The sequence below is a fragment of the Synchytrium microbalum genome (assembly GCF_006535985.1).
Source record: "Synchytrium microbalum strain JEL517 chromosome Unknown SmJEL517_scf0075, whole genome shotgun sequence".
Lineage (NCBI taxonomy): Eukaryota > Fungi > Chytridiomycota > Chytridiomycetes > Synchytriales > Synchytriaceae > Synchytrium > Synchytrium microbalum.
In genome coordinates, this window is record NW_022158424.1 from 1 (window position 1) to 58504 (window position 58504).

The window sequence follows — 58504 nt, forward strand, 5'->3', positions numbered from 1 at the left end:
CTGTCTGAGCGAGAAGATGATGGTATAGAGATGAGTTCTGTGTTGAAGGAGGTAATGGAGTGCTTTTGGTCTTGTCAAAACGTGGCCTGGGACTGTCACTTGATTGTTACTAATGTTATTTGCCTGTATTTTGTACTAGGTATCTGATCAACATGGCAAGATGACCAAAGCCATCGGACAGACTCTCCCTGTAAATATCACTCCAACAACGACACTGCCAACACCTCCAATGACAAGCAAACCTATACAAAAACCACCTATACAAAAACCACCTGTATCAAAACCACCTGTATCAAAACCACCTGTACCAAAATCACCTAGACAAAAACCACCTATATCGAAACGAGCTCAGCCAACACGACGAAAATCAACAAACAAACGAGGTGTGGATACTGATGATGATAGTGATGATGGTGATTTCCAATCGCCGCCAAAGAAGCTTCCTAAAAGAGCACCATCACGTAAAGCAGCGAAGAAGAGACAATTACCAAGTAGTGATGACGACGACAAATCAGTCAAAGAAAAGAAAGGCAGCAAGAAGCGTCGAATAGATGATGATTATAAAGACGACTTTGACGTACTCATGGTTGCTGCTCCCGTCAATGGTGGTTTGAGTGACGATGATGGATTTGACATGATGGAAGATGAAGAACCTGCTGGATCAGGAAGTGAAGAAGAATATATGCCCGTTGCTGCTGTTACTACTAGATCAGCTGCTGATGGGAAGGGACGTACTAGATGGATGATTTGTCGAATCTGGAGTGTGATTCTTGCAAGAGGTCATTCGAAGCTGGATTCTTGGCTGATGTGGTGGTGAATGAGCGGAATGGAGAATGTCTCAAGTTGTGTGGAGAGTGTGTTGAGCGATTTGGTCGGGTGCTATGCCACTGTAAAGCTTGTCTTTGTGAGTATTTGTTTTTTTTTGTGAGGTGGAAGGCTTATCGCTAATTATTTTCATACGACACGTAGATATTCCTACACCAAAGGAGAAGAAATCAAAACGATGTGCTAGGCCAAGTTGTGGTGGTCCTGAATATTTTCAACAATTTTTTTTGGCTCATGCATTCTATTGGGATTATAGTCCCGCAAATTTACGATTATATTTGCACGTTTGGATATTTCCTTGTCACTCCATCTGGGTGAGCTCAGTAATATTTGATAATCCTCAACATTTTTCTGCACTACAACAATTGTGATGATAGCGCGACATGCTCCAACTGCTTATACGGTCGGTTAAGTGGTGATGTGAGTCTACGATTCAATTCCGTAGGGCGTTAACGGTATGCGAGGGAAGTACTGCTTACCCTTGGCCAAACGTTAATTAATAAGGGCACCTACTCCTCTCACATGACGTGATGTGGTTGCTAAGCGTTTACGTCCGGTCCGGAGTCGAACTCCTCAAAACCGGGGCAGGTTTCGACCTAAGCAGTGGCAGTGTAATTTTTAAAAAAAAACAGTTCGACAGTTCTGCTATGCAGAAAAGTTAATATGCTTGCTGTACTTGTTCATCACTATATTTCAGCTAAACAACTACTGCTACCATACAAAACATACTTATTAGAGACGAGGCTGCTCCTTCCTGATCTTCATCATAGTTGGCTGAACGAGCTTTGCCACGAATTCAGGATAGTTCTTATACTTTAGAACACCCTCGGCGCGTTCTGCGTGGGATACAAACGGAGGTACACCTTCTGAATGGAAGGCTGCTACGTTACGTTCATGCCACCTTAAAGCTGACTTCCTAACCGAGCTAGTATACTCTTCAAAAGCAGCTTCTCGGCTCTCCTTACTGCCTATCAGAGTCTTTAGTGCATTACAATCCATAGTCAGCAGCAGATTAAAGCCAGATCCAGATTGAAACGTCTGAAAAAACCTCGTGAGTGTCTCATAATAAAGTGCCAATGACATTCCAACTTACGCCAGTCCTAAAACAATCACCAAACATGACCATGTTTTTCCCAGCTGTGGCCGTAGATAGCAATGTATCTCGAACATGTATCGGCGTAGTGATTTCTCCAAGTCGCACTGTTTCAGCAACACCATCTCCAAACATTGTCCTCAGAAAACTCTTGACTTCTTGAGCGGCGTATTGTTCAATCACTTTACTACGTGATCCGGACTTCCACGATAAGGTGACATCTGCGGGTGCGCCGTCCCATACAGGTGTATCGATTAGCATTTCAGGTCGCAGTTTTACCCAGATGGCTTGATCTGGTTCGGTGTTGCGCGAAGGAGCTCCTGCAACTGTTTACAGCGTAAGAGATGAGTTGAGAAAGTGGTTGTGTGCTCCGTAAAACAATAGACAAGCAGTTCCTACCGGGTGCAAACGAAAAGTCTGCTTGGCCGTATGTCTTCATATAGATGCCCGACGGCATTATCCTTAAACGTTCTTCGGGGCTCGGGAAATACACGTTGACACATACAAAGTATCTAGAAAATTCAAAGAATCGATCACAAATGAGTTCTGCACAGGGGTCAATTACCATGCATGCTGCAACGCATCGTAATACTGCTTCACACTTACACAGCTCGTGGCGCCTTTGGCAAGATCTCAACACCATGACGCGGTCCTAACACCTGCTTGACAAACTTTCGATTTGCACCTTCACAGTTTATAACCAGGTCTGGAATGCCAAGCGATACTCGTTCGCCCATAGCAGCAGTATAACAGACCTCATACTTCTCAACGTCTCGATGCCAAACGAGATCGATAATGACTCCTCGCATGACGTTCACACCTCGTTCAGTAGCAGCATCCAACATGGCGCGTTCCGTGTCTCCTATCGTCGTAGTATTTACGTTTCGCGCATGTGTTCCGTCATCGAGTACTTGATCAGTCTGAGCAAAGGATTGAAGGGAATGAGTATGCTGTTGTGCAGTAGATAACCTCTCCCGTACCGTAACATTAGCCAAATCACCAGGATATTCACCAGGCTGCTCTCCATAAGCAATCGACAAGTTCTTGCCCGTCTTCCAATCGTCCCAATGCATCATGATGTGCCCATGTCGTGGCGATATCTGGTTTCTAGCCTCCATTTTTTGTATGACACCCCACTTGCGTAGACGTGCACTTGAGCATGCCATCAATGAGATTTCCTAATTGTTTGTGCAGATGGTTACAATACGATTCGAGTTCCATTTGAATGAAAAAATCAGTGATAAGATGCAGATACTCGCAAACATGGAGGCCAATCGAGTTCAACAAAGCGGAAATGGAATCTCAAGATTGGCAAGAAATGCCTCGTTTACCTGTGGTCTTCGTTGCCATTCTGGCCTCTTCTCCAGCACAACAAAGTCCGACGCTTTGTAGCCAGCATCGAGTAACGAGTTTGCCGCAATAAGACCTGCTGGTCCTGACCCAATAACGATAGCCTTGAGAGTCATGTTTTGCTGTAGTGTTCGGACGGTCTTTTGACGTGTTTTTTGCAAGTGGCGGCCAAACGTGGGGATTTGGGGAGGTGCGTGCGTGACCACAAAGTCGACACACGAAAACGACGGCATAACTCGAATTTTCATTGGAACTGAATAAAGGAGGTGAGTAAGCGACAACGATTTATTTTGCTTGCTTGATGCTTGAATATTGATTGCCTGCTAGCTTCCACCGTTGAGAGGTCTCACAATTCTAACATCGTATAGGCTTTGTTACAACTCCAAACTCCTTTGTCAATTGAAATTTCACAATCTCTCTACTACCATTCTGCTTCTAAAATGGGTAGCTGGGAAAAGTTTCCGTACGTCCATAGTCTTCCATCATCGCTTCCCACCTCAAACCACTTGAATGTTGATCAAACACGTGCAATTGATGTAGGAAGCTTATTAACGGTGGAAGTCATCCTGGGGGGCCAATGTTTGATTTCCATGTAGAATATCCTTACTTCCAACGAATGGCTTCATTCCTTGACCTGTTTTCCTTACGTAGGTGTACTGGACTTACAAGGACGACGCGAGGTATGTTTCATCATGGATTCTCAGGCCTTTGTATGCCTGTAACTGAGCAGATTTGAATTGTTTCGTCTTGGATACAAGCCGCGTGAGCACAACATGTTCGTTTCGCTAACCTCTCAGTCAACTTTCAAACTAGCAAAAAGTCCGCCATGGCATTGAGGGACGCTTGCCGTGCTCACTTTCCTGGTGTCTGGATTAGTGGAGAGGAAATTGATCGTGTTATTGGTCCTCACGCGGAGCCATTTTTTGGTATGCTTCTTCTTCTGGTTATATAAATGTTACTGACTCGTTCCTTAAATACACTCAGAGGTGAATGCCCGAAGCCCTCTTGAGCTCGGTGCGCTCATTGCGTGGTTCATGTGCAATCGAGGAGAGCATTCTGTCTTTGTACATCCAAACACTGGTATGTTGGTTGGCAACCACACGCCGTTTCTGAAGGCACCATTCCAGTTGGCTCTGCTCAAAATCTCACATCCACTCCATCTTTCGACCCAGGAAACCAAGTAGCAGAACACAAACTCGGCATCTGGATAGGCAAACCCATCAAACTCGACTTTGATTACCTGGCTCTTCAACAGTCGTATGAGGACAAGGGAATGACATTCAACGAGGCCGTCTATCACTCTGAGACGGATTTGGGTCGTACTGATAATGCGAAGTTGGCGGCAATGTTGGTCAAGATGCAACAGAAGAATAAGGAGAAGAAGACTGCTGCTGCCGCCGGTGCAGCTGCTTCTGGACCTGCATCCAAGTTGTAAAAGGGGGTGTTTGTGAATTTGTATGTGGCGTAGGGTTTGTAGTTTGTAAAATCGAATATGAAAATGGTTTTGAATTTTGAAGGATGGCGTATTGAATTTTGAAGTATTGATGACCGACATACAGCGCGCCGATGAAAAAAATTCGTTCAGTACTAATCGCGAGGTTTTCTTATGAGTAACACATCTTGGATCCTGAAATACATTGGCCGCAAACCATCTTAGCGATCCGACAACCCTTCGTTACAGCATTATTGCTCGTCGATTTGATTCCTTACATGTTTTAAAAGAATTGTGTTACTCCTGATTACAAACGCGAAGTATTGAACTACCCTGTTTCAAAGCTTCAAAACGAAACGTTATGTGAAAACAGTCAAATCAAAGAAGCAGGACCGGGTCAAATCCAAGATCTATAGTTCGGTGAAGATAACTCGCATTTCGTTTCTGGATGCCACTAGCCAATACTACTTCATAGACGCGGCTGCGTGCCGCACAAATTGAACCTGATTCTCAAAGTACAGTCTTGTCTTAAACGAAGAAGATACACTGAAAACCCCCCATCCTTCTTATTAGACAGCATTATGTATTCAAGCCATTTAAACTAATTACTAGACTCACTTCGTTGTATCGCACTTTAAACTACATTTATTGTTACAATCGGGGCTGACTACTCCTCTTCTTATTCCTCATCGCAGGCTTTACAACACCCTCCACGAAAGCATCATAATTATTAAAATGCCGTGGCCCATCATACTGCTCTGCATATGGCACAAACGGTGGGACACCAGGCGTATAAAATTGCATGCGATTACGACGATGCCAGCCTTCAGCATTCTTCTTCAGCGCTAAATGATACTGCTCAAAAGCTTGAGCGGACACATTATTTGGCAGATGAGAGAGCAGTACTTTGAGAGCATTGGTATCAACAGTGAGTAGTATGTTAAGGCCAGATCCAGACTCAAAGGTACCCGTCCGAGCAGAATCACCAAAGCAAACGATATTCGTCCCAGCATATGTCTTGCTCAAAATCGTATCTCGCACTTGGATAGGCCGAGTCATAGCACCAAGACTAAAGTTTACAGGCAAGTCCTTACTAAACAGCGTTTCCAAGAAATCACGGATTTGGGTGGTAGCAAAGTCCTCTATTACTTTCGACCTGGGCCCTTCACTCCAGTCTAGCGTCGAATCTGCAGGCGCTCCCTTCCATAGATTGGAGCCTTGAATCATATCTGGACGTAGCTTTACCCATATCGGTTGCTCAGCTTCTGGTTTCTTGGGGACTGGTAGCATGAGCAAATCAGAATTGAGTTTTTTGAAGTAGAGGCCAGGGGGTACGGCCTTCATTCGGTCATCGTCGGTTGGAAATACAATGTTGACATATACATAGTACCTAGAATGTACTGTGAGTGAAATAAGACTGCTTGCAAACGTAATAGTATCTTACGCGGATAAAGGACTCTCAGGAGTGATTTTGATACCGTGGCGAGGTATCAACTCCTGATTCACAAGCTTTCGACTTGCACCTTCACAGTTTATAACCAAATCCGGAATTCCAGCACTGATTCGCTCACCACTCCCTGTCGTGTAACAAACTTCATACTTCTCAGTTTCTTTATGCCATACTAGATCCGTGGTAACTCCTCGAACGATTTTCACACCACGTTCCAGCACAATATCCAGCATGATACGTTCGACATCACCGATTGTGGAATAGTTGATGTTGCGGAGATACATGTTGTCATCTAGCACCTGTTTACGAAATGTCGTGTGAGTTATCAAACTGTGTCAGCTTACTACAAGGACTCGAACCACTAGCCTGGTCAATAGTCAACGTATGCAAATCTCCAGTAAACTCCCCTTCAGTCTCAGCCCACGAGACATTCACCTTGGCATCACTTTTATGATCTTGCCATAACCACGATACACGTCCACCACGCGCAGAAACCTGTTTATATTGTACATGTTAACACCTCGAGTACCGCTAAATCGTGTTTCTTACCCCAGCTTCCATCTTCTGCAGCACATTCCAACGACGAAGAGATGCTGAAGCTGCAGCCAGTACACCAATTACTTGAGGTCTATGAGCGAAAACTGGTCGGTTTTCGAGCAAGATAAAGTCGTTTGGTGAGGTGTTTTGGTCCAGTAAACTGAGAGCTGACACCAGTCCAGCTGGACCACAACCGATTATTACGACTTTCATGAGAGATTGATTGCGATCAGAGGTGAAAGATGGGGGGCAGATGTGTTATTGAGGTTGTACTTCTGAGCCTCACACGAGATGTCCTTTGTTTCTCGCTGGAAATTCAATAGTCTGGTGTTGATATCGTGTGAAATGAGAGCGTTTGGTCCTGTAAATGACGACTCTGGGTGGCTGTTGACGCGTAAAGGCCTAAACTGAATGTAATGTTAAACACAAGGCTGTTTTGCGAATTGTTCATGTACAAGTAAACGAAAAGATTACGAATCAACAACAATAGCTACACGTTACGTATATATTGGTTGCCCCGTACCTCTGCTTTAGTTAGTCGTGACCACTTCAATTCCACTTCACACGGAACTTGACGTAACAGGTTTTGACAATAGCGTGAAAGAGACAACGATGGCAGCAGCACAAGCATCTCAATCGATGTTCCAAAAGTTCTTGAATCATCCAGCAGGTACCTCTAGTCCTTATAACACCAAAGCTTCAAACTTTCTAACAACCTTGTTCTTCGTTTCGACCAATAGGACCCAAGACGGTTCATTTCTGGGTATGTGACCTTTGAATAGGAGATCCGCTAATCGTGTTTGAACTAATTTCTTCTCTTGTAATAGGCTCCTGCTATGAAATGGGTATGTTTTATGGACGACATTAAACGACAATTTACTCGAGGTTTTGACATATTTGTTTGCTCATATTATTACAGAGTCTCGTTATCGCTGCTTTGGGTGACTTGAAAAGGCCACCGGAAAAGCTATCACTTACTCAAACTGTTGGTATGTGTTGACTTTTGACACAAACTTGTCAAGATCTCTCGTGTACTTGCATGCCCTAACATCCCGTACTCTACTCCCTCACTCACACATTTGATGTACTCGTTCCCTCACATTAGCATTGGCTGCTACTGGATGTATTTGGGCAAGATATTCGCTAGTGATAATACCCGTCAACTATCAGCTATTTGCTGTGAATATCTTTGTTGGTGCGACTGGCTTGTACCAACTGTACAGAATATACGAGTAAGATATGTTTGTTTGGTTGAGATGACGAAGGTTGACAAAACTTGGCTGACACGTTTCTCTAACCTTCCAGCTATCGAAGCAAGCTCCCACAACCAGCTGCTGCTGCAGTATTAGAGGCAAAGTAATTGAACCATGTTCTCTCTTACTCTCTCATTTTGAATATATTGTCCTGTTTGAGTTATATACAAGTGTTTGACAGTCTATGGTTTCTTGCAAGACGATGGCTATACAATATTTACAGGGTTACAGCATGACAACCAATGGTCAAATCTACGCTTATCAAACACCTGGGGCTTTACCAGCTGATCCATTTCCCTTCCCTGGATTCGGTTTAGGTATGACTGGTGGGTCATTTGGACTTGCTGAAGGATCAGGAGATGGCTGCACGGCGTCAGCTGACAGTGCTGCCGGTGGAGGCAGAGGAGCAGGACTAGGGCGTGCAGCAGAAGGGGCCAGATTGGTTACAGGCACTCGGGAAGCTGTGGGTTGCTTGACTGCCACTGTGCGAGATGGACTGACGTATGTCGGTGACGGGATAACACCTGGTGCACCAGAAGGGAAATTGGATACTTGAGGTACTCGAGAAGGTGTGATTCGGTTGACGATGATAGTGGGAGATGGGACGATGCGTGAAGGTGATGCGATTACTGTATCGATTGGTACAAAGTCCGTGCTATTGAAAGGAGATGTTAGCACTGTAAAGATTGTTAAATCATGCGATAGCGGGTGTCGCAAACCTCTCAAAGACCAAGTTCCACCACCACCAGAAAATGCCACCGCCCAAGAACCGCCTTTTCAATACAGGCCTTCAGAGATAATAGTCAGATATCACCATACGAGGTGTAGATGTAATTTAGCGTACTTACGTTTCATCGTCACCAACGGCACTAACATATGCATCCACTGGGCAGTCCAAATCACGAGCTCGACTCTCATCCACAGCATTAGTGCAGGAACACTCCTAGAAGTTGAATCAGCGATGTTTGGCATAAATAAAATAAGGTATGCCGTTTACCTGGTTGTCGGGACAATCTCCCTATTTTGATGAAATGAGTGAGATGGTATGCTTGGTTGATGAAGGAGTCAAAACGCTGACATACCACTTCTGTGCAAGGCACGTCTATATGAGAACCATTGTCTAGGATGACCGACACTCCGTTGCTGGTCGAGTTTGGTAGTCGCGCCTACATTCAAGCAGTCAGATTCTCAGTTTGCGTCAATTTGTCAAACCTTGCAAACACTGTAAACTAACATCACAGGCATTGAGGGGAAGAGCATGTATGCGGCTGCATACGAATACGAGACTTAGAATGATCGCGGTTGTACTTGTAGCCTTCATTTTGGCAAAAGATGTTCTTATAAATGGGTGGTGAATTCTTGAAAAAGCAGATGTTGCTTGAGAGGTCTCTTGATTGACACGTGTTCTCGAATGGACGATTTCAAGACGCAAAAGAATTTACAGACGGTTACAAAAATCGTTTATATTTCGTCAATTTCAGACTTTATGAGATAACTATGCCTTCATCAAACAATATCCACTTGCACACATTTCTTTTCTACTTGGTCTCATCGAAGGTGCTATCATCGTAAATCCAAGACAAGAATATAGCGGTGTAAATCAAGTCTCCAGCCAGAGTAGTCAAAACCGAGTCTGGAACACGTTTGTTATACCAAGCATCGGTCATCAATGCAACGACAGTCAATTTGCCAATAACACCCAAACACAAGAAGCCTGTACTTTCCCTCTTCCTTGGATTTGCTGCTGCATACGCGTATGCACCACCTACACAACAAATAGCAAGTGCGGCGTAAGATGTCGGAATGTATTGAAAAGTCAAAGGCGATGGGAGTATCAAAAAACCATACCAAAGAGCATGATAAAGCATCCAGCCATACGTGGCATCAAGTATGTGATCTCGGGAGCAGTAAGAATACTCGCTGCGCCTAAAAGACCTTTCATAGTTTCCTTGGTGTTGAATACGAGGGGAAATCCGGCGACTACATTGAATGCAGCGGCTGAATACAAAATTGGGCCTAATGGGAATTGAAGTAAGCATTGAAACACAAAAGAATGAACTGAAACGGACTTGCCAATGTTTCGTTTGATGAATGGAGGTGCCATGGTTTATAAAAACTTTAAGATTTGGGATGTAAGCTTGATGTAGGCTTGATGAGAGTCTTCTGACTGTTCAGTAGTGAGGTCTGTAGAGTAAAGGAGCAGGTATTCTTTGGTTTCAATGTAAGATTTTCTTCGCGAGGTGGTTTGAGAGTTGAAAGCTGAAAGCTAGTCTAAATGTGAATGAAGGTGTTAAGCCGAGAAAAGCATCGGACAAAATCCGAATTTCAAGGTTGAAATCCTTCATAGTACGTGATCATAATTCTTTAATATCTGTTTCGAGATCTAAGTCGCCACAAGCATATGTAACGATACTGTCAGTTGTAGATGTAAAGATGTGATCTCCTCATCGCGATGTTTTTAAGACCGTTTGAGAGGCTTCAAGTGGCATCTAGACATGATAAATGGAATTTTATACGCGATGTGTGCTTCTTTGCGTAGTTGCCATGGCGAAGTGATGTGCTTTGAACGTGGCGCACCGCAATAACAAAATCTTGCTTTTTGCGATCCGCCATACTTGAACACGTCTGTTTGTCTACAAGATCCCATTGCTGAGCGTGTCTGTTCTCTTGGCAACCATATAAACACCGCCCATAGCAAGAGAAAGACCAATTTCAACAAGCTTGATCCAATCACACATTCATTGCAGCCACATCACTTTATAGAGTCGGTGGCAAAAACAAATAGAACTGCTAAGGACAAGATGGTGCACATTAGCAGTATAGCAGTCGGTTTTGTTGCGCTATGTTCTCTGGTTTCGGCAGACATTGTCAGGTAAGAAAGATTGTTGATCGTTGGGATCTTGATTGAGATTGTGGTGGTGGACTTGGGAATCGTTTGGTTTGCTCGAGGAAGCAGGCATATGCTAGACGAACTCAATACTGTGATGTTCCCGTTTTGTCCCCTCTGATTCAATCACTCAGAAGGCTTGCGGTTGATACATCTTGGCAAAATGTTATGAGAATGAAACTTTGCGGTTTTCGCATTGTGTGCTGGAGGAAACACTACAAATACTAGGCTGCTAGTATTGAAATGCTCCTGGCTGGTCTGCTTCGACAGCCACTGGAAACGCTAACTTCTTTTCTTCGATTACAGGATTCCAACGAAATTATCATACAGGACGGCATCCGCACCAAACCTTGGAGCATCAGTAAAGCTAGCCGTCGCTGCTGATGAGGGGCTTAAATATTCGGGTGGTGAGTTCATATCGAACGTCCGGGCTTTTGATCTTCAAAGCTGAATTGTCCTCAACCGTTACAACCGATACTGTCGCAAACGAGACGAAGAACTAATGCCAAATATGATCTTTCTACAGCTCTTGTTGGAACCGTGAGCTTGGGTACTCCTGCTCAAACTTTTGGAGTCATTGTAAGTTTTGGTTCCCAGTTTCGTTGTTTGTCTTGGCGCTACAGTTACCGACTCAATCGATGCAGTTCAGGACGTCTTTTCATTTATGCATCTATTATGATCATGCAACTCACCATTACTTCAATTTATAGCTTGATACAGGGTTGGTTGCTGTTGTATGACCCTCGATCCCGATATGTTGATCAACGAGCTGAACTTTTCCCCTCTAGATCGCAAACATTCTGGGTCAGAGGATACAATTGTGTTCGATCAGCTTCATGTTTGGCTACCGACACTGGATTCAATCCTACCAAATCAACAACCTACGTTGCTGGTTCGGCCGTATCATTTGAATTGGGTCCCTACGGGTAAGTGTTTTAGATGATTTCGCCATCACAATATATCTTCAATTCATCGTTTGATACCTATGTCTCATTTAGTGATGGATTGGATGCATTTGGTAAGAATCGGTTGGCAGGATGGATGGATTCGGTCTGGAGTCAAACACGATGACGTGTCACATGTGTTTTCATCAATCGCGTTAAATGGTGACAGCGCAACGTATTGATCATCTTCTTGATATACCCAGGTCTTGGAGGAATAGATACTATGGTTATGGCTGGTATTTCAGTCGCCAAGTCGCCATTCTACTATGCTACAAATATTACAGTTGGCTCCAGTTCATTGGGTGCTGATGGTAAGCATTCACCATCCATTGCCGTATGATCATAGAAGCCATATTGTCATGAAAATTGACTGGTTTGATCCATCCTTCTAGGTATCATGGGCATCCCCGCTGCCAATTTGGCCAATTCCTCATTTGATCAACAATATGTTCCAGGCACTTTGGCAGCTGCAGGTGCTCTGACATCAAACGTAAGTGGAATCGGTTCATCACAATACTCGCTGAAGTACTCTAACTCATGCTCTATCATCGATATTAGATTTGGGGCTTTTGGTATGTTATAAGCCAACACTATGTATGAAAGTTGTCCGTTTTAACAGTTCGATTATCTTCTGTTCATCAGGTATAACAACTCCCAAACCACCGTGGGAACCAATTACCTTGATGGGCAATTAAGTTTGGGTGGAATCGACACCGCTTTATATACGGGCTCAATCAGTTGGGCCCCATTATTGTGGCAACCTAGCACCCTTCCAGCAGCCCTCATTTCGTTATCAGCTTACTGGTGAGTAACACATGTCTCGGCAGTGTCCTGACGCACAACCATCTACTTTTCTAAAATCGGAAATTCCTTTAATAGGTTTGTTTCATTGACAAGCATAACAGTTGGTAGCAGTGGAAATGTATTGTCAACTACAACTGCCCCAGCATATGCTGGTCAAAAGTCCAGTTCCGGTTTCGCCATCAATGGTGCTGGTGAAATTCCATTCTTGGTTGACACTGGAACCACTTTAACCATCTTGCCAACTGGTGTTGTTGCTGCTATTGCATCAGCACTCAAGGCTAAAACATACGCTGGTGCTGGTACCACTGGCGTGTATGGACCAAATTGTAATTCATTGGCGTTTACCTCGTAAGTGAATTGCATTAGAACATGTGAAGGTTATGAGCATCCTATTTACTATATTTTGTTGCTTTGCCGTATTTGCCTAATTGTTTGTGAATACTAACTCATTCTCGATGATATAGATATCCAAATATTACATTCACATTGGGAGGACAAACACTAACCGTGCCTCCAACTGGATGTAAGTTTGCGTTCTCTCGTCCGAGTTTGGTTTTCCTGAATGTCACCAAAACGATGCTTTTGAGGAGTTTGTTTATCTTTGCGTAATTATCATCATGATCGTGTAACTAATCACCACTCCAGATACCATCCCCGATAGCAATAACAACTACTGTAATGGATTCTTCATCTTCCAAGGAAGTGCCAGTGCCCCATTGAATGGCGGTATCTTGGGTAACTTACAACAGAGTAACTACTACAACCTCTTTGATTGGTGAGTTACACTGTTGACCCGATCGCATTGAACGTATTGTATTTGTTGACTTCAATTGTTCTTTCTAAAGGTCTGGCCGTCAAATTGGGTTTGCAACTCCCTCGGTGACCGGAGCTGGGTCTGGAACCTCGTTTAGCAATAGTACAACATCACCTGGTATGTGCTGGACTGTGGTTTTACCACGACAGAATCATATGAGATTGATGGTAACATGTTTGTCTTTCTAAATAGGTACTGGCAGTGGCACTGGTACTGGTACTACGACCGGCTCGACCAAGTCTTCAGCTCCAGTGAGAAAGAGTTCTGGCACTGTGATGGCAGCCTTGGCCTTGGCTGCCGTGTCCGTCCTCTTCTTGTAGAAAGAAAAAAAGCCCTATAAGTTTTGAGATATTGTTATGGGCATCAGTTTGGAAAAATATAAAAGTCTCCTCATCACTATCATTACATGTGGGCTTGAACGCTCATAGTTGGCTGATCTGTTATATTAGGCACCAAACAAATATTACACCTCTACAGTTCCATCACAAGCTTTTCTCCACTAACAGTCTTGAATCCGTCCAATGCTTTCTGGATTCCGGCAAGACCACCTTCAACGAGTTTAATCTTTGGACTTGGTACAAATTGTCCGGATGCGAGCTTCTCCTTCAACCAGACACCAAATATGAACTGGTACAAGTCGTCTTTATCTTCCTTCTTAGCGGGGGGTACGATGAACTTGACCTCAGTGCTTCTCCAGCTTGGAAACAGCCTCCACCTACGGATACAAGGTCGTCAGTCATCAACGTCCAAAATGAATGGTAGGAAAAAGACACGTACCAAAACATGCTTAATTGGAAAGTAGCCATTGCAACTCTGGCTTTCTCAGCCTTTTTTAGTTCCTGCAGCACAGAGACCGCAGCAATCAAGTCCCCCATAGCAAGAAAAGCAAAGTCAATAACAATCCCATCTTCCTTCCCAGCCTTGACAATCTTGGCAACCACATCTTTATCCTTATAATCAAACATCCGACTTGCACCTAACCCCTTGATATACTCATGATGTTTGGAACTAGATGTTGCATACACCGTATACCCCATCGTCTTTGCGACTTGGACTGCAGCAGATCCAACACTACTTGATGCGCCCCATATCAACATTCCCATCTTGTCCTCAGGTTTATATGATGTTTCGCGAGTGAGACCAGAGTTGATGAATCCACACCAGCTTGTCTGGAGCGCCATTCCGATGATGCATCCTTCGTTGAAGCTCATTGTGTCTGGGAGTGGCGAGATGGCTTGTACAGGAACGAGGAACTTTTGTTGGAAGGCTCCATAGTCGGGTTCGCCTTTGTGGAAGAAGGATGCACCGTGGGCCTAGCGCCAAATGAAAAGAAATTCAGCATCATGTACTAGTAAGCAAGTATTCGTAACAGCAAGCAGTGTGCAAACTGAAACATACAATGACACGACTCCCCACAGCAGGAGCTTCTATCGTCATCGACGATCCAACCGCAAGAACGATACCAGCTACATCAGATCCAAGCACAGCAGGGTAATTTATCGATGGATAGCCGTACGCCCGTTGGTAATTGTCAATTGGGTTTAGTGCAATTGATTTCACTTCGATGAGGACTTCGTTGGGGCCTGGAATGGGTGTTGGGCGCTCCAGAAGCACTAGGTTGGCTGCCCGTGAGGGTAGGACGGCGGCTAAATGCTTCTCTGCCATGTTGTTTGATCTAAAGACTGGAAGTGGTCAGACAGATGGCCAACGTGGCAGCGTGGAAGCCAAATTACAATTTGGTAGCTTACCAAGCGGAGTCGAAAGAGATGAAAAGCCCAGAGATACAAGTGTTGAAATTAAGTTGATAGGACCTAGGTGCTTCAAAGCTCCGTAGTGCTTCCTGCAATAGCTTACTTGCGAAGAAAGGAGCAAACGAGGTGGTAAAAACCCCGATGCTGCATTCCAAGAGATCTATGAATGCGTTCGAAACTTGATACTAGTGGTATTCCAAGCCACTATTCCTTCCAAAGCGGAGGCATCGCGTCGTGTCGAAACAAGGTTCTATAACCATTTCTAAAGATCCAATACAACTACCTAATAGGTCCAATAGTAGAAGTCGTAGTTATCCGACTCATTTGTGCTGTCGCATCTTCAAAATCGGATGGTTGTGCAATATATTGACATTTTACCATATTCACGTGTTTTTGGCAAGAAAATAGATACTGCCGCAATCTTGTTCTTTAGCAGCGAGACAACTTTAAAGCGCCAGATCTGTAAAGATATATTGATGCTGCTCCTGATGGCTTCACTATGCTCGTCTTTTCCTAGTATAATTGTACTGACGGACCATTTTCTCTCCTCAGTAACAAACATTTTGAGATATACTAGTAATGGAAGAAACCATTACTGGAACAAGAGCAAGAGCGACAGCTGTGCCTGGAAGGACATCGCATCCAAACATTATGAGTGCCTCTTTCCTATATATACTGTGATTTGGGTGTCGTTACAAGACTGAAAAAGATGCAGATGAATCAACAGCGGAAAATGATAGGAGGGAGTCCAGTGACGCTGTTCATGAAGGTAAATATCATTATTAAAATACCGTTCAGGCATATATGCCCTTCTCCCATATCAGAACAGACCATTTTGCAATTCAGCATTTGGGTGCTTTTAATGATTGACGCCACAACATGAAACTCAGTATTACAGCCCCCGAATTTACACCAGAACATGTACAAGTACCATCATCTAAACCACGGAAGTAACGGTGTAGAGCGTTGAGATACATAGTGACACTGTTTGGCCGATCAAGGGCAACACGATATCACCACCACCACCACCACCACCATCAGCAAACCAACCTGAAACTGATTCAAAATCATCACAGCCACCGTTGTCATCGTCATTGCCATGTGCTTCACCAGTGGAGCACAGTACCAAACAGCAAGACCAGGAGATATGTACAATGCAGGACCATCGTGATCATCGGCAGCTGCCAGTCAACCAAAAGGACTCATCGGAGGTGTAGCAACCAATTTAGAGACACGTGCGGCTCCATCGTGAATATGGTTGATCAAAATATTGAACGCTGTATCAATTCGACAGTGACTGATGGACGTGTAAGAGTGAATTCAGTCTTACACATCCATCAGTCACTCTCGAATTGGTACAGAGTGCTCTATATTCATTCCACTTGGTAATTACAGGGAATGAGGAGACACCTATAGTATCGCATATTATAAATGATGGCATGTCACCCACCTTCAGCCGTGAACCCGGCTCCTTTGACTGGACTTATACCAAACCAGACACTCGAAATATATATTCCAGGTCCATCAAATTCGCAGACTCGCCATCCGAAACTGCATTCAAGGAAATACTGGAAAAATGTATTCACGAAACAAAGTCATTGTGAAGCCTTTGATAAAGTCAGGGAGGATCATCAATCGGTAGTCGGGACAGCTGCATCAGCAGACAACAAGGAATTCCAGCCAATGCCATCTCGGCAGCCGTCAACAATGCCACTGCTAAAAGCTACGAGAAGACCTCTACTGCAGCAGTAGGAAATAAATACGACCGACCCTATATAGTACGAGGCAACCGCACTATAAGTCCACTAGCGCATCGTCAGATCCATATGCCATCACCTGGAATCCCAACTGGATGAGGATATGTAAAGATAGCGACACCTCTGAACCATTCAGAAATGTATATGAATAATCCAGCCTTCTCATGGTGCCCGCAGGATTGAAGGGAATTTACGATATCCGAAAGGATCTCGTTTACGATCCATGGAAGGTAAACTAAATCGTCTAGTATAGCTTTTTGTGCTGTTGGTGTGAGGACAGTAAGTCCTGTCTTGGAAGTTGGAATTTGGTTCCCACTCTTGATGCTAACATGACGTTTCTCGATAAGATAAGCTGTATATATACAACTTTTAAGATAATTTCGTACCTGTTTGTTTTACGAGAAGCTCTCTATTTTGATTTGCGACTTGTTTCAGTACAGAATATACAAGCCTTCTGTATTGGGGCATATATCATAGAAACGAGTGTGCAGTTGCTGTTTCAATGTACATCTGTACAGATCTTGGCAACTACCTCACAGTCCTCGTGGTTGTCAAAGTTTCGCCATGTTTTGAAACCTTGTTGCGACATATTTCGGACAGCAGCGTGATTTCACGTGTAGGGCGCGTCAAATCATCGAATCCTTGTATACATCCAGTAAGCCTGGGTGCAGAGTCGTGTGCTTTGGTTCCCCGATCGAGTCATCCCAAACGGCATACACTCCGACGACGAAAGCAACCAGCCAAGAAAGAGGGACAATGTGGAGAATTCTGCTCACCGCGTGGGCACTATCCTCATCCGTCAATGCCAAATTCATCAATCTGGCGTCGCCTCCATCCGACCTACCATCCAAAATCACAACGTAACAGAAACTTTTTTGTGGTTGAATGCATCCGTGCTAACCCGTTTGCCTACGTAGTATTCCAACAAGACTGAATACCAGAGTAGTTCGAAATGTTGGCGATAAAATGCAGGGATCTACGGGCCTCTTGTTTTATGGAGCTGTAAGTGACGACATTTGCATTTTTTGTATGATCAAATCCCGCACTTCGTGACTCCTTTCTTTACCAAAGCTAAATACTCGTTTTCTGTTGACTTATAGCTGGAAGGAATCGTGTCTATAGGCACCCCACTTCAGAATTTCGCCGTTATTCTTGATACGGGTAAGCTTGGCAGGCGACATGGTTTTTTGGTTATGCATCCCTCAAAGCTGCATTGTGATGCTACTCAAACCATCATTGATGCATGTATACAATGCCAATTTGACCCTCTCACTATCATCGTCATTACTCTCGTCACCTACATCGAGCGTTAAACAGTCATCGCTATTTCCAGGCTCACAAGAACTATGGGTCCGCAGCTCCAAATGCACGTCCGGCAGCGCATGCACCGCCGGCTCAGCTGCCTTCTCCACATCTGCATCATCAACATGGGAGCAAACAGGAACCAACATCGAGTACGGTCCGTACGGCGACGGCCTGGACGCATACGGACGATCAGGATTCGATACAGTTAAACTGGCTGGCATAACGGTTACGCATCAGAATATGGGAGCAGTAGATAAGATAGCAATTGGAAGTGCTTCGTTGGGTGCTGATGGTAAGAAAGTCAAAGATGTTGTATTCTGTCAGTTTTTTTGGCCGTGATAGATCTGACACTGTTTCGCTCACGTGTTAGGTATTATGGGTATACCAGCTGCTAATTTGAATAATAAGACATGTACGTTTACAGCATATTTCATTTTTGGGTTTTGTCCAGTGGAGAAACTCGTCAAATCCGAGCTTTAGCCTAACACAACATCAACATCTTTATTAGTTGACAACCAATATGTTCCCGGAAACATGTACAATCAGGGGTTATTGGATTCACCCATCTGGGCTTTCTGGTATTATACAAGTCAACGTTACATTTTTTTGTGCTTCACTAACAATACACACCAATTCCACCAACCAGGTACAACAATTCAAACCCAATCCTCGGCGTATCGTACATGGACGGCGAGTTAAGTCTCGGCGGCATAGACCCTAATCTCTACACCGGAACCATACAATACGTGCCATTGCTATGGGATGTAGGGTCCATCCCTGATCTATATATTTATCTGTCTGCTTACTGGTACGTACACGAGATGAACCTTTCTTGCATAGTCGAGCATTTTCTGACTGATTTATTTGGTTTGCTCTTTATCAGGTTTGTATCATTAACAAGCATCAAAGTCGGCTCTGGAAGCAACCTGATAACCGCCAAGAACGCACCTGCTTCGGCCGGCCAAGTATCTGTTTCAGGATGGGTTGTTAATAAGGATGGAGAGTTGCCAATGTTGGTTGATACTGGGTGCGTTAAAAACACCATCGCACTCCCTATCCAATTTCTTTTGCGTACATATTAACATCCTCCTTCCTCCACAGAACAACCCTCACAATCCTACCAACCGGCGTCGTATCCGCTATTGCATCCGCCCTGCAAGGCGTGGCCCTCCCACCCGCAACTGCAGGCGGCACGGGTCTCTACGGCCCCAACTGTGACGCACTCCCTGTCTCCGAGTATCCGACAATCACATTCACGATGGGCGGCAAAGTCCTGTCCTTCCCACCTGCACAATATGTTATTCCTGATTCGACTGGTAATTTATGTAGCGGGATGTATCTGTTTCAGGGAAATGACAATGGGCCGCTCGGTGGTGGAATATTTGGAGCGTTGAGGTATGTGATGGTTTGTGGATGCACGTTATTGAAAAGTCTGATTTTTTTTTTGGTTGTGATCTAGTCAATCTGGGTTTTACAATATCTTTGACTGGGGCGGACGACAAATTGGATTTGCGGCTACATCGCTGACAGGAAGTGGGTCTGGATTGTAAGTCTTGAAATTTGGAATGTTGGGTCTTTTGCAAGCAATCGTCATACGTCGCTCCGCGACAAAAGAGAAACCGACTGAGACGCAAATAATTTCAACCTTTTGAACATATTTGCCCTCACATTGCAGCCCTCATATAAACACAAACTCTAATCCACCACACTCTTCCCTCTCACCACCAGATCAAACACAGGCCCAACACCCAACAGCACCCCGCAATCAACACCACCAACAACAACAGACTCAGCACCCGACCAAACTGACGCCTCCGAACTCTCCCCCACCCATTCAACAACCCCCACCGACACATCCGTAACGCCCACAGACGCCGTCGTCCCAACAGACGACACAGCCGTCACACCCACCGACGCCCCCACATCCCCAAAGTCCAAACACAGCACACCGACGCCCCAGCCATGGACGCTAACCAACCTAGAAATCGTGCGGCCGTACTCTTATGATGTGTCGTATGACGCATCGGTAGTTGACACATCATCATCAGCAATCCGTATATACCATAATCATATTATGTTGGCACTAGTAGTAGTAATAGCCGTGTTATTCTAAAAGAAATAGGCACATTGTCATTATGTAACACGTAACGGACTTCACGTATGATTTAAAGAATCTCATCAAACAGAGAGACACAAGAACAGTAGTAGTTAAGTGAAAAAAGAAGATGTTTATTTCTTTGTACCAACTTGACTTAAAAAAATCACAACATATTCCAAATTCAACAAAAAAATCTATACATTGTGCTATTGTTGTTGTTGTTCTTGTGGGCTCGGTTTTTCTGTGTGCCGTTCAACAATAATAATAAACAAGCTGAGGTTGTTACTGATTATAAAAGGGATTGGGCTTATACATGCTAGTGGTGGTGGTGGTGGATGGTAGTGGTAGTAGCAATCAGTGTAAATAAAGCGAAATTCCCTAGCCATTATAATATGCTCTATAATATCGAATCCATCTTTGTATACACACTCAACACACCCGCCATAACCTCCGTAACACCCCACGCCTTTGCGCGGTCCGTCAATGCAGCACCTTCCTGCAAGAACTCGTCCACCTTCTGGAAGGCAGCATCACGTTGCGTACCGCTCAAATTCACCAATGCGAAATCCAGTACGTTTGCAGCATATGCAGCACATACAAGTGCCACTGTTCTGCGATCTGATACGGATGCTGATCCACCTCTACCTAGGAGACAGTCTGTAGCTCGAGTCATCATTGCTTCCTTGATGGAGTGGTCTGCGACTGGGTGGGTTGCCATGTCGAATAGGACAAAGTTTCGTTTTTCGGTGCGGAGGACTCCCTTGTCTACGAGTCCTTTGGCGATGCGTTCACGGACTTGTTTTAGTTGGTAGCCGATTTTCATCAAGTTCCATGTTTCGCCTATTGGCGATAAGGTGTTTGGTTAGGTGTGCTGGCTCGATAGTGTGGGTCGAAGGTTTGAAGGTTTGTAAAGCGCAATGAGGGCGAAAAAAGACAGTAGATGGATCCAAGATGCCAAAAGACTTGCTCACACACACCACTCTAAACCCATCACATACCACTCATGAGATCAATCCAATTTCCCACACTCTGTCGTTCGAGTTTCATAAGTTTGAGAGCCTCGTCTAGCAGGACTTCGCCAGTGGGTTGATCTGACACGACTTCAATCAGACGTTCAGCAAAAGGTCGTTTCCTAGGCTCTAGGACAGTTTTGATTCGATTCCTGAATGATAATTCCATCAAGATACATCCTCGTAAGACCTATTGATAATGGGGGTGTGAGCATTTTGGGGTTGGGGAGTTTTCGAAGGGCACGTACATATGAGATGTTGTCATTCCAGAATGAGAGATATCCCTGTGAGGAATGATATTAAGCATATGTAACACGAAATATGAGACTCGATGAGTCCATAGGATACATCACCAACAGCCTCACAACGCTCACTCACCTGCGAATCCTTGATACCCATCAGCAGCACCTGTTCCATAAGCGTCAACCTATTAGTTTTTCCAGCTCCGTCCTTGCCATCATTATCATCTTCATCATCGTCTATATTATTACTATTATTTCCTCCCTCACTGCTATCATTGACAGACCGTTTTCGCCCGTCGTCGTTCATGTCGGCATTGTTTGCTTTGGAGCGGGCAGCTGCGTCATCGTCGTCTACATCGTCTGCGGCGAAATTCCTTCGTCGTTGTGTCAGGCCTCCTGACATCTTGGCGAGAATTGGGTTTTGGTTGGGGTTTGTGAGTGTGGTTTTTTAAATTTGTAGTTGGTTTGACTATGGGAGTCGGGAAGGAAGGAATATATATTATTGCGGATATGCTAGTAAGAAAGGGTTGTACTGTCTATAGCTTTTTCTGTCTTCAATCGTGTTGGTTCTCGAGTCGAGAGTTTTTGCAAAATGCAAGTGAAACACCAACAATATAAAAGCAAACGCCCATTTTAGTAATATACATGGAAGGCTCCGATAGAATTAACGCGTGAATATTCAGACAATTCCGTGGCCAAAGACGCGAAAAACACGCTATGTGGTGTCGTAGCAAACCCCAACTTTGAACATTACACTTTCAAAGTTTCACGCGGATCTTAAAGGATTCTTAGATAGTAGAGTAGTAAAGTAACGTATATTCACGTTACTCTTTTGCAACTAATTCAAACTTTTCTTAACTTGGGCCTCAAGCTTCAGTGGCATCAGGCTTCACACTAGTTATACACAGCACACAGACTACACAGATCAGACTCTTGACAACCAGTCAAACTTGCTCAGGCTCTTGCTTTAACTAGACGTTTGCAAGAATCAATGTCAACATGCATCACTCCTTCACCCAAACTAGAAACAAGAACCAACCTTCGAACGGCAGGGAAATCACACTCTGGATCAAATTATACGTCCCAGTAGCATACCCCGTAGCCCGTATAAAGTAAATCCCGCTCTTGAACATGGCAGGAATGGTATAGTTCATTCCCATATCATTGTAATCACCCAGTCCCAGAATCGTGAATGACTGGCCAGTATGTTCGGAAATGGCGACTAGATCGATATATGTGGGGTCATTATCGATGTTGTTTGATGACCAGGTTATGTGTAGTGTTGTGCCTAGGTATGAGTGGTTTGGAATGGAGTGAGTTATGCAAGTTTGTTTTGAATGGCGCGTGTTTTGATGATGGCATAGGTTTACATATGCGATCAATGATATGGAGGGTGCCAATGTAATCATTACACATGAAAATATATGATTCAGTTGTCTCATTATACGTACCGGTGGTGATGTTTGCTCGAGGCAAGATCGTCAGTCCAACAAAACTTGCAGATGCGATGTGAGTCAATGCAGCCACGATCAGCGCCAAAAAGAGTACTTTCATGGTTTATAACGTGTCAAATAACGTGTGTATTCTTGTCTTGGTTGATTCTTGTCTTTCAAGTGCTGATCGTCGTCAAACGTAAATTAGTTGAGTAATGGGCAAACGTGGAAAGAGACAGGGAAAGCCTCGTAAGCGAGATATTGATCCGGCAGCTGCCAAGAAGGCATGGGAGGAGCGTCCTCCAGCTCAAGACGGATATGTTGATGCAAGGCATGAAAATCCAGCTTTTACACAATATTACAAGGTGAAGCAATTTGAAGCTTACTGGTTAGACTAAGTTAGCTAACTGTGTTAGTTACGTAGGCTCAAGGTCTAGTTCCTGAAGAAGAATGGGATGTCTTTGTAGAGTCGCTACGTACATCGCTGCCAACTACATTTAGATTCATTTCGGGCAGGTGTGTGTTTTGCATGAGAAAAAAAAGAGCCCTTTAACAACAACATTGTTGATCCAACCAAACTCACACATTCGACTACGTTCATTAGTGAAGCTCATGATACTCGTGAATGGATGATTCGTGAATACTTTGATATCTTCAAAAAGGCTGTTGATGAGGAACAAGTCACCACCACTGACACTGATCTTGATCGCAAGGCGGCTGAAACATTCATGGCTCCTACTGTTATACCATGGTATCCAAATGAGCTGGCGTGGTTTGTCGAAATACCGAGACGCGTGCTACGCAAGAATGAATCGCTGGCCAAGTTTCATCAGTGGCTCGTGTCTGAGAATGAAATGGTATGAGAGCTTGTATCGTGTTTGATCACAGCAATATGGTGAGCTATAGCGTTCTTTTTTTGTTAGGGCACGATATATCGTCAAGAAGCAGTCAGTATGATTCCAGTCTTGTTTCTTGACGTGAAACCTCATCACTATGTAAGTTTGAGCCGAAAAAGAGCTTTAAGTCTCGAGTCATAGTGCTAAAACACTGTTTACCAACATAAGGTCCTGGATATGTGTGCTGCACCAGGAAGTAAGACGTGCCAAATGCTGGAAATACTGACTGCAAATGATGATATCAATACAAGTAAGACACGCTTAAAAAACTACATCCACACCAGCAAATCATGGTGACTGAACCTTCATATCTCCCCCACCCCCACCTAGACGGCCTCATGATCGCCAACGACTCAAACACTGCACGCGCTCACATGCTGATCCACCAAATGAAGAGACTACCAACCCCATGTCTCCTGGTTACGAATCACGACGCTCAATTCTTTCCACGATTGAGAACGCATACGTGTGATGCTACTGGACGGACTGTCGTCGAGAATATACTGTTTGATCGGATACTGGCTGATGTGCCTTGTTCGTAAGTTGATCAAACAATTAATGTTGAGTGATAGAAATGTTCTTACCTTTTGCGTTTGCAGAGGTGACGGTACACTTCGCAAGAACTTGGCCATATGGGCCAAATGGAATCCTGCGGAGGGGCGTGGATTGCACAAGTGAGTTCAAATGATTGAAGATGCCTCTTACTTTTCTTATATTCTGACCAAGTACCTACCTTTTTCCAATCCAACTCTAGTTTACAACTGGCAATTCTGGATCGAGCTTGTGAGTTGCTCAAAGTTGGAGGTCGAGTGGTTTATTCCACGTGTAGTATGAATCCAAGTAAGTGTGACCCGAGCAAAAATAATGGGAAAGGACATGCTCCGTATACGTCCATGTTGTCATATCCACTCAGTTCCTTGCTACCATCCCATTAGTTGAGAATGAAGCAGTAGTAGCAGCAATGCTCGCACGTGCTCCCGGCACGTTCGACCTACTTGACGTATCACATCAAGTTCCTGGATTGAAGAGACGGCAGGGATTATCCTATTGGAAGGTAAAAAAACCAACCACGCTTTTCGAGATCCTATTAAATTAGGTAGATCTTCATGACGGACTCAACATATTTATATTTAGGTTCCATCAGACAGTATAGACGAACAAGGCCAAATGGTATTCTATGATGAATTTGAACTAGCCCCTGAGTCAAAAATGAAGTGGACGACCACCATGTGGCCACCTGCTAATGTTGAGGAACTGCATCTTGAAAGATGGTGAGTTTGTGCTGCTGTAGGCTTTCAGTGGTTCGTAAGAATTTCCGGGTGGAAGCTTCAATACCCACTACTTTGATATTTGTCACTCATCAAATCTCATCACCCGCTTGCCTTCTTTCATCAAACAGCATGAGACTACTACCACACTACCAAAACACGGGTGGCTTCTTCGTAGCCGTAATTCAAAAGAACAATGTGTATAAAGGATTCAAGAGGCCTCAAAAACCCAAGACGGAGGAAGTCAAGAAGAGGGCATCTGAAGAATTGTAAGTTGATTGCATCATAAATTGTGTCTCGGGGCGTTTTTGTTGTTGTTGTTGTTGATGGTTTGGTGTTATCTGTAGGCTGTCTAAAACTGATGGGAAACGTAGAAAATCTAACGCTGAGAAGCTCGTCGGATCAGATATTGCCGTTGAAGAACCAGATCTAGATGAATCACCGGATGTCATGGATGAACGGGATGATGCTGCACCAGATGGTGAAGATGCCATGCTAGATGTAGAAGATGCTGATCTGCAGGTTGATGAGGCTGACGCCGAGACTGTTACTGCTGATACACAAGTGCAGCAGCCGGAAGGTCCAGCACCGTCCACGTTGATTCAAACTGCTCCAGTGAGGGGTGAATTGCCTTTTCATGCGTATACCGCCAAGTCACCTGATATCAAGAGTATCATGTAAGGCCTCTGTCATTTGTTTCTCTTGTCGTAAGGTGTTTTTCCCTCCTTCTTTAACTCGACCCACTAATGCACAGGGACTGGTATGAACTTGACCATTCATTCCCAGTTGATCGAGTGCTGGGTCGTATACCATCGGGTGCTAAAAGCATGTGGATGGCTTCACCGGCTGTTCAGAAAGTGTTGTCGTGTTTCAATGCTCCTGCTCTAAAGGTAATCTTTGGGAGTATGTCGGCGGGTTTTTGCCCTCATATTCACTCGGTAATTCACTACAGGTTGTTTACGCTGGAATGAAGGTCTTCATAAAGAATGCTGGGGATGCTAAAAAGTACGTCAGTCGCCTGTTCGGAAAAAATTTTATACTTGTTTGACTGACAAGAAAAACACACTGTAGTGGCTCAATGTGCACATATCGAATCGAAAACATTGCAGTGCCACTAATGTTGCCATTCTTACCATCACCGTCTCAACGAATGGTTACAATATCGTTTGATGACTTGTTGACTCTTATTGGGCTTGATTATCCCAAGTTTGGATCGTTTAGTGTGGAAGTTCAGGAGTATTTAGTGCGTCAAGGTAACTAACGATGGTTATGGGCTGATTTTTTCTCGTTGTTATCGAGTCTTGATTGACATCATGCTTTCATTCATAGCAATTGGACCATTGATCATGAAATTTGATCCATCGCTGGATACGTCTGGTCGTGCCAAGTATGTCATAGCCTATCGCTCGGTACTATTTTTCTCTTTTTTCTCTCCGATGTCTAACTCACTCTAATTCACATTTTTGAAAAGGGGCCGTCTCGTAAACCACATTATGTACATACCAGTATGGAGAGCAGCAACGTCCATATCTGTCTTTTTGGACAAGATAGAACGCAAGAATATTTATGCTAGATTAGCGGGATTGGAGTATGAACCAACAGTCATTCAGTTTCCTGTCAAGAACAAGAATTTCAAAATGGGAGATGATAAGGTTGCCGATGTGGCAACAAGTGTAGTTGATTCTGTAACTACGAGTGTGGAGTGATTTGAGGAATAGAGGGAAACATGTTTGCATTACTCAAATTTGGGTTTTGTGTTTTGGTTGGAAATGTTTCTGATTTCCACAAGCGGTTTGTCTGGACGACTAAACATGCACCTTGAGTTGGCGAGGGTTAATGGGAATGGATGATTTCTTGAATGCTTGGATGTATTGAAAGAGTTGCTGAGGAGTAACAAGTCAGTGATACTTCTGAAGTTCGTTTCTCTCCTACTTTACCATGGTCTGCAATGATTCGACACCGGACGAAGAATAAATCTTTCGCCAAGTTTGCACAATGACTCGAGGATGAGAAACGAAATGGTATGAAACCAGATGGATGTTGATAGCATGTGAGAAGTGTACTTGCAGAGCGTTTGCCTGCGAGATTATGTATCGACACGAAGCAGTCAGTGTGATTCCAGGCCTGTTTCTTGGCGTAAAGTCACATCATTGTGTTGAGTTTGAACAAAACAAAGTGACTGATTCTATTTATCAAAAACTAGATTATGGATATGTGTGCTGCGGCAGGTAGCACAACGTGCCAAATGCTGGAAAAACTGACAAATGCTGGTATTAATACAAGTAGACATACCCAAAATATCGCTGGAGAGGATTTCATTATGGTGACGATATCTACATTCTTCACCACATCTCGACGGCCTCATGATGACCGACGACTCAGACGGAGTACGAGCTCACATGCTCATCCAACGATGGCAGAGACTACCAACGTCCTGTCACACATCCTTAATTAGTCTAGCAGCAATGAGAGCCCAATGCGATCACGAGCTCTCAACACATTCGATCACCTTGATGTGTCAGATCAAGTGTTTGGATCAGTACCTGGATTGAGAAGGCGACAAATCATTTTGTGTTCTTGGAAGGTAATAAAGAGGCCAAAAATACTGCCTTCCTTCCCATAAATTGCGTATGTGGCTTCATGTCTGCCTCCACATTGTACTTAGGGTCCATCGGACAATGTAGATGAAGGTGAAATGGTATTCTATGATGCAGTCGAACGAGCTCCTGAATCTTGCAGTCGAACGAGCTCCTGAATCTAAAATAAAGTGGTCGACCGTGGCCTCCTGCTAATGTTGAGGCACTTCATCTTGAATTATGGTGAGTTTGTGTTGCTGAGAAACGCTCAGGTTGCCTACACCTGATGAAAACCGTAGAAAATCCAATGTTACGAAGTCCGTTAAATCCGATGTTGCTGCTGAAGAAGAGCAGGCTATTGATGAATCATCAGATGTTATGGATTCAGCAGATATGATGTTGAACCAGCCATGCTAGACATTGATTTCGCTGATCCCCGGATTGAAGAGCAAGACGATAATGTTTGTTCTAATGATACGCGATTCCAACAACAGCAAGGCCCAGTGTCTTCGATGCACTCTCTTTTCTTGAATATATAAGAGTCCTGCACCCACACCTATACCAGGCCTCGCGGAAGTACTACTCTTTGCCTCTGAAATACAACTAACTCCACAAGCAGAAAAACAAACGGAAACACAGCATAAAGTCCATCTACACACAACTAGACGTCCTTAACATGCAACTCAATCTCTATTAGTGTAAAATGCCAAAACTATACAAACATATTAAAACTTATCATCCCACGACGAATCATCCCAAGCAGATGGCAAAACGGCAGGTTTCACAGGTGTAGTGCTCATACTAGTGCCATAAGCCATACTATTTTGCATGATACTTGTTGTGGGACCAGCGGGAGGTGGAGGAAGACCAGTAAAGAGGTTTTGCTGTGGTGGCTGCTGTGATTGTGATGTTCTTGTTGATTTCGGTGATGGCTTTTTGGCGACTGTTGCTGGTTTTGGTTGTAGTGGGTTTCGTGATTGTGCTGGGTTGTTACCGATTACTAAGAAAGCGCGTGAAGAGAAATAAAGTCAGAGTCGAACGACAGCCAAAAAAGGATGGTGGGGGAAGATTAATGGCTTCGGAATTCAATTCCTTGTTGTCAACATGACCTGGCAGCCAACACAAAATACAACATACACACTCACCACTATTCTCAAAATCATCGAAATCATCCCAGCCATTCTTCCCCTTACTAGGCAGTGACATTCCACCAACACCATTAGTCCCCCCAAAATTAGTCGCTGGAGCAGGAGGTGGCGGTGGCAAAGCAGGCATAAACCCTCCAGAATTCGACGTCTTCAAAGCCGAAGAACTATTACTCCTACCAAACGACGATATCGGATTCGAAGCAACAGTAGTTCCATAAGCTCCAAAAGATCCAGTTAACTCGCTACTACCATTACCATTAAACCCACCAAAGCTGTTATTACTATTATTGTTGGCGCTATTGTTGACACTATTACTATATGAAGGTATCACAGCTGGTACGAGTGGATTTGTAGATGGTGGTGGTGGATTCTTGCTACTATAACTGGTCGGTTGTGTTGACGGTAGACCACCTGGTAAACTAGCCGAGTGATTCATCGGTACACCTGCAGGGACAGCACCATTAGTACCAGCACCACCATCCGCGACTTGCTGTACCATACTTTCAGCTTCTTCAGTCAGCTTCTTTATGAATATATTGATGGTTTTGATGGCATTCATTCTCGTCTTTTTGTCAGGATCGATAAGCAGTGGTCCTATGGCAGGTATGATTTGGGTTGCTAGATCTGGTGATGTTATGTGAGAGCTGGATGCAGTTAAGGCAAGTAAACCTGCATGTCGAGCTGGCGGGAATGGATCTTTGAGTGCTCGAGATAGGCCTGGTATTAAAAACTTTTTCAGTGTTGAGGCAGAGAGGTTTGGTACGAGCTTTCCTAGACATATTACTGCATTCGTTCGGATTCCAGCCTCTAAAAATGGAGCGTTTTGAAGATTTAAGAGGGCTGGCGCAAAAAGTAATCGTAAATGCCGTCGATGCATGAATGCAACATACCTTCGTCACTCTGAAGCTTCCCCAGATAGTTGACCACATCGTTATTCAAGATTTTGGAGGAAAGCTAAAGGCAGAGCAAATCCGTGAGCATAAAATGATCACAGACACAGCGTGTTAAAAACTGCACCAAAGACATGGATCATACCTTCGGGAGTAATGCTAGAATTGCCCGCAACGTAGCTTCTCTAACCAGAGCCTACAAATGGAGTCGATGATGTGAGATTTCTACACAAATTTCGGTCGACGCCAAAAAAAGTGACATTCGACACAATCGTGTGCTTCCACGGGATCGACCATCCATCAACCACAACGGCCTTTCAAACTATAAACACATACATGAATATCCATAAATCCAGCAGCAAAATGACTCCATATCTTCTCATTGACAACATTTTCAGGCAACAATTCCACAAAATCCGTCAGCGCATTACACAATGTCACACGTATAGATCGGTCAGGCATAGCAAAAGCTCGGACAATAATGGGAACGATATGTTTTTCGTATTCAGGTGGTGGTAGTGCTTTTCCCATTTTCATAATGAGGTTTAAAGCTGGTGGTCCTATACCACCAAATTCTAATGCATTGGCTATTTCGGGGAGGACTTTGTGGAGCCTGAATGCTGGTGGCAGTTGATCTACGTTTGCGAGTAGGTGCCTACAACCGGTGAATAACGCGTAAGTCTTGGTGCAGCCAAAAAAACGGTAGCTTGAGTGAGTCGCACTTGATGAATTCCTCCTTTTCAGGCTTTTCCTTTAGCGATATCTGATCTAGAAACTTGACAGTATACACGATTGGGTGATCAAAGTACGGATTTGTTTCAAGTAACGGCATTGAAGGTCGTTGCCGTGGATCATCAGCAACAAGTCTTTGGAAGGTTCCTAGTAGTTGCTAACAGAGCGAGAACAAAAATGGATCAAGATAAGAAGATAGCGTCTCTTCACGTTTGCAACACGTACTGGCGGAATGGATCCATTCGAGAAACCATCTTGTCTTGGGAGGATTCCATTAAATATTTCATAAATTAACGTTCCGAATGTCCATGAATCCACAACAAAAGGAGGATTGCTATAATTGATGAGCAGAGTGAGTAACTGAACACAATTCCTTCCTCCTTTACCAAGGATAGTTGCTTTTTTTTACCTCTTGACGATAGACCAAGATGCTTTCCTCACTTCAGGAGGCAAGTACTTGTCATCAACCCATTTCAACGCCGAGGCAATGAATATCGGATTATCTTCCTGTAGCGAGCAACATAGTTCCCATCCTGCCAATCTGTATTAACAGTGTTGGTGAGACTCCACGTCATCATCACAAACCTTATGAAACAAAAAAAGCGCAACACTCCCGACAATCGATACTCACTTCCATTCACCCGAAGCAGTAACATAGACAGAAGATCTCGTAATATTCCCATGTACAAGCCCGCAATCCGTGTTTATGAACTTGATGGCGTTGATGAGCGACCATAAACCCCATTGTATGATGAGCGAGTCTTTTGGTATGGCACTGAGAGGCTGCACTGGTTCAGTAGCAATGTAGATTTCCTTTTCAGTTTCGACACCGTCTGCATAAAGACTGTGTAAGGAGAGATCGCGATAGAATGAAACAATACATTGTCTTTCATGATTTACCAACGAATTTGAGCAGTGTCGGATGCCTCATCTTTTTAAAAGACTTAAAGGCATTACTAGCGAGTTGCCGATGATCTTTTTTCTTGACTAGAGATAAGAATGGTCACAGTTAGAATCACCAACATTTAAAACAGCGATTTGATGTTTTGCGATCAAAGAGAGACATTGCAAGAAATCAAGCAAACAAGAGCCACGATCGAGGTATACCAGATCAGTATTTTAGGACGTACCGCAGTCAAAGTAGAAAACCGTCAAATTGCTTCCATCAGATTTCAGAGTTCCTCGAAAAAGTGTAAAGAGAGGGCCTTCGCTCAGTTTCTCATTCAGACTAAAACAGCAGTTGGCTAGAGGGCTTCCTACTGCCCTGGCGAACAGGTCATATACCGCTTGAGCCATTGAATCTACTAGTGGTGCAAAACTGAATTTGGTGGTGGTTTAACGTTTGGAGTGTGAGTAAAGGTCGAAAGGACGTGTCGTTTACTATGAAAATGAAATATTTGGACCATTATACACGCGCTGTCACTCTTATTTACTCATCATTGACCTGTTTCTGTAGGCCACAATGGGTACATTCGTGATGTACCCAGTACATTACGAAGAACATTTAATTGTGTTCATATGAACGAGTATGGCTCGAGAAAGGAACGTTTCTGGAACCGTCAAAGTGCTAATTAATGATGTGAAATCTGACACTTCAATCTGGGTGTTTGCTGAATACTCAATACTCCATGCACATTCTCGTTATTCCGAACGTCAACCTGCCCTCTTTCTACGCCATGCTTTCTCTTTGTGATGTTTTCCATCTCTCTGGATTGTGACTTCCTTATGAGGCTTCACTTTGCAACATAACGTCGACACAACGTCGGTTGCGTGCAAGACAAATTTCCCTTTGCTTTTGCATATCTGACGGTCAGGCTGAAAGTTGCCGCCTTCGAGTCCCAGCTGCCCACTATGCAGCTCTCAAACGCTCTCAAATCGTGACAGCAGCCATCGCTGTGCACTGACAGCAGAGTTGAGCCAGATACCCTCAACCTTCAAACCTCGTTCTCGACTGATCAAGACGCCCCTCCTATAGATGCAGCACGTGAATCTTGATTGTAAGAGCTTCTCAATAGATCCACGTGATTACTATCTTTGTTCTCGAATGCGCAAAGAAAGCTTCACTACAAATGGATGATCGCTCTCAATTACAAGCATTGTTTGAGTTCGTTGTTGTTTGAGTTCGTTGACTTTAAAGTTCTTTGAAAATACAATATCCAGATTCTACCTCTTTAACGTGTGTCTAGATTGGAATGATTCGACGAAAACGCGAGAAAATGAGCGATTTGTGGCGAATGCCATCGGTCAGTTCTAGAGGTGATCTTTGCCGTTTGTCGTATGATCTCGCCCAATAAACAGCATCCGGCCTATTACGCAGTAGATGATTCGTGATTGACGCGCTCTGCGCTCTATGGTGATGAACACTCAAAATTCCTCAACTAATAAAACGAGTTGTGATAAACAGGACGAGAGATACGAGAGGAGTGGACTTGCCAATAAGGAAAACGAAACAGCATCAGTCATGCTCTCACAATCCGGGCTGCCGAATCTACCTGGCAAGGACTCGAAAACCACGACACAAACCGTGAATCCCACGCCTGGACTCAATGAACCATATTCATTCTCTGCTGAACCACGTCCAGTCCAAAACAACCAGCAGCAGATACAGAGAAAGAAATATAGAGATGTTGCCGTCGCGCTGCCTCCTGCCGCCGAAAAGGATCAACGACTGGCGTATGTCTTGCATTTTAATCGTTTGATTAATGTGGATTTTAATGTGGAGGAGTGGATGCTCACCGTACTATACTATTCGTACTGTATAGACCAGTTAATATCATGCACGATCGTCGAATTCATCGTGGAAGTACATATGCTGCTCCAATAGGTGCATTGGTGAGTGATTGGAGTGAGGATGTGGATCATGCATGGATACCATAAACGATGTTGGATATACACATTCAAATTACACCAAAATTCGCTAATGACGTGATCCTAACCTCCCCACTTACCTAGAACTCACAACCTGATCCGGTGGAATTGGAACGCCAGGCCGAAATGAAGCGACGTCTTAAAGCCCGCAGACGTGCAGAAGCCCAACGCAGACCAAAGACCCCCGATGCAGTCGAAGGCCGTCGTCACATCGAAGTGCAAACCGACGTATATCTAGAAGAACTATCCGACAAGGTCCCAGAATCCGATGCCGCCGCCCAAACCGACGCATTCCTGGACCGTCCACCATCTCCCCTGTACATCCCTCAAAAATCAGGCATGGATGCATCAACCCAAATCCTGGAGGGCGAACTATTCGATTTCGATATAGAAGTCGGCCCAATCCTGCAAGTCCTCGTAGGCAAAACTCTAGAACAGTCATTGATGGAGGTAGCTGAAGAAGATGAATTGGAATCATTGCGTAAACATCAGTCGGAATATGAGACTCGTCGTGCTGCTGAACTTGCTGAAACGCAACGTCTGGAGGAGGCTGAACGTCGTAGAACTGAAGAGAAACAACGTAGGTTACAGGAACGTGAACGGGTTGCAGAGTTGCAACATCAGGCTGCTGCTAGAGTCGCTGCTCGGGCTTTTGCTAGTAGTTACTTAAAGGATTTGGTACCCTCTGTATTCGAGACGTTGACTCAGCGTGGATTCTATGGTGATCCGGTGCAAAAAGAAGTCGAGTCCACCTTCTTGCCTTGGTTGACTGGTCAAGTGGAGTCATCGCTGGATCGATACAAGACTGCTCAGCAAGTCGTTGATGGTATGTTTGCGTCAGTTTTTTTGTTGGGTTGTTGAGTACTGTCCTCACATATTCTTTGCCATTGGTAGCTCTCTTGCTGCAGGCTATTCGAGAACTACGACAATAGTAGAGATACCATATATTGTGCTTTATTGAGTTGCTTAACATGCCCCCACGTGCTTCCCTTAACAAAACCGTAGTCTGTAAATAACTGTATGATGTTGTGTATAAAGACTATTCAAGTGTCGCCAATATTGGTTTATAGAAAGATTCGAACGTGAATTTCGTTTCGTGTCTCCTGTTTACGGGAATACGCGCAGACTCAGATTCCAAGCAAGCCTTACCACAACATGATTTCGTGATCTGGAACGATTATATAGTGAACTTAGTTGCTAAGAACCGTCTTGATCTATCTAAGCTCGCTGCCAGAAATATCCAAGCTCCATCAAAAACAAAAATGACAATGGCCAGTCTGTTATCACGACGAGGAACTCTCTATGGTCTAGACGACAAGTAATCATATAAATACTATTCAAAATTATGCAAAATCTTTATATTGTAGTCTCGCCTTTGTCACTCATTTGCTCACAAACACACAACATTTAGAATCGTGCTCGACATTGGAAGCCTCTACATAAAATGTGGATTTTCAGGAGAATCACGTCCACGAAGCATTGTCCCGACGTGTATTCATCCATATGCTAATGTGCTGGATGGGAGTAGGACTGTTGGAGAGGTAATATGTTGAATTCGTTGAACATTTGATGACTGTGAGCTGAATCTTTTTGGCCTACATTGCTCCTAGTTGATCACATTATGGAATCTTGAAATCCAGAACGACGAGATAGAGCATTTAGAGGATCGGATTGCGGATTTGTTGTACCGGATCTATCAGAGGTGACAAACCCCAAGATGACCACTACGATTCAACATGATCTTCTTATTTTCTTTGGCTTCTTATAGGGAATTACTAGTGGATCCACGACAACGCAAAGTGATTCTTTGCGAGAGTGCTTTACTGCCCATGCCGGCCAAGAGAGCTATTACGAGGGCGCTGTTTAATGTGCTGCAAGTGAGCAAAAAAATCGTACTTAGATGTGACTGATGGTATTCTCACCCTATTCAATGATTTCTTTCCTAAAGGTCCCTGCAGTCACATTCCTATCATCAAGCTGGAGCGCCTTGATATCATGTGGGAAGCAAACAGGACTCGTTGTGGATGTTGGATATCATGAGGCTACAGTCCAAGCGGTATCTATCCCTACTCCCTGCTCGCTTATTGTTCTCGTATGCCAACACCGTCACCACACCAGGTCTACGACGGACGCCCCATCCTCCACTCAATCAAATCAATACCGCACGGAGGACACGCTCTAACAGCCCGTCTCGCAGACCTCATATTCTCAAACACGTCTGACCTCATCATCAACAACCAGCCTGTCGAGCTTAATCCTGACTCATCGTATACTATCTGTCCGTTGCAAATGTGGGAGGATTTGAAAGCTCGTTATCTTCATGTGAGGCCTATTGGTGTATCGACGACGTCTATTCAAGATGATTGGGAGCAACAGAAACCTGTTGTGTATGGATATGAGAATATTCGAGTGACATTCCCGTCGTGGGTTTGTGAGTCTGCTTGTGAGGTCTTGTTTGAGAAGGATGATGATGGGATGTGTGTCGCTGGGATTATGTTGGACGCTTTGATGAATGTAGGCATATTTGATCTGTATTGAGTGGCTGATTTTTGCTATCTGGGGTCATCGCAGAAAGCTGTGGCAATTATAAGCATCCAGGTGTTTCTTCTGGATTTGCTGAACCATTTTCTTGCTTTGACTGTAGTGTCCATCAGATACACGAACAGAACTCCTCCAAAATATAGTCATTACCGGAGGAACATCATGCATACACGGTTTCTCGTATCGTCTATATCATGATCTGATACGGAAAATGAAAGAGTCAAAGAGATGGAAGGAATTGGAGTTTGAATCCAAAGTAAAATTCTTGAAACCAGTGTTTCCTGCTAGTGTTTTACCTTGGGTTGGAGGTAAGAGAAAAAAAACACGACAAATTGTGTCATGAATGTTACTAACTTTTCAGCATTCTGATAGCATCACTTGTTGGATCACTCAAACTGCCCTTTGTCGAAGTGAATAGAACCGAATATGTCAAAGATCCTGTTGCGATGATACCGGATTGGAGTCTGATAACACAGGCTGCTTGAGATGTAAAAACTGTTACTACTTGTTTAACATTCAGTGCTCTATAAACTTTGCATATCCTCGTCATTCAACCAGGCATCTTTTCTTTCTGTTGATTTCCTCGTTGTGTATTGATGCTACAAATCGTTCCGAACGAGAGGGATCAGATTGCTCAAACTGTCATTTCATGAATACCTCTCACCTTGCACGTCTCCATCAGAAATCATCGTCATCATCGGATTTAAGGTTGGAGCAAAACCCCCGACCCAATACAATGTGACTTCTTGATCTGGAACGATTACTGAATCTATCTTGCTTGCTTCAAACAGGTCAATAAAGCATTTTCTTCATTAAAGAGGGTAAGTCTAGACGCGTCGTTTCGCGTTAGAGTTCACATTTAAAAGGATTCGCGGCTCCTTGAACAAAAAGTGTCTTGATTTGTTAATTGTTACATCCAATCTGGTATTTTTGTCACTGGTAAAGGTTACCAAGACCATCAAGCTCTGCGATGATTACGAGCCATACTTCAGGAGGGAAGCAGTTCTTGAGGGAAGATGGTAACTCCACGTTGAGGTCTGATTTCGACGGGTTTGACTCTACGGGTAGCTTTGACGAGCTTCCAGCCTAATTAGAGGGATCCGATATGCCAAATAATGATGATATAAGATTCTTCTTGAACATATCTATTTAGTAAATGCGGAAAATAGCAAACGAACACGATAAAACTTCATCACGAGTAGCAATAGAGGAGACTTAAGGGGGCATATTGAATACGACATACAGCACCTTCGAATTGAGACCAAAATGACCCTAGCAGCGAGTTTCCTTCGAGGTTCCGGCTGAGAACAGAGCGCAGATTGAACCGACCTTAACCAACGCGACATTCAAGATGGAAATAATTATTATTCGTGGCAAGATGCGCATCACGCGTTCCTACATCACGCTGTTATTGCTACTTGAAAGGATAATACTCAGGAACCGCTGATTTAAAACCGATTTCCAGGTTTCCCCTGTGTATAGCTATGGACGTACTTCATAAGCTATTCAAACATGTGGACAATATGCAAGAATTCTTATTGCAGTGTGAGATCAGCTCCACGTACAATCCATCATCAAATTCGACACAAACCGGCTTCTTGATTCATGGCGACTATGCATTCAATACCTTCATGGAGACCACTCTAGTCTGTTCAAATGAGGTTCCCGGAAGTCCGCCTGCCATCTCCTCGATACGATCTACTCAAACTGAGGTAAGAACTACTCGACATTTGACATTTGAAGCTTGACAAGCTTCGCAGAGCTTTATGTCATCGGAGTCATCGGAGAAATAAGCTCACTTTAAATCATACATAGGTCGTTAGACGAGTTATTGACAAGTGCAAGACTCACAAGAAGTACTGCAAGCGCATCCTGTGTCTGGGACAACATAAGGTCTGTTGTTGTGACATTAAATGTATAATTACGTATACTCAATCGCAGGACCTCCCATTGAGCACGGTTAGAACTTTCCTAATACCATGATCAAGAGTATCAAGTCGTCTATTTGGTTGAAGCTACTATCTATGTAAGGGGGTTTTTTACGTTTGGAGTTCGTATTCGTCTAACTGACCAAATCCATAGTATTGGAGACGAGATGATGGTTCATTTACTCTTTCATTACTCTATCTTTACACTGCTGCCAAATTCATGCTACTTGCAAGTGTCTGGTAACGTGGCCCTTATGAACAGAATTTGTCCTTTTCGGCTCATAAGGTCAATACATTTGCTTCTTAGGGGTTTCCATATCTGATAGTGAACCGTTAGAACTGGCAGATAGTCGACTCTTCGCTCCCTTTCCGCCAAATATGGAATTCACAACAACACCCAACAAGAAACGTAAACGAGATGCTCAATTACCTAAAGCACAAGACTCCACGGACATTGACCAGGACGAGACGCTGCCAGCAAAGAAGAAGCGAATTCGTCGCTTCAAACGCAAAGTCAAACCTTTACCTGACTCAACCAAAACGGACTTGGACGACCCAGACGTCGATGGCAGAATGGACCTGGACGATCCGGAAGCCAAAACTATAATACCACCGCCAGTAGCATCGCACCTAGTGGTGCCAGTTGCCCCAGCACCAGCACTTGAGAAAAATCGATCGAATGAAAGTAGAGCTGAAAGCAAGGACGAAGGAAAAGATGGAGATTTGGGGTTCAAGTGAGTGCTTGCTTAACGCATTTTCCTGTGACAGTTTTAAGCTTAACTTTGTTTGAGCACATCAAGCACGAGCATCATTCTAAATAGACGTCGTGTCTTATATTCTCGACCTTTCCATGGAGTAAAAAACGAGGTGTTGGTTGGGCTACCCAAGATTCGTATGTCGATGCAAATATGTAACATGCACGTTTTGGGCATGTCGAGATTCGCGCATTTTTAACATTCCCTCTCTCGCTAGATGTTTTGAGTCTCTACAGACTTCAAATATTACGAAAAGACCAACCAAGAACTCCAACTCAAAAGCCATGGCCTACAATCACAGCGCAGACGATTCTTGCATACATCTTCCCACGTCAGTATGGTCTGGAGCACATATTCAAGAAGGATTCTCAGAAATCTTTTGGAAGGCCAATTCCTCCTGATTATACTGTTCGATATAATGCTGATCATTTTCATGATGTAAGGGTTGGAATTGGTAAATCATCCTTATATCAAGGCACTGATCCATGAAGCTTTTTTTCCAGAAACCAGTGCCAAAGCGCCTAAGGAAGGCCTTTGAGTTGGTCCAACAAATGATTCGACTGCATAGTACATGCAATTTTAAGGCTCTATACAACAAGCATTGTCCCGCACCTGTACGTGTTTCGCGCTGAACTCAACAGTGGAGATAAAAACGCTTCAAAATATGTCTTTTCTTTTGGCTTTAGACTGACTTGCCGGGATCAACTCCGTTGCCGGGACGAGATTACATGAGATGGACTAGTCCATTCTTCAATGTCTCTGGATTCGTCAAGGCTGTAGTTCGGCGTGTTATACCGAAGAAATTCCTCTCGACTACCCATAACACTATGGTCGTTTTCAAAGGTTAGTCAGTGCCGGTGTGTTGGATTAGTGTAAAGAAGCTGATCAAGGAACTGACTAAACCTCGTAGCTATTGATCGCTTTGTGCGGCTACGGAAATCAGAAGACATGACTCTACAACACGCGATAGATGAATTCAAGGTACCTATCGTTAAACGAGGACGCTTGTGTCTGGTTTTACATCAATCTCATTGGTATCCTTCTTAGATGTCGGATTGTGAATGGCTCGTACCTCTTGGATTTCAACAAGGACAGCACATCCCTCTGTCGGATACTTTGAAAAGGAGACAGCTACTAGAAGACTTTACGTTCTGGCTCTTTGATGGATTTATCATTCCCTTGATCAAGGTAATGTTCGGTAGCGAACCGTTGCTGTATCAGGAACTTTCGCAGTGAATTCTGAGTCTTCTTTTTGGCTTCTAGACTAGCTTTTATGTGACTGACACGACGGTATATCGTAATCGTATTGTGTACTTCCGAAGTGATATCTGGAAGCTCTGCTGTTTCCACATATTTGAGTCACTTGGTACTTCTACTTACAAGAAGATCTCTGAGGTAACAAGAAAACCCCGATGAGACGAATACATTATGACACCAAAAGGTACAACAGTAGCTGTTCAACTGACTAAAATGTCCAAATTATTCTTAGAAACAAGCAAAACGTACAGAGAACGAATCTCAGTTCCGTGTTTCTCGTGTGAGACTTGTGCCTAAAAAGAATGGGCTACGGCCCATTTTGAATCTTAGGCGCAGATTCAGTGTTATGTCAAAGGTATGCCACCTGATGAGTCCTGGCCTTCATTGTCAAGCACACCTATTTCCTTCAACGTCATTATCACATTACAGGAGGAACGCGAAGATGAGGATGAGTTAAAGAAGAAGGAAGATCAGAAACATGGGCCTCCCAAACCTACACTCAAAGATCCAAGTACGGACAAGGAAAACCCTAAAGAAAAGTACACGGTGATTACAACTACCAACAAGATCTTGAAGGATGCTATGCATATATTGAATTACGAGAAGGTGCTTTATTGTTTGAATTTCATGCAGTTTTTTTGCTACCTTCACCTGGCTGATTTCAACCACTTGCAATATCATTCCCCAGGGTAACAACCCTCAACTGATGGGCGGTGCAGTGGCAAGCCTTACTGACATATACTTGAAACTCAAGACATTCGCAAATGCTCTTCAAGCACAATCGTCAAATGGTGATTTGCCAAAGTTGTATTTTGTCAAGGTGGATATTACAGCAGCGTTTGATTCTATCAAGCATGATAAGCTATTGGAAGTGTTGAATGATGTGTTTACAGATGTATGTAACTTCGTGTTCCTACTACTGGAGAAGGGTTCTTTTGTTGACGATTCTGTATGCTGATCTGATTAGGAGGACTACTTTATTGTGAAGTACTTCTTGGCTTCAGCCGTAGATGGAAAATACTCAAGAAAGTGGCCCAAGAAGGCGTTTCCTGGAAGTGAGCTTGAAAGCGCGAGAGATCTTACTTTGATATGCCCACATGAAAACCATTCCATTTTTTCTCCTTAGGCGCAAACGTTCATTTTGCTGCTCTTGCAAATGATATGGCCAAAGATATGAAGAAGACCCTTGTCGCTGATACTGTATGTTGTGCTGAGCGGATTTGTGAGATTTGGGCGATTGCAAAAAGGTCATTTTGGCTGTTATGTTAGGTTGTTTATGATCGGTATGAAAAGGATGACATTTGGCAGATGCTTGAAGAGCACATCACAACAAATCTCGTCAAGGTACTGATCGAGAGAGTGATGTCGCTGTCCGTCAACAGATTTCTGAATACAACTTTAACTCAAACCAGGTTGGAAGACAAACATATCGTCAACGACAAGGAATCCCACAAGGATCAGTAGTGTCTGCATTGCTTTGCAGGTAGATTGCAAAACACTGTGGTTTTTTCGTCAGTTGATTCCGAAAACCATTCCATCAATTCCAAACACATTAGCCTGTACTATGGCCATTTGGAGCAAGCCGAACTATCATTCACGAATCAAGGCAACGATGGTCTATTGCTTCATTACGTGGATGATTTCATTTATATGACATCCAATCGTGAGAAAGCTGAACGATTTCTGCAGGTCATGACTCGAGGGTTGCCCGAGTATAGTGCTGCAGTGTCTCCTCACAAAACCATGACGAATTTCCCTGTCGAGGTGAATGGATTTGAGATGCGAGAGATTGATGGTGATGGTATGTGTCCTTGTGAAGTGCAATATTCATGATAATTGTATCAGATTTTTTGCCTCCTAGATTTCCCGTGGTGTGGCCATTTGATCAATACCCGTACTTTGGGTGTTACTGCCGATTACTCAAAGATGGTTCGAGAACGTGAGTGAGGTCATTTTCTCTCTCAGGATACTAACAAAAAAACCACACTAAGGGTCAGCATTGCTCATTTATGAACATAGAATTTCGAGAATCCTTGGGAGTAGACTACTTGAGGCACCAAGGCCAAGCACTCCGACGTAAAGTTTCTGCATACATGAAACCCAAATGTCATGCCCTCTACTTTGATACATCACTTGCCAAGTCACCTCATGTAGTGGCTGGATTGGACGCTGGGAGATTCACCGTGCTGCTCAATATCTATCAGAGTATGCGCATGTGTGCCATGAGATTTCGTATGTATATCAAGCAACTGGAAAATTCGAGCATGAAGAGTGTGAAAGTGGGACAAGTTGTTTTGAGTGCTATGCAAGAGAAGGTTGAGAAAGTGAAGGTCGCTAAGCGGGAGGAATTTCTTTCAAGTGAGTAGGCGCACATGAGATTTTTTTGTTTTTCGATGGATATGTAGGCAAAAAAGGATGACGAACATATTAATAGGTACGATCCATGGCTGTATACGTCTCATGAACAGATTCGTGAAGGGTCGAACCAAGACAACCGTAGCCCAAAAGATCAATTGTGAATGTCGTGTTGATGCCAAGGAAGTGTATTGGTATGTTTGTTGTTGGCGAACAAATTATTTCCGGTCTGAACATCTCTTGGTTTTGCTGAGTACAGGTTGGGACTGCAGGCATTCTACATTACTTTGAAATCCAAACAGACTGAACATTCACGTATAGTACAAGATTTGCATTCACGAGTCAATGCTAAAAAGTACTTGTTGGTGCGGAAGGCCGTGCAAGTTGTCATTACACATTCTTGTAATGACATCTTTGGACAGATGCAGTATTAACAACCGTGTATAACAACTGCAAGAAAATAGAACTTGTGACTGACTGATTTGATGCGAAAATATTAGATTTAATATGTGACGTGGATGCCAAAATCCTTCAACATGGATGGTGTATATGCACAAGATTCTACGTGTTCTAATCTCTCTAGTTGGCTTCTCCGAAATACGAGAGAGCAACATCCTCGACCTTCTTCCCCCTCATTCTAGCAATATGTTCGGGCGTCTTTTGATGTGCTAGAGCCTCAAACATTGCTTTACACACATTCATAGGGTTTCTAGATCCTCTGGTTTTGACTGCTATATCGTGGATGCCAACGCATCGACATATTTCGTGGATGTGGGGTGATGAGATCACACCAGAACCTATGGTTAGTGTGAGAGTTTGAGTTTGAGCAGCGATACCAATGCGATGCATGCAAAGCGGTGACCCATCGAGATAAAGGATCCAAATACATTGGAATCAGAGCAAAAAACAACCAATACACCGACATACCAGGTGGCAAAGGCCATATAGTCAAATTCGTAGCCTTATACTTGTATTCCGAGTTTGAAAATACCGTCCTGCCATCATATCTAGGAAAGAACTGCATATTCTTATTCGCATTCCTCGTAGCCTTTTGTACAGCAGCACCTGCATCGACAGCTCTACCAGCACCCATTCCAGCAAATCCATTATTGTTTCCTACCACCACCATGGCCCATATTTGACGTGCTTTGCCGCCGGATGTTGTACGTGCTATGCGACGGATGTGGAGGACTCGTTTCTCTGTTATTTCGATCTTGTCTTTGGTATCCTTGCTGTTTGACGTTTCGTTGCTTTGTGATGGTGAGGATGGTGAGGCATAGGATTTGGATATGGAGGGTGATGCATGTGGTGTCCGTATTATCGAGCGCCGTGCTAGGGCTGTATTGCTAAGTGAGCTTGAAAGGAGGTGTCTGGCTAGCATTTTCTGTTGGATTGTTTATTTCGGTGAAGACACGAAAAAAACATAGTGTGCTGTTGGAAGCAGGTTTTGTTTGTTGATCAAGATTGGAACTGAAGATTGAAAAGCTAATTGAATATATTTGCTTATAGATCTATCGACTTGAACGCCATCAAAACGAACCTGTGTGTTTGTGCCAGCTCATCAAAGATGGACGACATGCGTTCACGCGCAAGACACGAAGACTTGCGCTAATCAAATCAATTGCATTGCCTTCTATTGATGATTCGAAATCTTCGTTTAGACGGAGACCCGATCGACCTCAATCACACACCCTGTCTCAAAGGAGGTTTATGACAGTTGGTTCCAAGTTAGCGTTTAATTCGCCGATCGACCCTCTCCAAATCCTCAAAGTAACTTGATAACCTTGAAGTTTTCTTTGCATGAAAGCACTTGCTCCAGAATCGTTCCCCTTGCCGGCTTTAATCAACTAAGCTAGACAAACAACCTGAAAGGCTTGATCTCTTCTCCCACCTCCACTGCTTGAGATGGCTGACAAGAGAGCCAGTAGTGTCGAAAAGGGACACACACAAGAGTCGGAAGAATTGGTGCACACATACTTCACGGACCGTGTCAAGACGATTCTCTTTTCGGTCTTCTTTTATTCAGTATGTGTCTCGATACACGTTTATGGTACTCAAGGATTTTCAAAACTCACAAGTTGTATCTTATAGGTTTTTGGCAATGGTGACTCCTTTGTAGTTTTACACACACAATTCTTGAAGAGCAATCTTGATTCGCTGTGAGGATGTGACTATAACAACCATCTTGATTTTTTCTAGACAATCACGAGTTGATTGGATACCTTCATTTGATCTTGGAAGACATTCAAGTCGTTCTGTTTTTCTTGACCCCTCAACTGCAACCCGTATATTGGATTCCGGATGTTGTTGCCACAGTTGTTCAGATTGACTACGCATCACTGGACATCACCAAATTCAGGTATTTTCTGTTTTGAATACTCCCGATTGGACAGTCAGTTCGTGTTAAACTTGTGTTAATCCCTCAATTTTTTCTTAATTTTTTACAGCATCGTATTCGGTGTTGCTGTCGGCTTGATATGCTTCATGGTGACTATTTGTCGTTTAAGACACAGACTTGCTGATCATAAAGATTTCAATCGATTTCCAAGAACATGAGAATATGATTCTAACGCTCTGTTCATTTTCACAGTTTTCCATGGTCGCAGTGGTTGGATGGGGTTTCATTCGAGGACAACACAAAGTCATTTGGCCCATCAAGGCTCTAAGAGCTTGTGCCGGATACATCCCAAACGTTCTCTTTTTTACAATTTGCGAGATATTGATCACTGCTCTTCCTTGCTCGCGATCTTGGTGGTATGTTCATTCAGTTGAATCAACCAATATTATTTGGACGCTACATGGACACTATAATCACATTACTCACCTGCCCTCATTCAGGCCAGAGTTCGCCCACGAAGCCGCAGCCGGTACCTTAATTGGGACCGCGTGTACGGCAAACAGTCGGGTGGCATTGATGACGACATCCATCATCATCCTGGTACTGTTTGTTCCCTTCGTGTGGGTACTATCTTTGGTATATATTGATGTAGACCCAACACACAAGACGGTACTTTCCAAGGTGAGTTCTGAATAGTGATACTATTGAAATGTTTAATGGGACGGCCCTTGTGGCCGCCAACTTGCGGAAAGCATATTCTCTGACCACTTTCGTTCGAAGGTTCATGGTAGAATGGACATGATATACTCAATGTCCAAGTTCGTGATGCTTTTGGTTTGGAACTTTGCGGAGCCGTCAGACTTCATTCTGAAAGTTGGGCTTGCCACTTTACTGCCAACAATCGTCTTTTTCGGATCATGTATATAGTTTTGCGAACCAGTTTTGCTCAACGCTCTTGCAGCTAAAATCCGTCTTGTTTAGTGTACTACATGCCCTTCTACAATCAAATATTCAACAACATTCGAGCTGGATTAATGCTTGGGGCAATGTCAGTCGGAGCCATTTCATTATCCTGTACTGTGATTTATAACTTTCAACGAGAAATGCTTCCGATGGCTGTATTCATTGTCATCGTGACAGTCTACCCCATCGCATGCAGCATCGGGTTCTACCTCTCACAATGGCGATTCGACAGCATTCAACGAGAATCCCGTATCCGACTCTCTCTTTTACTCGAGGGAGGGGAGGATATTGGGCAAGTCAAGAAATTGGTCTTTGGATCCAGTGTCAATGTTGAACATGTCGCGAGATTTGCTACAAAGGACATGAATGATCGACTTTATCAGTCTGACCCCACGACATTTGACGAATTGGTAATGCGTTCGGCATTTATCCCACAATTAGACCCGTGGACTGATGCAAGGTTCTTTGCTAGATGAACGTCTTCCGTCGTGGATGTATTGAATTCCCTAAAGACACTTTGGTACTCAGCGCCATGGCTAGTTATTACTTTCACTTGACGATTGAAGAAGGTCGTCACAAAAGAAGGGTAGCAAGTGTAGAAGCTCTTTCTCCGCCGTTCGATATATCGTTCCAAGTATACTTTCTCAATCAAGTCTCCAGTCAAGGAAAAGAACTCGATGGCCTTGGGTCCTCTCTCAACTTGGATGTCGCTGGTATCGCTGAATTTAAAAAGCTGAACTAGTAAGTAGTTCACACTACTTTCTTCTTTGGCTTTCAACTGACTCACACGCAATCTAGTGAGGCAAAATACAATCACGTCCTTGCCGCCGGATATCAGCGAGAACTCTTTTCCCAATTGAAAGATCCCAATGTCACACCACAACAGGTACAATGGACATTTTCTTCTCAAACGATGAAAAATATTAATACAAATTTCGATTTTGCCTTGTAGCTTGAAATGGTCGCTGTTGCTCTTCAAAACTCTACCAAATGTGCAAACGCCGCTTATTTGAAGCTCGTTACGAGATTTCCACGCTCTACGGAGTTCCTACGATTTTACGCCAAGTTTTTGTTTGAAGTCGTTAGTGACGCAGGCAGAGGACGAGCCCTGATTAGCAAGGCTGATGCCATGGAGGTAGTTACGTGACTCCACAAAATAAAGGGCCCGGAATCATAACTAATTATGCATGTCTTGCTCTACTTTTTCGTAGGCCATGTATACGAGTCGAAGTACAAAGTGAGTAACCTGCTCTTGCGTCAACTTCTTTCTCTTCGTGACAATCAGCTTATTACTTATTAATTTCAAACAGATTTCTGGCAGACAATGCCCGTCAATCTTCCTCACCAGAGAGCGAAGGCCCAGGAGATATAAGTTCTGACTGTGCCGGATCTTTGCATTCTATCCAAGCATACCGCAGGGATTCTCTGCAGCAACGAAGGGATTCTTTGCCAAAACGCAGGGATTCTTTGCCACACCGCAGAGATTCTCTGGTCGCTGGCCAGCCGATCGGCGATGGAGACAAAACGGCCAGAGCTGCATCATCTATTGGCGACCCAAGTTCTCAAGAAGCAAAGATGTATCAACGTATGATGAGCATTCGTGAAGGCTTGGTTAATCGCAACTCTAAGCATACCTGGATTATTGTCATTTCTGGTATTACGACTGCATCTATTGCTATGAGTGCTGCTATTGCCAACTTTATTGTGTCGAATCAATTACTTCAGACAAGTAAGCCATCCTTGTCGCTCAAACTGCTCCCTCAGTGTACTTATAGCAAAAACTTCTCGTGTGATAGCCACTATCTCTCTACAAACTTTGAGCTCGTAAGTGACTTCCATTCTGCGATGCGTTGAAACTGTCACCATTGACACCACTACTATTTTAGTATTCACGTGTGGTCTCAAATGAGCAGTACAGCTTTCAGAAGAGCCAGACAGTTACAGTCTGCTCACACCGCTAGCAACCAAAATCTCTTTTCCGCCTTGCAAACCCAATTTGCTGACGAAATGGACCAATTTCGTCAAGCAAATCAGTATGCTTATGAGAATCGAGACACTTGGAATTGTGAGTTTTCATTCAACTGGAATCGCTGCTTTTTTTTTGGCAAAGTTTACTACCCTGTTTCATCCAACAGCTGCTATCCAGGCTATTTATACTACACGAATGGTGCCCGTTAATCTGTCGTATTACCCCGAAGTCGCGTAAGTCACAACCTGATCTCGTTTCTCGTTAGATTTTGCAGCACTTTATAACTGACATTCGATCTTCGTTCGTTCAAGTCTAACTCAATCAGTCAATCTCACCCTCTACGAAACCATAAATATGTTTGCAAACTCGGGCATGTACTTGGCCACGCTTCCTTTCTCGGACTCTCAATGGAGCACTCTCGGCCACGTGTCTCAATTCCGATTCATCGCCGACAATTGGGTCGGCATCCAAAACGGAGCTTACGCACACCTCAAAAATGATCTGTTCTTTGGCGACTATGATTCCTACACATCCAGTGCAACTCGAGCCATGATTGGCCTTGTCTGTTGTTTCATTGGAGCTGTGTGTACTGCTGTTGCAATCATGGATACACGACTGACTGTTTATACTGGTGAACAAAAGGACGCGCTCAAAGTGCTGATGAAGATTCCTAAACGAATTGTCTCTGATGTCTTGCAAGACATGACAGAAGAGCATGATTCAGAAGGGCTGTTTAGTGAGGCTTTGGAGGAGAAGGCGAGAAATTATATTTCCTCGCAACGTGCTGGTGGTACTCATTTCATTGTGTTGAGATTGAGGATTGAGTATGTCTTGTACAAGGTTGCTTTGATTTCTGTTGCTATTTGTCTTGCTATTGCAAATGTAAGTATATTGTCAAAGGATGGTTTTATTTGAGCTTTTAGACCTCAAAACTGACAATATGGGAACATTTTTGGAAATCAGATCAATGCAATTACCCAAATCGGTCGATATTTTGGTATGCTCCAACCCAAGTTGATGTTTTACACACTAGCATATGAAGGACTCACAAACATTTCACTCTGATAGCTTTGGAAGATCAATTCGCGTCTCTTCTGTCTTACAGCATCAGATCGATGAACTTTGTGGAAGAGATGACAGCATCTCTCGATACTCAGGTACCGCATAACTCTACCATCCTTACGTGTGCTTCCGCTCATCCGCTCACTCCTCTTTTTCTGGATTCAGACATGGACGACTGAAGCTAATCTTCGCGCTTTATTCGTTGCCGATACCAAGCACCTGACCGACTACAACCAAGGTATGATTTCTCAGCGTTTAAACGCACTCGTATGACAAGACGAAAACTGAGTCGTCCGTATAGAGGTCTTCTTTGGCTCCACTGCACGTTATCCCGCATCTCCATCATATGAGGGATATCCAAGTAGTCTCCTCTACGCATTTGTCAACCAAAGCTGTTTGCCTTTCGACTCAAGCATATGCTCTTCAACACGAGTCTTCAACACGTCCATTCCTGGCTACAACAACGAAACCGTTTCAAGTGGTCTGATTTACCTCTTGCCAAGATACACGTCAGTTGTAGAAACTTTGCAAGTCGATGCTACTGCTGGACCTATAACTCCAGGTGCAGCAAAGTATGATTTGATGAATGCGCTGTTGGAGCCTGATTTGAGGGACGGGTTGCTTCGTTTAAAGGTAAAGAGAATGTCATGTTATAGGTGTTGTATTGTTATGTTTGATATCTTACTCCTTTTTGGCGCCTGGTAGGAAACGGCGGTTTCAGAAGCTATGGCCTTCTATGCCACCTCCCAAACCTACAATACTGGCCTTTTCGTTGCTCAGGTCCTTCTCATTATCGCCGCAAGGTCTCTGGCGTTCTTCCGCACTTTAAGACATATCCGTTATACCGATCAGTGTATTGCAGATCTGTTCGTTAGGTAAAGAACGCGTTGTTGAAATTACCAGCAAGTGTTTGACATATTGCTGACACTGTGTTTCCCGCTATTTTTTCTCTCAGACTCCCTGCAATTGTGAGGAACGTCCCAGCAGTCGTTGATTTCTTTGAAAAGTCTGGAGGACTAGCGGATTTAAAACAAGTGGCTGCCAAGAAGCTTGATCCAAAGAGCATAGAACCGCTGAAATCCAGGGACAGAACACCTTCGATTATTCAAACATTTTTGGGGAGAATCTCACAATGCAGAGGTGTTAGCTTCCGAGGTGAGTTTGTTATCCCCCTTTCGTTTTGCATCGCAAAGACTAATCTTCCTTGCCTAGGGGATTTAGCGGATGGTGGCCGTCCTCCAACCGTTGATCGACAAGGTAGAATTAGTGACGATGGTCTTGTCCCATCATCCACGAATAGCCGTACATTACAGCCACCACCACCTACTGTTTTAATTTCGGAGCCTTCTGTGAATTCTGTAACTGGCATTTGAAAGCCACGTTTCCTCCTCCTTCCTTTCTTCTCACAAAGTCCTCACAATGTACGGAAAAAAACCTCCAACGACCAAAGGACATTTATACGCGTGCGTTGAAATAAACATTCAAGTTATTCAAAAGTGGTTGGAGCGTGGAGTGTGATCGGATATGGAATTTCAAAAGTCCTTTAATTCACACGCGCAAAACACCCTCATCACACGCGAACAACAAACAGCGGCACGCGTGGCGAAGGCTCAGAATGTCTTCTACGATCTTAAAATTCATATATGCATCAAGTTCCCGGAACCGGGTAAAATTCAGTTCATTTTGCAAGGGAGTTGTCCATAGCACGGCGTCTGTCTGGTCGTATGAGCGATACAAAGCGATGTGCTATAGAGGAGCTTGTGGCAGATTGGACACCAAAGTGATGAGTCGTCACTTGAGCCAAATTTTTTACAGGAGTGAGTCCTCGGATCACAACCAGCCTCCAAACCCAAAATGAACGCGTTTCTACGTGTCCAATATATATATTTGCATATTCATATATTTATATTCGTCCTATGAGTTAACTTTGCAATGTAAACTATGAGGAATTCCCATTTCCTCTGTTTGAATGTGCTGTATAGGATGGTGTGCACTCGTGCTCTATACCTCGTCTAGTGTCATTGTATATAGATGTATATTCATATGTGTATATTGTGTCTACAAGTATGGGTGTGTGTCACCCCTAATACATAACAGAGCAGGCAATGCTGATAATGGTGCTCAAGTCACAGACCCTCAGGAAGCTACTCCTCCACCTGAAGCGCATCAACATGAAAATCAGGCTGCCTGAAATATATAAAATGTAGAATGTCTAACAATTTGCGTCAAAGACCATGTATATGATGTAGTCAGACCAAAACAAAATTCCCTTCCCAATCAATAAAGTGTGTAATTGTATAACAAAAGAGATCATCTACTCTCGAAGCTGGATCATCTTAGACACTCTCCGTTGCTATCAGCCTGAACTTTATCCCACTGGTCCTTCCATAGATAGCTCAAACCACTGCAATCCTGACATTATGCAAGCGAATCATGATCAACGGTGTGCACACGTTTTGAGGCTGTCTTGTCGGGATGAAGCATTCATTTACACTTTTCATTGAACAATAGATTTACTGCTGAGATACAGAGAGAGATGAACTCCTTCATGGATGTTTTGCGAGCACATCAAGCAGTTTTGTCTGGATCAGTCCAAAGTATTGAAGACGCCGTTGTGGCAGCGCATTTGGAGCTCAGACGGAAGCTTTTCATCTTCGTATCGTTTGTGGGCAATGTGAATGACATTAGTTCGAAAGATCTGGAAGGCATCATCGAAATATTGGTGTCTAACTTGAACTATTTGCACAAAGTCATCAACGCAAAAACATTATTCCCAGAACGCTGGCCACAAGTCGAAGCGTTTGTGGAGCCCAGAGAGCCAGGGAGGCCTCGCAAGAAACTGTCAGCCGCCACCATCATTGGATTCTCCAACTGGGGCCACAATAAGAAAGAAATTGCTCAGAAGCTGAACGTGGATGTTAAAACCATATATGCTTGCTTCAATTCATTGGAACTGGATGCAACGGTGGACGATGCAACGTTGGATCGCATTGTGAATCATGAAATAGTGAATCGAAATGGTCTGACAACATTTGGATCAGTGATGATGCGAGGTAAAGAGTTATTGCCGAAATTGAAAGAATGCGGGCCCACAACCTCTGAATGTAGGGCACCTGAAAACGAAGTACGCATTGAACATTCCACTCAAACGTGTCCACAAATGCCTCCAACGTGTTGACCCAGAAGGAATTGTAACAAGGTCTCGAAAAATCCTGAAGAGACGAGTCTATAAAGTAGCAGGACCCAATTCGTTGTGGCATATTGATGGACACCATAAGCTTAAAGATTACGGATTTGCTATACACGGATGTATTGATGGCTTCACCAGATGCATCATATACCTGTCTTGTAAAACGAATAATCGCTCCGCAACAGTTATGGATCTGTTTAGAGAGGTATTCGTCGACGCCAGTTCACGAATCATATTGGCACAAATCAGGACCAACTTTTCTCTACAATTCTGATAGGGATGCGCGCAATACGGTATACCCAGCAGAGTACGAGGTGATTGGGGGAAAGAAAATAATCGAGTGGAGGCATTTATGAATGAAGAAAGAGGAGTGGGTAGAGGCAGCTTCATACGGGGCAAGAGTACAGCCAATCAACGTATAGAAAGACTGTGGAGAGACGTGGGTGAGAAAGTGGGATCTATATACCTCAGAGTTTTCAGACATCTGGAAAAGAATCGGATTCTCAACATTCACGACAATGTAGACGTATTGTCTCTCCATTTGGTAAGCGAATGGTCATTTACGTGCTGATTCGTCTCTCAACTTCGGAATGCTCTAGATTTATCGGCCTATGATTGACCGCGCATTGGAGCAATTTATGGATGCTTACAATCACCACGTCAACCGTACAATGAGTAGAACACCATTTCAACTCATGTCACAGTTTGCAGCAACAGGAAATGACGTAGATGTTGATGCAGATAATGAAGGATTTGGAGACAATCCTCTTTTGTTTGCAGAACCGACACCACCAGCCAAACAACCATATCTAAGAGTCAATCCAGCACACACGCTTCTCTCTGAAGCAAGCATTCTTGATCTTGACAACACGCTTTTATACCAATTTCGTATGCCGTTGTCATGCCTTGGAATAAAGCATAAAGCAACACTTTCTCATTGTCTCCAATTCAACCAGACAAGGAAGAGGGAGGAGGGGGCCATCTACGTGCTAGGAGGAGCATCCACCCAATGGAAGTACACCATTTGAATATTGTATGTTATACCTTTTGGAATCCTGTCTTGCTCTCACAAAATTCAATTCCAAATTAGACGCCACACTGCCGAGAAGGAGGAAGGAAGAAGAGAGGGTGCTAGATGGATGGATGGTACGTTTTGGATGCATGCCTCCTTGTTTTCTGCTTCTGTTTGGTTATTGCCATTGCCCAATATTACCCAACATCAAATTGCAAAACTAACCATTTTTCTTTCTCCTTGTAGAGGAAGCCCCTTGCCAGACCAAACCCCAATCCAAGATGGTCCCGCTAGAGTATGGTTTCATACGCTAGGGCACCTTGCTCGTCTCCGTCGAGCTCTAATGATGCTGATGCTCTGGGAAGTCGCTCTTTTGACATTTGTCACTTCGAGGACTATCCCAGCTCAGTTGAAGAAGAAGCGAAGGGCTGTCACCAAGCCAGATCTGCCCTAGGACGCTTGTCGTCCGCCTTGCGATCGTACTGGTGGTTAATTGGATTGGATTTGTGATTTTGGCAAGAGCTTGAACTCGTCAAGTTTGTGCATCATGAAAATGATGTACACAATGACCAAGGTTCATTGCAAGACGCTACGGGCTTGTGGCATTGGAATTCAGGCTGGACTTTCTGTCTCCTTCTCTATCTTCATGGCTCTCTTTGGCTCCTTCTTATCAGGATGTGGTGAACCGGACAGTGCGATACCATGTATCTTTTCAGATACACGACACAAGCCCAGTTACAGTAACAAGGATGCTGTTTTGATCTTTGATGAATCTGCTGTTTTAAGTGTAATTATGAAAGGTTTAAAATATAGGAAACGTATTCCCCGCTTCACAACAGTTGGCTTAAATGGCAGAGAAGAGACAGAGAACATGTAGTCGTTTCCGTCTATATGGTTGTTGAAGCAACCATACCGAAGAACTTTGAGGGAGTGTTACAGGAATGGTAAACAAGCAAAGACAGTGCCGATGTGATCATCTGTTTTTGCGTGTGGAATCCAGATATATTGAACTCAAAAGAATTTGGAGTCAGGTCAATTTCTGAACTTGAGTTACCTCAGTTGTATGAATCTAGCTTGCCAAAAGTCTTGCTCGTCTGAAGCTTTAAAGAAGCAAAAATTCAAACCTAGTTGGAAGCTGATCCAGGGCGAATGCGACTAGTTCACATCCATAGGACGATACTTGAGAGTCGAAATAGCAAAGTAGGTTGCTTCGCGTGCCTTGTATTATGGCGTGAAACTCGACAAAGATTTGCATTTCTTGATTTTGGCATTTATTGTAGCCGGTCAATATTTCTGAGTGGTTTAGATGGATCGAGAACGTGTCATGACGCGTGTATTCATGGATTCTGTAGTTCGGACGTGATTGCTTGACAAGCATCACACGAAAGCTTGTTGCAGGCAAATTTTGTGATGTTTACGATGTTCAAAACCTTGAACGATCAAGCATCCGAAGCACCTGGGCAAGTTGACGCATCTCAGAGCCTATGCCGAATGAGAGAACCTGCTTCTATCCGTATATGTCTACAGACTGGTAAGCAATGATTACTCTAGATCTTGACACATCTTCAACATCGCATTCTAAACTCCTGCCCTTTCGCCAATTGTAGGGACCATCATGAAGGAGGGTATCGTGTTTGAAATTTGCATATATGACTGGGATTATACCGTTGAGTCGTCTTTCGTAGTGCTGTGTGTGTTAATCTTGAGGTATACATTTCACGTGGTGAAGCGGGTATGTTTTGCATTGCTATTGGGCCAGTTGTGTTGTGGACGATGCAATGCTTTGTTTTGCAGTTGGTTTATGCTGTTTATGGACGTTGCACTCAACATTCGTTTGTGTTATAGGTGGACTCAATTCAACAAACTATTGTTGTACGTAGATGTGATCTTCTCAGAAATCAACAGATCATTCTGTGGGATTTTGTTGCTGTTGAAAGAAATGGAGCCGTTGGGGTGGTTGCTTACAAGTTTTGTTGTTTGTCTCAAGGTGGTTTAAACTGGAATGCTCCCAAATCTGCTGTTTTTAATGATGCCTACGCCGGTCACAAGCCCGGGAAGTAAACTCAGAGTGGGAACAGCAAAAGCAAAGAAAGACCTTATTCCTCGATTGTGCATGTGGGGGTTTGGAAAATGATTAGATACAATTTTGTTGAAGGATATGTCAGAGGACAAAGGCGGTGTCGACGCAGGCTGTCATTTAATGAATAGCTCGGTGATCTGGCGTTCTACAGCCAGAGTCCTGTGGTTTTCAGGTTTGCCTATGCTTGAACAGTAAAAAGCTGCATCACATACGACATGAACAAAAAAATCTCAATTTGGACCCGGAGCTTGGTGCTCACACTTCAATGTTTAGGTTTCCGAGAACTTATTACTGTCGGTATTGGTGAGCATTTGGAGAGCTCGTTTTGATTTCAGCTGTAGAACGGAGACAGTGTTGAATTGGATGGTTACGGACACGAAGCCAGGGAAAGTGCTGACACACAAAAAACGCAGCAGTACTAAAGACCATGATGATTTCAGTCATCGTTTTTCGAGCTTGCCGTATGGAAATGTATGCCAGAATACTCTATCATGACATGAGAGCCATTTGTAAAAGAACTTGATCCAAAAGTGCCATGCAGCACTGCGGCACTGCGGCAAAGCTGTCATGTGGATGAGGAGCAGTGCTCTTTCTGAGTGCGTTGAAATGTGGTGGTGCCGTTTAGATTTATCTGGGACCAATGGCTGCCAACCGTCACAATTCTTGCCAGTGGGTCGTGTTGCATTGATAATCCTAACTCTTCAGCAGATTTACTAGCATCTACAGGTTTTTGTGGTTTGGCATACTTGAGGGTGATTTAGAGGAATAGTCTTGGTTCAGCTCTACAGGTAAACATCAATGGTTGTATTATTATTATTATTATTATTTTGCCTACTCATTTTCAAACACCTTTGTTCCGTTAGAAGTCCTAGGTTTAAGACGCTTGGAGTGGTTCATGTAACAACCATATGTGGAGTTAAAGATCTAAATATGTTACAACCCAACTAGCTCCACTCTGATAAGCTGGTCAGCGAGTGAGAACAGTGCAAGGACATTTTGGTATCGTACGAACATCGAGGGAACCAAAGAGCGTGGAGGCCTGGCTTCATTTTTCTTGGTGATCAGAGAAGTCGTCATAATCATCTGTGTGTAGTTGGTTATAGTTCCTTTGACGTTGCTGGTGTGCTTGGGAGGCTGAAGTGGAACGATACTTTGCTACTGCGGTAAGCATCCATCTTCCACATGTACTTTTTTTGGCATTTGAGGTAGCTTACGAAAACACAACAAAACTCAAAACGATGCTCCCACACGGATTGTTTCTGACCAGCACTCTTTCTCACCTCACCCACAGCACTCCCGTATCAATATCGCTCCTAAACATACGCATCGTATCTTGAATCACTTATCTCAAGAAATCAAACGTGCTACTGAATTATACCAGATACTCTTTCACCATCAACGCCTGCTGCTACAGACGCCAGTAGCGTAGCGTTTTCCTGAAGCTACGCCGCGGAATTGAGGTTATGTCAGGCAGAGTTGGGCTGTTTCCGGATGAGCATGAGGTGAGAAAAATTGCAATAGGAGGTGACTTTCTGACTTTTTTTGTTGAGTTGCGATTTGTTTCCTGTTTCATGTATTCTCAAATCATTGTTCTGTGTACTAGGTCGTTCGTTGAGCTCTCAGGTACAAGTTACTTTAGCAAGGTAGTGACTTGTATGTGTTTGATGGTCCTGTTTTTCAACTGTCAAGCATCAAATGACTCCCTTCACATTGACGAAACTCATTGCACCTTGTTCTCGAGCAGCACTTTGAGGAGTTTCTTGGTTGTCGCCACTGGTATACGAGCGCTCTACATCGATGTTTTCTTGCCTTCTGCTCATACAGCTTATTTGATGGGTATTTGTTTTTGCCACGAACTCACATTCAACCCCCTTGCTTTGCAACAACTCGTAGGTCTAACTTTCGTGGAGTGACTGGCAAAACAATTATGGAAGACCCGAAAAATCCAAAGATTGATAATAACCGAACGGGCATCTCTTCTCTCATGGTCCCGACACGTCGTCCGTAACACAAAGACTCTACTTGAGAACATTATGCTCATGGAGAGATTGAAATCGTACGGACATTCAAAGGAAACAAAAACCGTCATCTGTACTTTGTGGCTTATTGCTGATGAGAGGAGTCGACAGAATCATCAGTGTATCGCTGGGGAATATGTTTTCCTTGGTGTTTCTCAGGCGCTTGGGAGTGTTTAGGTATCCGAGGTATGATACCTTGTTACTGAAGTATCGTAATCGAAACGTTTTTTTTTTTGCCTGGAAACCCAATTTGTGAAGACACCGCAACGGGGTCGGCGTTTGGTGATAATGCTTCTCACTGATTCATTTATTACTTGACATAGGAAATTTTCTTATCAACATCAATGTGAAATCTGAACAAAAAGGGGTTTTCATGTATCTTGAATCTTACATCATGGACGCACGCTGCTGCTATACGTGATACTCCTGTACCATCAAGTCCTGTTGCAACAGAAACGAGTTGTAGATGGCTTGTGGGTATGCCGAATACGCCACAGGTTCGAGGTCTTGTTGTGCGGTCGTTGGAGTCGTTTCTAGTGCTGAGGGTTAGCTTTGTCATGAGGATGTCTCCTTTCTTTGTTGAGCCTCATGACTTGCTTTGAAGACTCCAACTCTCTCCTAGAAAATTAAGTCACTTGACTAGCTGTCGAAGCAGAAAAGACGAGGGAAACCGGTTCTTACGAACGTCACAATCGTATGCTGGATCGAACCTACGATTGTAAACTGGCCTGTTTACGATTAAAGTTTCTGTGTTTCAGATCATATATTAAACGTTAGAGATCTCTTTACACCAGTATAAACTCGTTTGGATTGTTTGAGGAGGTGAGAAATTCGCAAATGTGAAACGGTTCATCCTCAGAGTAGAGACTCTCAGATCCAGGACACGTATCCGAGCAGCATAAACACTAAATTATCAGCTTGCGAACGCATATCATGTCTCTTCTTACAGCTAGACTGCTCCACCATCACAAACGACATGTTAATTCGAGCAGTCGTCCCAAATCACCTCGTCGATGTTGAATAAACACTTTGAAGTGGGCAGCTCAAGCACCGATTCATCATTCACAGAGGCCTGGCATCGTCTGTTAAGTAGTTCCTTCGTCCCAAAAACCCAAAATGGGGCAGTCATGAAACGAGTGGTGTGATCCGTATTTGGGTACGGACTAATGCATGGCGACTAGAATACTCGAAATGAATTTCAATCAACCGTAAATGCAATGAGCACGATTTGATAACGTGGCCAGCGAAGAAATCGGCAGACATGCACCAAGCCAGTTTTTCAACGTGATTGCAGATCCTCAGCGTGATAATGTCATTAATCTGATTCAATCAAGAATCGAGAGCCTCTATATAGTCTACATCTTATAAACGCGCTTTTACACCACTTTCTCAAATGTCCTCGTCATGATGGAAATTATTGTCTGATTGAAGTGCTGATTGATGACAACAACGACACACACGTCACTTGCAGTTCAATTAGACAAGGAAGATGGAGGAGGGGGCCATCTACGTGCTAGGAGGAGCATCCACACAATGGAAGTACATCATTGGAATGTTCTTTGTTATCCCGTTAGAATCCTGTCTTGCTCTCACAAAATTGAGTTCCAACTTAGGCGCCACACTGACGACAAGGAGGAAGGAAGAAGAGAGGGTGCTAGATGGATGGATGGTAC

The 58504-nt window shown here is 43.7% G+C and overlaps 14 protein-coding genes across 14 annotated transcripts; 8 read left to right on the forward strand and 6 right to left on the reverse strand.

Moving 5' to 3' along the window:
- Nucleotides 1-1557: 1557 nt before the first annotated feature.
- On the reverse strand, nt 1558-3384 carry SmJEL517_g06082 (uncharacterized protein; the record flags this gene model as incomplete). Its single annotated transcript, XM_031172008.1, has 6 exons — nt 1558-1863; nt 1919-2244; nt 2318-2430; nt 2525-2838; nt 2899-3096; nt 3250-3384. 6 exons carry the CDS (start codon nt 3382-3384, stop codon nt 1558-1560), a joined length of 1392 nt encoding a protein of 463 aa, XP_031022015.1.
- Nucleotides 3385-5351: 1967 nt separating this feature from the next.
- Nucleotides 5352-6900, reverse strand: SmJEL517_g06083 (uncharacterized protein; the record flags this gene model as incomplete). Its single annotated transcript, XM_031172009.1, has 4 exons — nt 5352-6090; nt 6145-6442; nt 6510-6645; nt 6700-6900. The coding sequence occupies 4 exons, from the start codon at nt 6898-6900 to the stop codon at nt 5352-5354; spliced, it is 1374 nt and encodes a 457-aa protein (XP_031022014.1).
- Nucleotides 6901-7299: 399 nt separating this feature from the next.
- Nucleotides 7300-8047, forward strand: SmJEL517_g06084 (uncharacterized protein; the record flags this gene model as incomplete). Its single annotated transcript, XM_031172010.1, has 6 exons — nt 7300-7357; nt 7428-7450; nt 7515-7532; nt 7607-7676; nt 7793-7919; nt 7993-8047. 6 exons carry the CDS (start codon nt 7300-7302, stop codon nt 8045-8047), a joined length of 351 nt encoding a protein of 116 aa, XP_031022011.1.
- Nucleotides 8048-10741: 2694 nt separating this feature from the next.
- SmJEL517_g06085 (uncharacterized protein) lies at nt 10742-13709 on the forward strand (the record flags this gene model as incomplete). The annotated part of the gene is made up of 15 exons (XM_031172011.1): nt 10742-10812; nt 11134-11234; nt 11354-11406; nt 11538-11548; nt 11616-11753; nt 11826-11845; nt 11975-12082; nt 12164-12261; nt 12330-12343; nt 12414-12575; nt 12651-12923; nt 13040-13098; nt 13221-13350; nt 13421-13506; nt 13582-13709. The coding sequence occupies 15 exons, from the start codon at nt 10742-10744 to the stop codon at nt 13707-13709; spliced, it is 1452 nt and encodes a 483-aa protein (XP_031022010.1).
- A 151-nt stretch (nt 13710-13860) lies between these two features.
- Nucleotides 13861-15054, reverse strand: SmJEL517_g06086 (uncharacterized protein; the record flags this gene model as incomplete). Its single annotated transcript, XM_031172012.1, has 3 exons — nt 13861-14104; nt 14167-14702; nt 14788-15054. The coding sequence occupies 3 exons, from the start codon at nt 15052-15054 to the stop codon at nt 13861-13863; spliced, it is 1047 nt and encodes a 348-aa protein (XP_031022013.1).
- A 2599-nt stretch (nt 15055-17653) lies between these two features.
- On the forward strand, nt 17654-20315 carry SmJEL517_g06087 (uncharacterized protein; the record flags this gene model as incomplete). Its single annotated transcript, XM_031172013.1, has 11 exons — nt 17654-17757; nt 17815-17899; nt 17998-18058; nt 18231-18494; nt 18573-18614; nt 18711-18780; nt 18849-19010; nt 19086-19229; nt 19304-19597; nt 19662-19748; nt 19931-20315. The coding sequence occupies 11 exons, from the start codon at nt 17654-17656 to the stop codon at nt 20313-20315; spliced, it is 1698 nt and encodes a 565-aa protein (XP_031022012.1).
- A 382-nt stretch (nt 20316-20697) lies between these two features.
- On the reverse strand, nt 20698-21955 carry SmJEL517_g06088 (uncharacterized protein; the record flags this gene model as incomplete). The annotated part of the gene is made up of 4 exons (XM_031172014.1): nt 20698-21140; nt 21299-21500; nt 21559-21594; nt 21689-21955. 4 exons carry the CDS (start codon nt 21953-21955, stop codon nt 20698-20700), a joined length of 948 nt encoding a protein of 315 aa, XP_031022017.1.
- Nucleotides 21956-23200: 1245 nt separating this feature from the next.
- Nucleotides 23201-26855, forward strand: SmJEL517_g06089 (uncharacterized protein; the record flags this gene model as incomplete). Its single annotated transcript, XM_031172015.1, has 17 exons — nt 23201-23350; nt 23410-23501; nt 23590-23842; nt 23909-23980; nt 24050-24131; nt 24212-24419; nt 24481-24555; nt 24636-24721; nt 24817-24935; nt 25016-25152; nt 25281-25418; nt 25497-25826; nt 25904-26039; nt 26102-26154; nt 26221-26402; nt 26479-26536; nt 26621-26855. The coding sequence occupies 17 exons, from the start codon at nt 23201-23203 to the stop codon at nt 26853-26855; spliced, it is 2406 nt and encodes an 801-aa protein (XP_031022016.1).
- Nucleotides 26856-27515: 660 nt separating this feature from the next.
- SmJEL517_g06090 (uncharacterized protein) lies at nt 27516-27904 on the forward strand (the record flags this gene model as incomplete). Its single annotated transcript, XM_031172016.1, has 3 exons — nt 27516-27536; nt 27605-27733; nt 27815-27904. 3 exons carry the CDS (start codon nt 27516-27518, stop codon nt 27902-27904), a joined length of 240 nt encoding a protein of 79 aa, XP_031022006.1.
- Nucleotides 27905-28450: 546 nt separating this feature from the next.
- On the reverse strand, nt 28451-31426 carry SmJEL517_g06091 (uncharacterized protein; the record flags this gene model as incomplete). Its single annotated transcript, XM_031172017.1, has 10 exons — nt 28451-28725; nt 28871-29680; nt 29764-29827; nt 29909-29959; nt 30100-30418; nt 30486-30652; nt 30721-30829; nt 30905-31036; nt 31127-31328; nt 31396-31426. 10 exons carry the CDS (start codon nt 31424-31426, stop codon nt 28451-28453), a joined length of 2160 nt encoding a protein of 719 aa, XP_031022007.1.
- Nucleotides 31427-32956: 1530 nt separating this feature from the next.
- SmJEL517_g06092 (uncharacterized protein) lies at nt 32957-34295 on the forward strand (the record flags this gene model as incomplete). The annotated part of the gene is made up of 4 exons (XM_031172018.1): nt 32957-33168; nt 33258-33327; nt 33448-34189; nt 34258-34295. The coding sequence occupies 4 exons, from the start codon at nt 32957-32959 to the stop codon at nt 34293-34295; spliced, it is 1062 nt and encodes a 353-aa protein (XP_031022004.1).
- Nucleotides 34296-34625: 330 nt separating this feature from the next.
- On the forward strand, nt 34626-36389 carry SmJEL517_g06093 (uncharacterized protein; the record flags this gene model as incomplete). The annotated part of the gene is made up of 8 exons (XM_031172019.1): nt 34626-34681; nt 34775-34904; nt 34974-35065; nt 35132-35240; nt 35312-35419; nt 35482-35877; nt 36008-36212; nt 36277-36389. The coding sequence occupies 8 exons, from the start codon at nt 34626-34628 to the stop codon at nt 36387-36389; spliced, it is 1209 nt and encodes a 402-aa protein (XP_031022005.1).
- A 999-nt stretch (nt 36390-37388) lies between these two features.
- Nucleotides 37389-42633, forward strand: SmJEL517_g06094 (uncharacterized protein; the record flags this gene model as incomplete). Its single annotated transcript, XM_031172020.1, has 24 exons — nt 37389-37616; nt 37720-37797; nt 37869-37930; nt 37987-38072; nt 38140-38566; nt 38654-38724; nt 38805-39025; nt 39091-39201; nt 39274-39430; nt 39498-39568; nt 39635-39775; nt 39851-39982; nt 40077-40199; nt 40274-40450; nt 40533-40739; nt 40812-40899; nt 40971-41044; nt 41114-41188; nt 41257-41327; nt 41401-41645; nt 41706-41783; nt 41864-42202; nt 42279-42393; nt 42459-42633. 24 exons carry the CDS (start codon nt 37389-37391, stop codon nt 42631-42633), a joined length of 3552 nt encoding a protein of 1183 aa, XP_031022008.1.
- A 145-nt stretch (nt 42634-42778) lies between these two features.
- SmJEL517_g06095 (uncharacterized protein) lies at nt 42779-43580 on the reverse strand (the record flags this gene model as incomplete). Its single annotated transcript, XM_031172021.1, has 2 exons — nt 42779-42996; nt 43127-43580. 2 exons carry the CDS (start codon nt 43578-43580, stop codon nt 42779-42781), a joined length of 672 nt encoding a protein of 223 aa, XP_031022009.1.
- Between the last annotated feature and the right edge of the window lie 14924 nt (nt 43581-58504).